This window comes from Plutella xylostella, chromosome 10 (assembly GCF_932276165.1).
Source record: "Plutella xylostella chromosome 10, ilPluXylo3.1, whole genome shotgun sequence".
NCBI classification, from domain to species: domain Eukaryota; kingdom Metazoa; phylum Arthropoda; class Insecta; order Lepidoptera; family Plutellidae; genus Plutella; species Plutella xylostella.
Genome location: NC_063990.1, coordinates 12,153,495 through 12,225,336, shown reverse-complemented (window position 1 = coordinate 12,225,336; position 71,842 = coordinate 12,153,495). Strand labels below are relative to the sequence as shown.

Here is a 71,842-nt window from a genome sequence, read left to right as displayed (position 1 = left end):
TCAGATGCTTTTGCATTTCAATGATGCTCGATTGTTTCATAGCCAGCAGTATGGTTTTACAAAAGGCAAATCAACAGCCGATGCCGGTACTGCGTTGATTAAGCACATATTTGACGCCTGGGAAGACCATCACGATGCTATTGGAGTCTTCTGTGATCTGTCGAAGGCGTTTGATTGTGTAGACCATCAGACTTTAATTTCGAAACTTAGATACTATGGAATAGGAGGAAAGGCTTTAGATTTGATATCTTCATATTTAGACAAGAGACAACAAAGGGTCGATATTAACAATACTAAATCACAGGGGGCTCATGTAAAAATAGGCGTCCCTCAAGGATCTATTCTAGGACCATTTTTATTCCTCATTTATATTAATGACTTGCCTTTTATGGTTGAAAAATTGACTAATATAGTTTTATTTGCTGACGATACTTCTTTGCTTTTTAAAGTTAAAAGAAGAGAAAATAATTTTAATGAAATTAATTCAATTCTATCTGACATACACGATTGGTTTACCGTTAATAATCTTCTATTGAATTCTAAGAAAACGAAATGTATTAAATTTACACTGCCGAATGTTAGACAATGCGATACTAACATTATTCTAGATGGGAATAAATTGGACCTAGTTAATGATACTGTCTTTCTTGGGATGACTATAGATTCAAAGTTACAGTGGGGACCTCACATTGAAAAATTGTCTGGAAGGTTGAGCTCCGCAGCTTTTGCTGTACGGAAAATTAGACAGCTGACCGACGTTGAAACCGCCAGATTAGTTTACTTTAGTTATTTCCACAGCTTATTATCGTATGGCATTTTGCTTTGGGGTAGAGCAGCTGATATTGAAACTATATTTGTATTACAGAAAAGAGCCATCCGCTCTATATACAAACTTGGTTCCAGGGATTCATTGAGAGAACTATTTAAAGAAATTAACATCCTTACAGTTCCATGTCAGTTCATTTTTTCCAATTTAATGTATGTACGAAAGAATATTTCAACTTTTGATACAATTGGCAGTAATCATGACATTAATACTAGGAACAAGCATAAGCTGGCTTTTCCAGCGATGCGTCTGGCGAAAGTTAATAAATCGTTTTTAGGGTACTGTATTAGATTTTATAATAAGCTTCCAGCAGAAGTTGCTCAAATGCCAGAGAATAAGTTTAAGTGTTACATTAAAGAGAAACTCAGTAAAAAAGCTTATTATAAAATTGATGATTACTTAGAGGACGTTAATGCATGGCTGTGATAAGTAGTTAGCTCTGCTCATATTATTATAGTAATAATTATTAAGCTTATATGTATTGTATACCAACTAGTTTTAAGTCTTTTTTTGAAAAGATGGCTCAGGAGTTTCTTGCCTCCGTTCTTCTCCTTAGACAGAAAGAGCCCCCCCTTATCCGAACGGAGAGTAATTTGTAAAAATTGACGTTCATCAGAAAATTTTATATTTGTACGATGAATAAAAAATTTTGAGTTTGAGTTGAGTTTGAGTTTATTGAGAGTCTATGGGCTCAAAATTAAGTACCTCTAAATTATCTTTTTTCTGATTTTCTAAAAGAAAATCCGGAGGCCTAGGTAAATAACAGAATTAAATTATATTTAACATAGTTACACAATTTTTAAAAATACTAATTTTTTTTTTGCATACCCTACACAGTGTCAAGGGGGTCGCGAAATATTTTTTTATACCAGGGGGGTCGCATCATGAAAAAGGTTGAAAAACACTGTAGTAGTTTCTACATTGTTTTCTTCTATTGTTTGTTTTCTTTATACTGTTTTAATTTGTTACTGTATTATTTTGTGTATTGTATAGTTCTTCATATCGATTTTATTATGGAAAATGATTTAAATTATAATAATGTTCTAAATTAATACTTAATGATAAAAGGAAGGGGGTTTTTAGCCGGTAAGAGTCCGGCACTACCTGGGTCTTCCCTTCCCAGGTGTCCATGACGGATTTTCCCCCTACCTATTGCTAATAGAAATTGATAAAAGAAATCTTAATTATTTTTGTATATGTATAAAAAGTGATATAATAATTAAAAGTTTAAAAGTTGACGCACAATAAATAGCGTCAGTAAATAAAGATTTCATTAAAAAAAAAAAAAAAAAAAAACCTAACCTAACCTAATCTAACCTAACCTAACCTAACCTAACTAGGGCATGCAATACCGCAATACCGGTATTGCGTAATACCGGGATCCCGGACAAATCCACGCTTTTTTCAATACCGGTATTGAAAGTTAATACCAAGCGATTAAGATATAGTTAACCCTGTGCTCCCATATACTATGAAAGTCCACTTGTTTTAAACCGTTACATGCGGTTTTTGGCCTTTGGAAACCTACTTGTTGTCCATGCGTTCTAAAATTTTAACTCTAATACTCAATTCTCGTAAAAAATATTACATAATACAGAATTTGATTGCTTTTTCTTGTTTTATTTTGGGAACTATATTTCTTGCCAGCAAAGTTTATTTTTGTCATCAACTTGTATCAGCAAATTAATAGATCAACCGTAACAATATATTTTTGTCCTCAAATAAATAAAAAGTGTCCTCTGGTATGAATCAGCAAATAATATCAATACAAAAATCTAAAATAATAGATGGATTGCCAAAAAATTTGAGTTCATTACATAAATAAAAACTTTGTATGCAGAATATTATTTTTGCTCCTCAAATAATAACTGCGCCCGCAGAATAGTAGATTTGCCAGCAAATATATTGACTCTAGGTCGCATGTTGCGATTTCTTTTTAATTCATATTTTATCAGCATTGCAGTAGTTACAGTAGACGACCGAATGGCGTAGTGGTTAGTGACCCTGACTACTGAGTCGATGGTCCCGGGTTCGATTCCCGGCTGGGGCAGATATTTGTTTAAACACAGATATTTGTTCTCGGGTCTTGGATGTGCCCGTAAAATGGCAATAGGCCCGCCCCCTATTACATTGGGACTAACATAACACTCTGGCGAAAAGTGGGTGCAGCAATGCACCTCTGCCTACCCCGTAAGGGACTACATTAGTACAAGGCGTGAGTGCGTGTGTGTGTGTGTGTGTGTGTGTGTGCAGTAGTTACATTATGATTGGTCCAGTTATTAAAACATTATAATTCGTTAGCAATTTAATACATGAGTTTACAAATTAGCGGAGACGGTGCTATGGAGAGAGCTATGCTTGGAGTTTCTCTGATGGATCGTATCAGAAATGAGATTATCCGTCAGAGGACCAAGGTTACCGACATACTTAGCTGTCAAAATATGCAAGCTGAAGAGGCAGTGGGCTGGTCATATCTGCCGAAGAACCGATAACCGTTGGGGTAGACGAGTTCTCGAGTCGAGACCACGAACAGGCAAACGGAGCGTGGGACGCCCTCCTGCCCGCTGGACTGACGATCTTAGGCGGATAGCCGATAGTGGTTGGATGAGGAAGGCAGAGGACCGAATGTTGTGGCACTCCTTGGGAGCGGATCTATCTCCACCAGTGGATGATTATTGGCTGATGATGATGATGATGAAAAGAGGAAGTTTAAGTTTTAATTACAATAAGATTGCTTTTGATTAGAAGAAGATTAAGGTTTAAGTTATAATTAGAAGAAGGTTGTTTATGTTGTTTTTAATTAAGAATATTGATGATTTAAACTTAATTTTTTGTTTCATTTAAATATTAAACATAACATCGAGTTATGTGGACATACCTATTAAAATATATACATAAATGTTAACTTGCCACTTGATCATAAATCCCGGCAATTTTAAGTGATTAATTGTTGAATTGATTTAAAATTGTTTGGGGGCAAAAATTTGCTGGCAAATCTACTATTTTGCCTTCAAACCTATTATTTAGCAAATTCAAAACGGAGTTAATTGGCGATCGTTTAAATGACACCCTTTTATTTTGCCCTATACGACCTTTAAACAAAATATATGCCATTTATAACAAGGAAGTCTAATACCGGTATTAATACCGGTATTGAAAATATTACCGGTATTGCATGCCCTAAACCTAACCTTCGTTATATACAACAAACTTCAAAAATGAAAATGAAAATGAAAATGAAAATGAAAATGAAAATGAAAATGAAAATGAAAATGAAAATGAAAATGAAAATGAAAATGAAAATGAAAATGAAAATGAAAATGAAAATGAAAATGAAAATGAAAATGAAAATGAAAATGAAAATGAAAATGAAAATGAAAATGAAAATGAAAATGAAAATGAAAATGAAAATGAAAATGAAAATGAAAATGAAAATGAAAATGAAAATGAAAATGAAAATGAAAATGAAAATGAAAATGAAAATGAAAATGAAAATGAAAATGAAAATGAAAATGAAAATGAAAATGAAAATGAAAATGAAAATGAAAATGAAAATGAAAATGAAAATGAAAATGAAAATGAAAATGAAAATGAAAATGAAAATGAAAATGAAAATGAAAATGAAAATGAAAATGAAAATGAAAATGAAAATGAAAATGAAAATGAAAATGAAAATGAAAATGAAAATGAAAATGAAAATGAAAATGAAAATGAAAATGAAAATGAAAATGAAAATGAAAATGAAAATGAAAATGAAAATGAAAATGAAAATGAAAATGAAAATGAAAATGAAAATGAAAATGAAAATGAAAATGAAAATGAAAATGAAAATGAAAATGAAAATGAAAATGAAAATGAAAATGAAAATGAAAATGAAAATGAAAATGAAAATGAAAATGAAAATGAAAATGAAAATGAAAATGAAAATGAAAATGAAAATGAAAATGAAAATGAAAATGAAAATGAAAATGAAAATGAAAATGAAAATGAAAATGAAAATGAAAATGAAAATGAAAATGAAAATGAAAATGAAAATGAAAATGAAAATGAAAATGAAAATGAAAATGAAAATGAAAATGAAAATGAAAATGAAAATGAAAATGAAAATGAAAATGAAAATGAAAATGAAAATGAATTAGTATTTTATTAATTTTCTTACTTTATAAATAAACTCAGTAGTATTAATAGTGCCACAATCTTATCTGTTCCGGTGACGTCGTCGCTGTGATCGAATCCAGTGATACCATCGATTAAATTTTGCCTATGTTGGGGCCATGGGCATCAAGGGTCAAGGAACTCTGAGGGTACACTTGCAAACAGCTGACAGACAGGTACACAGATGATTGTAACTCCCTCCCACCTTCCCTATCCTAAAAGGAAACTGCCGGTAGATGAACAACTAGCTGGTGTCATCTGCCAAACCTCAACGGTCAACCCCCCTCGGCCACTTCTACTATCGCCACGTAACGAGTCGGTCGACACACGCACTTGTCCCGTCACTCCCGCGTTCTTAGAAGCACCATATTCGCCGCGCCACTACACCGTATCGTAGCCCTACGCCGCGCCAAGGATCCTCAGCACATCAACCTGTTGGAGAACGATTGGCAAACCGAAGAGGTCAAAACACATTTGCCCAGCCGGACAGCCGTTCCTGCCAGGTCAGTTTTCCCCCCTTCACTTCTCAGTCCTTTTCATAACAGCCTATTTGTGGTTTAAACGACAATGCATTTCTGCTATTGCCTATTTTATAATTAGGTACATTCATAAGTACCTATAGATAAATCAAAATATTGGGTCGATCGATAGTAAATGAAAGATATTAAAGAAAAGAGTATATTAGTATGACGGGGAGGGGTCCGCCGGGCATCTCGTCTGGCGGTGGATTCATCGTGCGGGCGGAAATAATAGGCTCTTCGTATAGTTCGTATCTTGATTATTCAGATTACAATCAACACTTAATGTAACAATGCAAGATCGCGATGATGCAGACGGATTACTTTTAGAAACGCGGCAAGTTCGATACAGCACACTGTTTCCCGTGTCACGTCCAACTCGTCCAAGCTCAGAATCCAGAATGGCGGCATGGCCCCTTCACTTTTTAAACGTCACGTGACCTCTTACTTTTTAAAATGTTGCCAGGGCTGTATCGACCTTACCCAAGGAAAATCCCTTGACGTTTCTGATTCGATTACGACGCGTTTACACGCTCAAATCAACATCGATGCGGCGTTTGTCTGCCAACGCTGCGACACGGCCATCATGACATCTCACACGTCCTCGTGTAAGTTATCTGGAAAGAAAGAAAAACAACCGCAGTAACTGAATTTTACTCGGCCAGTCCTGACCTAGTCAGGGAAGAAAGCAGTGGGCTCATGAACTCTGCATTCATCACACTGATGAACTATGAAGCTTTAACTTGAACAGTATCAGACAAAAAGTCATTAAATCTCAAAATTGGATATCAAAGTTCAATTAGTTACACGTTTCAAAAGGAAATTTTCAAAACAGCTTAAACCCATTGATGGAACAGCAATAACGTTAAAAATAATCGAAGAATGTATACACAGCTTAAATTAATCATACTCTCATCCAAGACAACCTCTCTCTGGCGTCTGATAGTGACTCAAGACAACCTCTATCCGGCGTCAGTCTACTACCACCTTCATCTAGTGGTATCAGACAAAACAAATCAATACCTACTCGAAAGTTAATCCACTATCTTTAACTCTGTACTAAACAAAAACACGGATCAGGATCTGATTACCAATGGTCCTTGCTCACTTGTCCGGCAACCTCCATCTAGTTGCCTAAGTACTCATCACGAATGCACACCTCTATCCGGTGTCATTCCAGTGCCATTAAACAATTGAGCAAGACACACCACAGAAACACACAATTCAATCGATTGCTTCATCATTACTTAGCATAAAAAGATCATAATCAAAAAGATAGGGAATCAACTTTCGGACATTTACCCAATGAGGTCATGGACGCATGTCCAAAACCCTAATGACCTTAGCTTAACAGGACATCAGGATTTGATCAACCTCAATGTCATAACCTTTTTTTTTTAAAGTCAACAGGTCTGGCAACCCGACAGATTAACAGTTCCAGGACTCGAACCTCGAAAATAATTCCACAGTACCGGTCACACTAACCTCATCCACGTAATGAAACATCTAGCCTCTAAACTTTGAAACTACAGTCATAGTTTAAACGAAAACAGCTCACCAGATTAATGCAACATCCCAGCAGGCGCGCTCACTACGCATAGATCGACCCTCTTCTCCTTGGCTGCACCGCATCCACTCGCTCCTCCACTGGCAGCATCCTGGTCCTGTCTGCGACGCTTTGGACAGCTGGATGCGAAGTGTCCCTGGCCCTGGCAGAGGAAGCCAGTGACCGCAGTCTTCGCTGTAGATGGAGGCGGTATCCTCTTGAAATTGTCGCTTGGTTGGGAAGGGGAACGCTCTTCTGGTCTCCTCCAACCACGTCTTCTTTGTAGGCAGAACGTGGACTCGTGCCCTAATTTCCCACGGTTGCACTTTCTGGGAACGGGGACACTGTAGCTGCGCATTTTCTTACTATCGGGGTAGTCGTCGCTATTAGCTACTTTCCGTTTTAGAAACGAAACAGCCTTGAGCTTTTGCTGAAGCTGGTTGCGCGTAGTCACTTCTGTAGTGAAAGCCAGTCGTTGGACACTTCGGTCAAATCGGGAAACATGTGCCAGAACTGTAGCCAAAGCAAGCTGTTCGGTATTCATAATATTCTTCCAGCGTGACATTATTGCAGTCATCAGCGAGGCAGCATAAGTATCAAGGCACTCGTTTTCTTTAGGTTTACTGTCACTCAAATTAATGAGGAATGAAGCTGTATTTCTGGGCACTCGTACCTTCGTATGAAAAGCTCCGTGAAGTCACTCCATGTCATCCAGGGGAAAGATACAGTTGACAGCCACGTGGACGCATGACCTTTCAGAGCGCGGCTCAAGGCCACCATAAGCCGTGCGCCTAGCAGATTCTCGTCGTTGATGCACAGGTCCGCAGTCGACATCCAAGAACGTGCGTCGACATCTGATTTACTGAGATCGTAATCAGGTAACCTCAGCTCGGACGACGACGACAGCGTTTTCGTAGCTCGAACAAGCGTCAGGAAATTCCGATTCTGTTGTTCTAGAAGCTGCTGCCATTTCTCGTAGTTCGTGTCGTGGTGTGAAGCACGTGGGGTGGCGTCTTCTGATCCCACTTCTGATGACGGGGAGGGGTCCGCCGGGCATCTCGTCTGGCGGTGGATTCATCGTGCGGGCGGAAATAATAGGCTCTTCGTATAGTTCGTATCTTGATTATTCAGATTACAATCAACACTTAATGTAACAATGCAAGATCGCGATGATGCAGACGGATTACTTTTAGAAACGCGGCAAGTTCGATACAGCACACTGTTTCCCGTGTCACGTCCAACTCGTCCAAGCTCAGAATCCAGAATGGCGGCATGGCCCCTTCACTTTTTAAACGTCACGTGACCTCTTACTTTTTAAAATGTTGCCAGGGCTGTATCGACCTTACCCAAGGAAAATCCCTTGACGTTTCTGATTCGATTACGACGCGTTTACACGCTCAAATCAACATCGATGCGGCGTTTGTCTGCCAACGCTGCGACAAGTATATATCAAACGACATTTGTTGTTTGGAAAATTTGTACACGGCGAACAGAAATAAAATAAGATCTAATTATGTTTTGATATAGGAGATTAAATCTAGATTACAATGGTATAGGTAATATCAGATCTGTGGGTCGTGGAAATACCGAGATAGACAGACTTAAAAAACACTATTAAATATTATTCATTTATTTATGAACACTTTATTTAACATTTTCTAAAGTAACAAGAAATAAGAGCATAAAATTAAAAGAAATTCATACAATGTACAAAGGCTAATTGCCAAAAAGCAATTTCTTCCAGCCAACCCTTGATAGGTTGGGAGAACATGTCAATAATCATCATTTTTTCGCAGAAATTGACAACTCAAATAACGCACAGAGTATGAAATGACGCTTGACAATGACGTCGTTAGTTGCACATTTTGACCACCGGAACAGATAAGATTGTGGCACTATACTATAATTTGCAATATTACTCAGTCAAAATTAAGATGCAAATTATACCGATAAGTCCTTCTAGTCAATACGAATCACTCAAGCTTAGGCTTACGAGCTTACGAGGTAGTTTCTATATACCGTTGAGGAGTTCCCTTGACTGACTTGCGTTTCCATTATCAGATCAGTCAGCTCAAGGTCAACATCATATTTTTTTGTTATAAGAACTATATTTACGTTTTAAATTTCATTACAATCGGTTGATATTAATAGGTACCCAAAATGGATATTCATACCCTGTTTTTACCCCCTTTACCCACCCTTGGGGGTGGAATAAAATTCTGAAAAAAAAATGGGACAACCCCAGACGTTTTTAGGGTTCCGTAGCCAAAATGGCAAAAACGGAACCCTTATAGTTTCGTCATGTCCGTCTGTCCGTCTGTCCGTCTGTCACAGCCGATTTACTCGGAAACTATAAGTAATACAGTGATGAAATTTGATGGGAATATGTGTTGTATGAACCGCTACAAAAATATGACACTAAATAGTAAAAAAAAGAATTGGGGGTGGGGCCCCCCATACATGTAACTGAGGGATGAATTTTTTTTTTTCGATGTACATACCCGTGTGGGGTATCAATGGAAAGGTCTTTTAAAATGATATAAAGTTTTCTAAAAAACATTTTTCTTAAAGTGAACGGTTTTTGAGATATCAGCTCTCAAAGTCGTAAAAAGTATGTCCCCCCCCCTCTATTTTTATAACTACGGGGTATAAAATTCTAAAAAAAATAGAGGTGATGCATGCTAATTAACTCTTTCAACGATTTTTGGTTTGATCAAAGTATCTCTTATAGTTTTTGAGATAGGTTGATTTAACTGTAATTTTGGTTATTATATTTGCTGCTACGGAACCCTTTGTGCGCGAGCCCGACTCGCACTTGGCCGGTTTTTTATTCTCTATTATTCTATTATCTGTGGGGGTGTAAGTACCTGCACCTGACTCTCTCGAGTGGAACCTTTGTGCATGTCCCCAAGGTCTAAACTGCCTTCCTAAGCTTGGACCACTTCCCACCACGCTGGTCCACTGTGGGTTGGTGGGTTCACATATCTAGATGTGCTAGATCTAGATATGCAGGTTTACTCACGATGTTTTCCTTCACCGTAAGAGCGATGGTATACATTGTACTTAAGTTAAAAGAACTCATTGGTACATGTCAGCGCCGGGATTCGAACCCGCATCTCTGGCGTGAGAAGCGGGCACTTACCCGACTGAGCTACCACCGCTCTTATATCCCCAGACGTTCTACCAACTAACTTAGCTGCGGTACTGATAATTGACAACGCGAAAAAGCCCTTCAGTATTCTGGCCAGACAATGGTTTAATACGGCGATAATTTATATTGCACTTCCGCGTATAATAATGGCGTTTCCATAAGCTGCAAAGAAATAATAAAAAACTAAGCACTTCGCTCAAAAGTACAATTAACGAACTTATCCCTATTATTCCGGAACACTCACAAACAACAACTATAATTTATAATGCAATCATCACAGACTGTATTTGAATAGACAACGCTTGTCTCATTCCTTGTATAGAAACCAAGCGTGCCCAAAGCGTGCCATTATTTTTATACCTACTGTCACGTCAGTCACGTCACTTGATCGATTTAGTTTAGGAACGTTCCTAATGACACTGCGCTAAAGGAAGATAATTTCACTCCCTTTTTACACGCGAAGTACATGCACTTGCGTTGTCTACTCAAATACAGGTCTGTGGCAATCATAATACCTATATACAGGATTGATCCGATTCACTTATTATTCTCAGTGAATGCACAATTTCGATATAAGTACTTAATAATAATTTCTCAACAACGTCTTTCAGAAAAGACCAGTGTTCTCTTTGTACGGAGTCACCAGCCTTACCCCTATCTCTTTTTCTTCAACCTACCGCATCTAACGAAATATCAAATTACCTAATAGCTATTTAGCCGACTGGTAACGCCATCTATTAGTCACTAGTGCGCAACATGATTCATCACATATCCCCTCTCCTCAAAAGAATCCAACCTGGATTCATCCCAGACGCTTCATGTCCGAGGAATGCCACTTTCCTACATCTTTAACTCTTAATTTTTTTAGCTTGTATACGTCTGCTGAGCTTTATTCAGTAACTAGCTGTTGCCCGCGAGCTTCGCTTCGCCTTAAAATTATTTTGCCGTGGACGACTCCCGAACTACCTACCCAATAACATGTCATGGTGGTATTAAATTCGATGAAAGTTGACAAATAAGTACGAAGATACTTGACTAAAAATGATTTTCATGACTTCATTGAGCAAAGACTTGCATAGCAATGGCAGAATAGTAATTTATAAATGTTTAATTTCAAGCATCTAACTTATGCAGTTTTGGTTTTTTTCATACTACTTATTTTTTTTCAACTCCCATTTTTCAAAACAAAACCATAACTTTACTAAGGTGTGCAGACATGTTAGATTGAAAACATCTAGGTATCTTGCAATATCCTATTGTAACTAAGCTTTACGGCTTCATCACGCACGTGGGATAGCACGCCATTTTCCCGTATTTCGTGTGCATATTCCACGCGTTACAATGAATACTTGTATGAACGCGTGCGTGATCAAATCCGCATGCTGTTCAAACAGCCTAAGTTAATGCCGAATTTCAACCGCTAACTCCGATTTTTGTGGGAAAATACGGTACCTAAGCTACGTCCCTTCCAAATTTCAAGTGCCTACGCTACGTTTAGCCTGTGCGTGTCAGTCATGGGAATTCCGTATAGAAAATCTCTGCACATTTTTCCTAAAACACCTACGTAATAAGTTTCATGGTTTTGGTTTTATCTTCAAAAATGACGCATAAGAACCAAATGACAATGAATGAAACCTCGTATTGAATTATTGAAAGGTACAGTCGTTTATTGGGTTGTTTTCGAGGACCTTAAAAACTTATTGCAAATACATACAAACTATAAGTACATTAGCTAAAATCAAACCATACCGCGATCTATATCCGATCCGACAACGCCATCTAGGAGCGGACATAGCTACTATATAAATTAAACTTCTAAAACTCAACACCCATAAAACTTTCAACCCCTTTATTACACCCCCACACTGGGTTTTTTTTTCAATGCTAATTATTATTTTTTTGTGATTATGTAGTGCCTAAATACAAAATATAATGTGTTTATCTTCAAAAATGACGAACTTCATACAAAATATGAACCCCTATTTCATCCACTCACAGATCGAAGTTTCAAAAACGCTAGAACAAAATGTTTAATTATTGCTCATCAAGTGCTTAAATATAAAGTTTATTTTAAAAAAGATCTACCCCGGCCGGGAATCGAACCCGGGACCTTCGGCATAGCAGTCAGGGTCACTAACCACTACGCCAGATTTTTATCTTATAAAATTAAGTATTCGCATACAACTTTTAACCCTCCCTTTTAACCCCTTACAACCTCCGTTTCGCAATAAAAAGTAGCCTATGTTCTTTCTCAGGGTCTAGACCATATGTATACCAAATTTCATTCAAATCCGTTCAGTAGTTTTGGCGTGAAAGAGTAACAGACAGACAGACAGATAGTTCCGGATATAACCAACAGATGGCACTAAAAGCGCAATACAGAGAGCTTGTATGGAACCGAGGCCAATTAATATGAAATTCTACATCGCGGTATTAAAGTTTTTCAGTTGTCTGAAATAAATACAAAACCTAATATGTTAAATCTATTCTATAGTAGGAGAGTCAGACAGTGACTTTTGCATTTATAATATTAGTTAAGGATTAGTTAAGGATTAAGGATTAAGGATAACGGCTTTTCTCGAAGCGATTTTTAGCGATTTTTTTCGAAGCCATTGGATGGGTGACCGATTTCAAGTGGTTCTTTTCTGGACGCTTCCGTGCTTCGGACGGCACGTTAAGCCGTGGGTCCCGGTTGCTGCTTCGGCAGCAGTCGTTAAGCCTAGTCAGAGGCCTTCGGGCGGCTTGAAAACATCTGACAGTCGGGTTGCCCACTTACCCGACAACTCTCTCAGCACAAGCTTGCTTGTGTTGAGGTCCACCAACCCGCACTTGGCCAGCGTGGTGGACTAGGCCTAAACCCTTCCTTCATTGGAAGGAGACCCGTGCCCCAGCAGTGGGGACGTGATGGGTCGTGATGATGATGATGATGAACTGCTTTTCAAATTTAGGAGACAGTTTAGCCATAAATTTTCTATTTGCATTTGACAAATGTTTGGTACGCTTCCAAACGATTTCTCCTACGCGACATCACTCTACTCTACTATACTATCCTTAACTAATATTATAAATGCGAAAGTCACTGTCTGACTCTCCTACTATAGAATAGATTTAACATATTAGGTTTTGTATTTATTTCAGACAACTGAAAAACTTTAATACCGCGATGTAGAATTTCATATTAATTGGCCTCGGTTCCATACAAGCTCTCTGTATTGCGCTTTTAGTGCCATCTGTTGGTTATATCCGGAACTGTCTGTCTGTCTGTCTGTTACTCTTTCACGCCAAAACTACTGAACGGATTTGAATGAAATTTGGTATACATATGGTCTAGACCCTGAGAAAGAACATAGGCTACTTTTTATTGCGAAACGGAGGTTGTAAGGGGTTAAAAGGGAGGGTTAAAAGTTGTATGCGAATACTTAATTTTATAAGATAAAAATCTGGCGTAGTGGTTAGTGACCCTGACTGCTATGCCGAAGGTCCCGGGTTCGATTCCCGGCCGGGGTAGATCTTTTTTAAAATAAACTTTATATTTAAGCACTTGATGAGCAATAATTAAACATTTTGTTCTAGCGTTTTTGAAACTTCGATCTGTGAGTGGATGAAATAGGGGTTCATATTTTGTATGAAGTTCGTCATTTTTGAAGATAAACACATTATATTTTGTATTTAGGCACTACATAATCACAAAAAAATAATAATTAGCATTGAAAAAAAAACCCAGTGTGGGGGTGTAATAAAGGGGTTGAAAGTTTTATGGGTGTTGAGTTTTAGAAGTTTAATTTATATAGTAGCTATGTCCGCTCCTAGATGGCGTTGTCGGATCGGATATAGATCGCGGTATGGTTTGATTTTAGCTAATGTACTTATAGTTTGTATGTATTTGCAATAAGTTTTTAAGGTCCTCGAAAACAACCCAATAAACGACTGTACCTTTCAATAATTCAATACGAGGTTTCATTCATTGTCATTTGGTTCTTATGCGTCATTTTTGAAGATAAAACCAAAACCATGAAACTTATTACGTAGGTGTTTTAGGAAAAATGTGCAGAGATTTTCTATACGGAATTCCCATGACTGACACGCACAGGCTAAACGTAGCGTAGGCACTTGAAATTTGGAAGGGACGTAGCTTAGGTACCGTATTTTCCCACAAAAATCGGAGTTAGCGGTTGAAATTCGGCATTAACTTAGGCTGTTTGAACAGCATGCGGATTTGATCACGCACGCGGGATTTCCCCGCACGCGTTCATACAAGTATTCATTGTAACGCGTGGAATATGCACACGAGATGCGGGAAAATGGCGTGCTATCCCACGTGCGTGATGAAGCCGTAAAGCTTAGTTACAATAGGATATTGCAAGATACCTAGATGTTTTCAATCTAACATGTCTGCACACCTTAGTAAAGTTATGGTTTTGTTTTGAAAAATGGGAGTTGAAAAAAAATAAGTAGTATGAAAAAAACCAATACTGCATAAGTTAGATGCTTGAAATTAAACATTTATAAATTACTATTCTGCCATTGCTATGCAAGTCTTTGCTCAATGAAGTCATGAAAATCATTTTTAGTCAAGTATCTTCGTACTTATTTGTCAACTTTCATCGAATTTAATACCACCATGGGTTCTACCTTTTTTGGCATAAGATTTATTTACCTAATCTCGTATTGCATAGTAACGTTTGGTCAAAGTCTCGTTACGCCGAAAATCGTATGGCATAAATCTCGTTTAGTAAAAAGTTATTTCGCATAACATTGTTTAGCCTAATAATGGTATGGCCAAATCTTGAATAGCCTAATAATGCTATGGCATAGGTTTATTAGGTTTATACAAAGTAATAATATTCGTTTGGCTTTAACTTTGACGGAGCGTCTCCCTACATAGCGCAAACTGGTGCCTTGTATTGTTTCCGCTGTTTGGAAAACGCTCCGCTCCGCTTCGCTGCGCTCCGCTTTGGTTTTGATGAACATGTGCACCTAACACGCTCCTCCTCGCTTTGCTCGTCGTCGCACCTATTTTTAGGTTTCGATCTCATGGGGTTTGTAATAATTATATTGGTCGTTAACTTTCGATTTTTTGATCATACAATATCGTGATTTTCGGGATGTAGGAGAAAAATACCACAATTTGTACATTTACTACATACTTAATATATTATTTATTAAGATAACATTAGGAGAAACTAGATTATACATAGGTATAGACGAACATAAATTTGAGCAGACGAAACTTAGGTGTTTAAAGATTGTGCCTAAAGAGTTTTAGACGAAACGAGCCTTATGCCACATAAGTCTTGGCAAAGTGATGGTTCGGCCAAAAAAGTTTAGACCATACGAGTTATGCGAAATGAGTTTTGGTCAATAAAGATTATGCGAGATGAGCGGAACCCACCACCATGACATGTTATTGGGTAGGTAGTTCGGGAGTCGTCCACGGCAAAATAATTTTAAGAGCGAAGCGAAGCTCGCGGGCAACAGCTAGTATACTATAGATACTCACAAACTCTACGCCTTTTGTCATAGTGTTGTTTATTTGTTTCATATGATTTCTTTAACCTAGTGTTCACATCGTCAAATATGTCCTATCTTAGTTTAATGTAATCTTCAACGGAATCTCTGTTAAAATCAATTGGATTACTGGAGTCAAAATGGCTAGATTTCGTGCCATGGACGGATGTTTCTCGCCCAAATACTAAGTAAGCTGGTGTCTTCCCAGTTACTCATGTACCGCTGTTCTTTATGCGTGCCCGATGTGCAGAATGTGATGATCCCATTCCTTGTGATAGTCATTGATGTACAGTCAAGTGCAAACTACGACCGCTGAATGGTGTAGTGGTAGTGGTTACTGTTAGTGACCCTGACTGCTATGCCGAAGGTCCCGGCTTCTATTCCCGGCTAGGGCAGATATTTGTTTAAAGACAGATATTTGTACTCGAGTCTTGGGTGTTGATTTTTATATTTAGTATGTATCTATGTAATATTTGTGTAGATATTTAATAAATCAGCTGTCCGACACCCATAACACAGGTTCTGCCTAGCTTGGGGTCGGATGGCCGTGTGTGAGATGTCCCCACATATTTATTATTTATTAAAAAAAAAAAGGGAATTTCTAAATTTTTACATGAAAATAAGTTAAAGGTACTTATAAAAAATAATATGTACAGGGTGTTGCAAAATTGGTATACTAAGCCGAATCCTACATGTGCAGCATGTTATATCTAAGCCCGAAACTGAAATCAGAATTTGGAAGTTCGCGAAAAAAAAATAATTCCATAGTAAAAAGTCACCTGACCAACAAAGTTTCTATGGAAAATAATGTTTTTTTGCGAATTTTCAAATTCTGATTTCAGTTTCGGGCTTAGATATACCATGCTGTACATGTAGGTTTCGGCTTAGAACACCCTTTTTGCAACACCTGTAGATACAAAACAACAAACAGATGACATAATTATTGTGTGAAAAAAGTGTAAAAAAAAGGTTTTTGTTTATTGGGTTAAGTACCTACATTTTGCGACAGGTGCATTTTGCGTTTAGTACATTTTGCGACAGTTGCATTTTGCGACAGTTGCATTATGCGACAGTGCATTTTCAGAAAGGTGCATTATGCGAGCGGTACGTTTTGCGACTGAGCCACACAGTCTCTCATCGGCCTGGCTTCACCCGCTGCGGTCATCGCGCCAGCGGACTGCATCCCACGCTACGATTGTCTTTGTGGTCTCCACTGGTGAATGTCACACAGACCCAGCTCCGTCATGTCCAGATACCGTATCACAGTAGTGTCACTCGCACGATTCCGCTTAAAATGTTGGGTGGTGGTAATACCGACAAGTATAAATAAAAAATAAAAGTTAACTTTCAAGCAATTTATTTATTTACATCGTACAATTCAATAAACTTTAAAGAATCATGAAATTAAACATAATATTCTCTCTCTTTGGTCTGCCGTTTCCCAGTACGTCATGTTACTAAATGTTAAATAAATTTATATCCAGATGTACAACTTTGGTACAATAATGAAGCTTAAGTGGATATGAAAGCAGTTACCTCAGGTTTTTGATTGTACGTATATCTAGTAATTTCATAAAGTAGGTTCCTACTTTAGTATGTACACAATAAATAATAATATTATATCCACAATAACAAACATAATTAAGCAACTAATTACTTACTACACTTAATTATAACTATACAGGGATGTTTGGCGCATGGACCGACAAATTTTATTTGGTGATAGGCGTTTTTATTCGGTCCACGTTCTGAACATCTTGTATAAGTGCTACTACCTAATTGAATTGCATTCCAGTTGGTACAAAAATAACTTTGAATGATTTGTACATGAAATTACAGTACGCAACGGCGTCAGCACCGCGCGGGCAGCAAGCGGGCGCGCGCGCAGGAGCTAGGTTCACTCAATATATAAACTATACACTCGCGTGCAATCATAAAGTTCCAGTGTCATAGCGTCATGAGTCATTTTAATGCTCGCGAGTGTATAAAACAGTTTAGGTAGAACCGATACAGATTACAGACCATATTGAGAGTAAAATACATAGTTTCGGACACCTTACTTCCAAACAAATATACATCGAAAAATATAGAATTTTTAAAACAAATCATTCGATCAAAACAAGAGTGCTGCTCGTTAAACGGCAGTTACAGGTGCATGCGATTAATAATTAAACACTCAAGTATTTTTTGTTGCAATAAGCGTTGGCTTCACCTACTCGCGCTACTGCTACTGCGAGCACACTACGGCATTGCCAAGCGCCTCGAGGAACCTACACGTAGACAGAGTTATTCACTAAGTATATACTTCTTTTGTCTAAAATAATTTGTCCCGGCTTAATGTTAAACATTTAGCAACGGGGTTGCAGAATACATATTATGTATGTAGTGCCGTAGCGCGGGGCGGGGCGGGGCGCTCACCGGCGCGGGGGCGCCAGCAGGCGCAGCAGCAGCAGCGCGGCGGCGGCGGCGGCGCACAGCCCCGCGCCCGCGCGCCACCACCCCCCGCCCTCCGCCGACAGCGAGCCGAAGCTCTTCAGGTGTCTGCAAGTTCACCGCATATATTAAAATACCAATATATAACACGGTTAAGAGAGATTTCCCGAAGTGGCCCCGTCGCCCAGCGAGCCCCGGCGAGCCCCGGCGCGCGCGGCGCTGGCTGCGCGACGAGTCCACTTGTACGAGTATTTCATACTTTCTATATACGGATTAAAATGTCGGTTACAGACCTGTGTTTGCCGAACATCCAAGCTGCTTGTAAATGACTGACAAAGACAATATTTTAAATAAAAGTAAAATGCAAGTTAATTAATATATATTGTACGTATCTCTCGCTGAAAACAGCCACGCAGAGTAACGTGACAACTGTATCTTAAATGAATACACAAGCCTGGACAGTCAACGGCTGACCAATAATCTTACTGGTTAATCCTTTCACCAATGCGACCAATTCTCTAATAGCTAGAGCTATAGTGTTTGTTTGTCAGTTAATCGGGTGTAAAAAATACTAAACATCAAACGTGCACGTAGGAAGGCGTTGCCGCAATAGTTTCAAACAATTTCGTTGCATAATAATTAGACTTTTTACACCTGATTTCAATGACCAAGTGGGGACCTGTTTTGTTTAATACGTTTATTTCGCTCTTCGATCAGGCAGACCGCCGTGATAAGTAAAGCAAGTCGAACTCTGAGGAGTGCAGCGAGATTCCAATAGTGTTAAAAAAACATTCGTTCGATGACGACGCCAGGCGCGCCCGGGACGTGCTCAAAGTGCAGTTCCTATGAAAGCAAAGTAGAGCTAGCTAAAGAGTAGCTAAGCTGCGTGAGAGATCCAGCAATAAGCTCGCAACATTAGTCGGTGAAGCGGCACTCACGGGAAGGCGGCCATGGTGGCGAGCGTGGTGAAGAGCGCGGGGTCGGCGGGCGCGCGGCGCGGGGGGGGCAGCCCGTACTTGCGGCAGAACGCGTCCGGCTGCAGCAGGTACAGCTGCCGCGCCTCGCCCCCCGCGCCCCCCGCGCCCCCCGCCCCCGCCGCGCCCGCCTCGCCGCCCGTGCCCACCACCAGCACCGGGATGTCGCTCTCCGCGAAGTATTTCTGAAGCACACAGACAAACATTCATGTATACATAATGATCAAAGTGCAACAAAGTGTAATAGAGATATAATAATATACAGGGTGTCCCAAAAGTCAACGTCATCCCTTAAAGGGCTGATAGGTCAGCTCATGAGAGGCCAGAAAATCAAAATATGACCTTAGTAAAAACTCGATAATTTTCGAGATATTGACACTTTTATAAATTTGCTGAAAATCGACACCTTGGATCAGTTTTTTGCGTGCCGCCGGTACAAAAATCCATATTGTTAGAATTTGTTTGGTGTTGCATCACCCTGTATAGCCCTGCTATTGATCGCAGTCAAAAAAAATATCGATAAATGCTGTATGTTTAAAAAAAACACGGGTTTCAAAGTCATAAAAGGTAATCGTATTTTTTTATAAACAACTTTGACTCTACATACTGTAAAAAAAATATACCACGCAAACCTGGCACCTTATTTGAAAAGATTGCTCATTTAATGCAGTTTCCAAAATGGTATGAAACGTTGCTATTGTTTTAATTAACAAAAAATTTATTGCTATTTTAGTACAAAACGACCTCGATGTAAAATTGTTTGAAGGAAAAGAGGATGGGCAAAAATATATGGGAGCTGGGACCACCCTCCAATAGCAATAAGACTAACATCGTTGGATAGGTCTTGTCAATAGGAATAACTTTTGCTTTGACAGCTTTGTTGTCACAGTTGTCCGTTGAGAGATATTTGACTTATAAGTTCCGATACTCGTCAGTTCATCTTACTACTATTGGAGGCTGGACCACCCTCCAATAGCAGTAAGACTAATGTCGTCGGATAGGTCTTGTTAATAGGAATAACTTTTGCTTTGACAGCTTTGTTGTCACAGTTGTCCGTTCAGAAATATTTGACTTATAAGTTCCGATAGTCGTCAGTTCATCTTACTGCTATTGGAGGATGGACCCCCCTCCAATAGCAGTAAGACTAACGTCGTTGGATAGGTCTTGTCAATAGGAATAACTTTTGCTTTGACAGCTTTGTTGTCACAGTTGTCCGTTCAGAGATATTTGACTTATAAGTTCCGATACTCGTCAGTTCATCTTACTACTATTGGAGGCTGGACCACCCTCCAATAGCAGTAAGACTAATGTCGTCGGATAGGTCTTGTTAATAGGAATAACTTTTGCGTCGGATAGGTCTTGTTAATAGGAATAACTTTTGCTTTGACAGCTTTGTTGTCACAGTTGTCCGTTCAGACAGTAGACACAGTTGCGTGGCGCTAGTGTCGCGATAAACATTGACTCCGCGTTAATTTAATTTTAAAATCTATATTTACTCAAAACATAACTTAATTTCCTAATTAAAAGACGTGATATGTGCCAATTATTACCAGAAAATGTTATCTCAGTGTATCTCCGTCTAAAACTGTGAATAAGTGCTGTGTAATGACATTGATTCGCTTCACGTTATCAAATTTAATAAGGACCTAAAATAACAAGAACAGTTTACAAGTGAAAGTGCCAAAACCGACGTAAGTAAGTCGGTGCTGACTTAGAATGATATGATTGTCTATAAAATACCAATTATATGGTGTGCGAAACTGTGAAGTATAAAATTGACCTTTGGACTTAACGAACTAATTATTCAAATTATTACAATAGAGCGCCATCTATCAGGCGAGTGCGGAACTACGTATGTGGAATCATATAGCGACACCTAGCGAAAATCTCGTGAAACACTACACTAGATCAATATTGTTGGAACGTCTCAATACTGCTACTCAATAATAGAGGGCGTTTATAGGAAAAATAATTTCAAAAAATGGATTTAGAAAAAAAAGCCATTAACTGCACCCGGTGCAATATAAAAATTAATAAGAGACATTTATCATGCTCGGTTTGTCTTAATGTCTACGATTTGGACTGTGCGAATGTCAGTGAAAAGCGATTTCTTTTAATGACTAAGGTCAATAAAATTTCATGGAAATGTGATGAATGTATAATAAAAAGAAACACACCCCTAAAACTACACATTCCAGCTACCGAAATATCTTGTAATACATGGAATGAAAATATAACTATTTGTGTGAGCCACTCACACATTGTTAGAGATTATGTGCTGACAGCGCTTGCATGCGCGCCCTCAATTTGGGTAATTCTTGACATCATTGTAAGTATTTTATACATTTAAGTTTTTAGTGCATTATAGACCATTGAACATATCAGTTCGTTCTTAGTTGACAACCTTTTGCACTCAAATCTGACACCTTTAGGGCTTGACCGTAACAACAGCCCGAACACTATTCTAAAACCATCTATACAAAGAAGCCGTAGTTTTATAAATGAAAATCTTTCACTGACTACTACTGAAGAGTGTTTAATGAGCTCTACTATAAAAGATAGCGATCATCACGCAAGCCTACCCAACCTTTCAATCATGGAAAACTCTCAATTAGAGGATATGAAAAATCAAATAGATTTATTGCAAACAGAACTATCCATAGCACATGATGAAATTGATAAACTTATTTTAGAAAATTCAAATTTGAGGAAATTACTAGAAGAGTCGCAGAAAAAAATAGGCACTTTTAATAAAGTAATGTACAAAAGTTCGCCACGGAAAAACACGCCACGGAAAAAAAAGGATGATCTAAGTAAACCTCCTAGTCCGAGCCCAATATGTATTAACTTATCTGAAAACAATGCTGGATTACACAATAACGAGCAATTAAAAGTAGAAATTAATAACCTGACAACAAAAACAAAACCTGAAAGAAAGCAAATGAGCCAACCCAAATCGGAAAAATACAATAACCCCCAACTTAAGAAAATATTATCTACATCGACTACCACAGTCCAAAAAGAAAATGAAATTCTGAGCCCACAAAAGAGCAAAAAAACTATAATAACTCATAAATTGAAGTCAGAGTTACTTACAACAAAACAAAAGGTCCTAATATTTTCCAACGAACAAGGGAATGGTCTAGCCTTGACCCTACAAACATTGCTGGGCAACTCTTTCCAAGTGCAAAATATATGTAAACCCGGAGCTAAAATGCAAGATATTTTAAAACCAATGAAATCAATGGAAAATATGTCGAAAAGAGACTATGTCATTATTATCGGGGGATCAAACGACAATGACCCATATCTACTACTCTCACATCTAAACTTTCATCTCCATTGCCTGTCCCAAACAAACACTATCGTATGTCAACCTTCGTACAACCGATACTTGAACATAAATAAGCTGCGCTATGAAATAAATTTTCTATGTAAAAAATTTGAAGATGCAGTTTATCTAGACCTGCGTTACGATCTCTACACCCCCAGGAGAGAAAATAATCGAATGTATATGAGTCAACACCTTTTACAAGAAATATTACGAATTGACTATAGAAATAATTACAACGGGTACACTCAAAAACGGGCATCAGACTTAAACAAGAGCATTATTACCAAAAACAGTTCCACACAGACTCACGCCCAATGTCCGTCTGATAATACTTCTGCAGCTATCAGATTGTCACAGGAAGCAGTGGAACATACATCAAACAATGGTGAGAATGATCATATTTTTTTAGAAACTCTATATTAAATGCATCCTCAAGTGTGAGCGAAGAATGCAAAAAAGGATCACATTCGCCAAATTTTTCCATACTACATCAAAATATAGAAGGCCTCTTAAACAAACAAGACAATTTGCTATTGACAATTGATGATTTTAAGAATAAAAAAATGCTAATTGATGCCATCTGTCTAAGTGAGCATTTCATGATAGAGGGACATCAGGGCAACTTGAATATTGACGGTTACAACTTGGTTGCATCATATCAACGTAAAGATAAGAAAAGGGGCGGCACCTGCATTCTACTGCGACAAGGTATTGAATATGAAGTGTTTAACATAGCATCAGACCTATCTATTCCACTAAAGTTTGAGTGTTGTGCGGTGCTTTTGAAGGAAGTGAATCTTATAATTGTCTGTGTGTATAGAATTCCTGGTAGTGACTTAACAGTGTTTCTTAAAAATATGGAATCTCTATTAAATATTTTATGTAAAAGAAACAAGAAAGTTGCAGTGTGTGGCGACTTCAATATAGACTTTAAAAAACCTAGAGATAGAGCCACTAAATCGTTAATGTCTTTGCTTTATAATTTTAACTTAAAACCTCAGATTCATGACTATACCCATGTTACAAGCAAGTCCAAAACATGTATAGATAATGTATTAACCAACTTTGAAGGAAGAGGAAAAGTGTATAAATTAGGTCTTTCGAGACACCATGCACAAGTATTCGAATTTGAAACTTTAAATCATAATAATATATATACTAGATATTGGTTCGAATGGAAGAGAGACTACTCCGACGAAAATGTTAAAAAGTTTCTAGAAATCATGTCCAGTCTCTCTTTTGCCAATGTATTTGAAACCTCAACGATAAATGAAGCTTTCAGTATTTTTTATGAGGATTTCATGTTATTTTATCTTTTGTGTTTTCCTCTCATAAGGGTAAAAAAAACTATTAACAGGAAACATTACTGGATATCAAATGGTATAAAAAAATCTAGTAATACAAAGAGACAAATGTACTATTACAAACACCGTACAGAGGGCCATGTAAGAGAATACTTGAAATATTCCAAATTACTTAGAAAATGTGTCCAATGCTCTTATAGAAAGTCTAATGAAAAGTACATACAAAATTCAAAAAATATCTGCAGTGCTACTTGGAATATAATAAAAGGCAAACAAAGTGGTAAGCTACCTGTAACAATTAATGAAATTTATCATAAAGATTATCTAGAAAAAAATCCACAAAAAATCTGTCAATTGTTTAATAACTTCTTCCTTGAAACAGTAGAGAACAATTGTAAAACTAAAAACAATAAGGGATCAACACTAAAAACTCAAATTTCCAAATCTATGTTTCTAAAACCAGTCAGCGTAACTGAAGTCATCAAAACTATAGCCACTTTGAATAATACCAATGCAGTAGGAATTGATAACATATCTACTAATATTTTGAAACTTTGCGCGTGCTACATATCTAGTCCACTTTGCCACATAATTAACTTATCACTTGAACAGGGCATTTTCCCAACGCAATTAAAGATTTCCTTGGTGAAACCTCTACATAAAAAAGGAGATAAGAAAGAAATGAATAAATACCGCCCAATAGTACTAATACCGATAATATCAAAAATCTTCGAAAAAATTATGTACTCCAGGCTCTCTAACTTTTTAGAGAGTAATAACATTTTGAAACCTGAGCAATATGGCTTTAGAAATAAAAAAACTACCACATTAGCAGCGTATAATTTAATAAAGTATGTTACGGATTCAATGGACCGTAAAATTCCCGTTTGCGCGCTTTTCATGGACATGTCAAAGGCATTTGACTTTGTAGAGCATAGCATATTACTGGATAAGCTCTACAAGTATGGAATAAGAGGTAATGCCCACCAGTGGTTACATTCTTACCTGAGTGATAGGCTACAGTGTGCGGTCGTCTCTACCATAGACGCAAAATCAAAAGTTTTGACAGAATGTAGATCATCTTTCAGGAAAAATCTATTTGGTGTGCCCCAGGGCAGCATACTGGGCCCCCTTCTATTTTTGCTCTACATTAACGACTTCCCTGATTCAATTGAAGATCCAATGATTTTGTTTGCGGATGACAGCGTCGCAGTTATACAGGGAAACGCTTCATCTTTTACCGACAAGGTTAATAAAGATTTAGTACAGATGGGAACTTGGCTAAAAATGAATAATTTAAATATAAATGTAGAGAAAACCAAGTATGTACAGTTTTTCTATCCACAAGGGACTGCACAACCATTAGAAATAGTATACGAGGGGCAACTCATTGAACGAGTTGAAAAGATCTCTTTCTTGGGTATAATACTAGACCAACATGTTAATTGGAAGGCACACTGTCAAATGGTGTGCACGAAAATTGATAAATATGTGTTTGTCCTGAGAAGGATTGTTAATATTTCCACACTAGAAGCAGGAAAAATGGCTTACCATAGTTATGTATGCTCCAATCTGCGCTATGGATTAATTTTGTGGGGCAATTCAACTAATATAAATCTAGTATTTCTAGCACAAAAAAAAGCCTTAAGAGCATTATGTGGAATAAACGACTCTACCGTATCATGTAGACCATATTTTAAAAAGCTAAAACTTCTCACTTTGTGTTCATTGTACATATTAGACATAACGTTATTTATAAAAAAGAACACTGGCCTTTTCAATCCAAAACCGGAATCTTATAGCCGGCGACTAAGAGACAGATTCAAGAACAAATTAGATCTCCCTTTTGTTCGCAATGCTACCACACACAAGAGTGTATATCTAATGGCTGTTAAGATTTATAATGCTCTACCAAAGGAAATTACGTCTTTAGCAGTGGGACGATTCAAACAGGCACTGTCCACATGGTTAATAAATAAATGCTATTATAATCTAGATGAATTTTTTAATGATAAATAATATTTTGACATGTTTTAATTTTAAGTTTTATTCCTACTATTTTTTGATGCCAGATGCAATGTATAATAATATAATATATTTGTTTTGTTTTATTTGTGCCATTATAATTATTTAAGCTATTTTTTTTTGCAAGTTATTGTTTGAAGAATAATGTCATTTGAAATTAATAATGTAACCATCTTTATGTTTATTTATATTTTCTTTTAATATTATGATTTTTTAATTTTGATATTGTACGCTTTGTTTAAAGCAGATTGTGCCTGTTCATCTTTTGTATACTTTATACATTGTATACTTGTCTAACACCTGCAACTCACCTGTGACCACAATCGCAATAAATATATGGTTTCAATGGTTTCAGAGATATTTGACTTATAAGTTCCGATACTCGTCAGTTCATCTTACTACTATTGGAGGCTGGACTACCCTCCAATAGCAGTAAGACTAATGTCGTCGGATAGGTCTTGTTAATAGGAATAACTTTTGCTTTGACAGCTTTGTTGTCACAGTTGTCCGTTCAGAGATATTTGACTTATATGTTCCGATAGTCGTCAGTTCATCTTACTGCTATTTGAGGCTGGACCACCCTCCAATAGCATTAAGACTAACATCGTTGGATAGGTCTTGTCAATAGGAATAACTTTTGCTTTGACAGCTTTGTTGCCACAGTTGTCCGTTCAGAGATATTTGACTTATAAGTTCCGATACTCGTCAGTTCATCTTACTACTATTGGAGGCTGGACCACCCTCCAATAGCAGTAAGACTAATGTCGTCGGATAGGTCTTGTTAATAGGAATAACTTTTGCTTTGACAGCTTTGTTGTCACAGTTGTCCGTTCAGAGATATTTGACTTATAAGTTCCGATAGTCGTCAGTTCATCTTACTGCTATTGGAGGATGGACCACCCATGTTTGTGGTCACCATATACGATGACCACAAACACAACACTCCTCCACAATTATTTTTAAAACTACATTTTATCCTATCGGAACTTATATGTCATAAATCTCTGAACGGACAACTGTGACAACAAAGCTGTCAAAGCAAAAGTTATTCCTATTGACAAGACCTATCCAACGATGTTAGTCTTAATGCTATTGGAGGGTGGTCCAGCCTTCAATAGCAGTAAGATGAACAGACGAGTATCGGAACTTATAAGTCAAATATCTCTGAACGGACAACTGTGACAACAAAGCTGTCAAAGCAAAAGTTATTCCTATTGACAAGACCTATCCAACGATGTTAGTCTTAATGCTATTGGAGGGTGGTCCAGCCTCAAATAGCAGTAAGATGAACTGACGACTATCGGAACATATAAGTCAAATATCTCTGAACGGACAACTGTGACAACAAAGCTGTCAAAGCAAAAGTTATTCCTATTGACAAGACCTATCCAACGACATTAGTCTTACTGCTATTGGAGGGTGGTCCAGCCTCCAATAGCAGTAAGATGAACTGACGAGTATCGGAACTTATAAGTCAAATATCTCTGAACGGACCACTGTGACAACAAAGCTGTCATAGCAAAAGTTATTCCTATTGACAAGACCTATCCAACGATGTTAGTCTTAATGCTATTGGAGGGTGATCCCAATCTGCCCATTGTCATTTATCTGACTGAATTTATTAAGGGTAAGTCATGTTGGAATGAGTAAAAGTAAAATAGGTGGTGGGGTCAGCCGTGGCAACATAAATGAACCAAAAATAGCTAAGAAAAAACTTACCAAACTCTTATAAAACATATTTTGCGTTTTTTACATCTTATTTTAAAAAAACAAACATTTATTGACTTTTATTTTTATTCCTCAAAATTATAACACCACATTATTATATTTAGTACATAATCAGCAAAAAATAATACTCATTAATGGTCATAATCATAATTTTGAGAGTTTCGGTTTTGTTTAACAATAACTTTAAAATAAATAACAAGTAATTAGAGGTAATGTTAATGACAAACTGATCTGTCACTTTTTTGGATACTGTGGGTGTACATGTACAATGTACATGTGTAAGCGTTTTACTTGTACAATATCACACATTAGCACTACTCAGGAATGTACGTTACCATGCGCTACATTTATGGGGAATGTGGAGTTGCTATAGTCCACTTTTTTCGAGAAAGATACTCAAAATGCGTTTTTTTTATTCTGTGACAACGTTGTCTCTTTTCCCACTCCCGGCCACACCACCTATTTTACTTTTACTCATTCCAACATGACTTACCCTTAATAAATTCAGTCAGATAAATTTCCTTCAAACAATTTTACATCGAGGTCGTTTTGTACTAAAATAGCAATAACTTTTTTGTTAATTAAAACAATAGCAACGTTTCATACCATTTTGGAAACTGCATTAAATGAGCAATCTTTGCAAATAAGGTGCCAGGTTTGCGTGGTATATTTTTTTTACAGTATGTAGAGTCAAAGTTGATTATAAAAAAATACGATTACCTTTTATGACTTTGAAAACCGTGTTTTTTTTAAACATACAGCATTACTCGATATTTTTTTGACTGCGATCAATAGCAGGGCTATACAGGGTGATGCAACACCAAACAAATTCTAACAATATGGATTTTGGTACCGGCGGCACGCAAAAAACTGATCCAAGGTGTCGATTTTCAGCAAATTTATAAAAGTGTCAATATCTCGAAAATTATCGAGTTTTTACTAAGTCATATTCTGATATTCTGGCCTCTCATGAGCTAACCTATCAGCCCTTTAAGGGATGACGTTGACTTTTGGGACACCCTGTATATTAATAAATTCTTTATTTAGCCAAAAAAGTATTCACAAAAGACAATACACAGTGGGACCTGCACTAGGAAAAACCTGTAACGCGGGCTCCCGGTGTGATGGCGTAGTGTGTGGCGGTACGTACGATGTAGATGCGCGCGATGTACTCGAAGGCGCGCGGGTCGTGCACGGGGTACAGCAGGCACGCCACGTCGCACGCCACCTCGGCGGGCGCGAGCGGCGCCGACACGCGCGCCACCGCCACCGCGCGCAGCACCAGCCAGCGCTCCTGCCCGTACACCTGCACGCGGACACATAATATAATAATAAATAATAATGAAAATACAAACTTAAGATATAAGTACGTACATTCATACATCCCACAAAACCAAAAATATGAATGGTAATTCAACACAGATTAAATCATAATAAGAGTTAACTGATAAGATGATAGTGTATGGTCTGTAGGACACACCTGCACGGAGTTGATGGCGCAGGGCGCGTCGTCGCCGCCGTCGCCGCACTCGTGCCCGCTCCTCACGCGCTGCGGGGGGACACGCGTTAGTACACTACTACTGCTATGCAAGTCACCATCATCGGTGTCATTCTATTCGACCTATTCATTTGGACCGCGTGACGTTGATGCAAATACAACTGCGGTTACTGTATGAGTAGGTTTTGGGGTGAACTTTGTTCAGGCCACCTTTACTTGGCCCCTCCCTGGATTTGGGAAGGCAGTGCGTCCCTGAATAGGGCTGCCTTGTCACCAGGCGTGCTGCCGAGCTCGTCCTCTCACCACCATGAGACCCTTCAAGCCTGTTCGGCTACGCGTAGCTTCTAGCTAGAGCCGATATCGCATCAAGATACAACCCTACCACCAGTGCACTATCGCCGCAGGACTTGGTTTTTGAAATCGTTTTTCTAAAGCCTGAGGTGATGTGTGTGTGTGTGTGTGTACCTTGTGCTGGATGCCGAGCAGCGCGCGCGCGAGGGCGTGCTGGCCGGCGCCGCGCGGCCCGATGGCGTGCGCCACCAGCACGGAGCGCGACGACTGCTTCTTGGCCAGGTCCACCTTCTTCTCGCGGGTTACTGCGGACAGTACACTACGTTACAATCGAGGTTCAACCTGTCGGGTTACAATCTACAATTAAACAGGGTGTCCACTCTAAATGCTCCAAAAAATTCCCTGACTTTTCCCTGACTTTCCCTGACCGTTTCAGAAAAATTCCCTGACCAGAGTTCAATTTAAAAACCCAATTTAAGTAATTTTAAGACGAATTGAGTACCTCCTCTTTTTTTCGAAGTCGTTAATGAGCGCCAAGACACGATCTATGGGGTTATTTTTTATCACGAACTTCTAAAAAATACTTTAGCGATCCTAGCGTAATAGTTATTTAGAAAACATTTTCTATAGCTTGTGTATTCATGCCCCGGGTGCGATAGAAATACATGCAGCTCGTGACTGACAATATACTTTTCTTGATGAAATTTTCGTTTCGGGAGAAAACAGTTTTCACCAAGTATATATCAACAAATCTCTTTGATTTTCTTGAACATAATATATTATATTACCCTATTTTAATGTAAAGATTCCGAATGGTTGTCTTGAAAAAAACATTCTCGCTTTTAGTGATAATACCGCTTTTTTGGGTGTGTATATAATTTGTTTGTGTCAAACAGTGGGGTCAAATCTCAATATTCTAGAAATTGCGGCTATTTTAAAGTTGCTTTGACCTTTTTTTAAGTAACTTTTAAGCAGTTGTGGATATTTTTATTGGATAGAGATGACTTTTTGCTTATAAAAGCATTTTATTTTATGTACCTAAGGCGTTTAAATCTCGAGATATGATTTTCTAAAAGAAGAAAATCTAATTTAAGTTACTTAGGTGACATATTTTTTCTCGATGAAATTACTCGTAGAATCCACCCTTAAAGTTTGTCGGGTCCGAAAAACAACACACTGTATAAGCTATGTAATTCTGTTCTTGTGTATGTACAAATAAAGAATATTCTATCAATCAATATAGTAGGTTCAGTTTTTTTTTAAATAGGAACATTGTTTTTGTTCAACAACAGCTTGATTTGATCACAAAAAAGGCCAAGTGCGAGTTGGACTCGAGCACTGGGGGTTCCGTACAAGTCTACTTACCTGAGATAGTTTTCCTTTTAATTTCGTCATAATTATCCTAATACATCCGTGATTTTTTTCTCATTTTTTGAACCAACCATTTAGTCAGCAAAGGGGAGACACTTGAGTCTTACAAAAATTTTCTAAATATTTCGTATACCAATCACAGAATCAAAAAATGGTTTGAGCATACCTATAATACGGCTGTCCCATTTCAAAACACAGTAACCGCCAACTTTAAAAAAAAACGGGTCTTTGATTTATACATTATTTTAGGCGATTCCGCACAAAACTGCATTGTCAGAATATCAAAAAACCGCTTAGAAACGAAAATAAAATTTCTAAAAACCTAGTAACTCCACCCTGCGAAATCAAAAATGCCACGAAAACCATTTCAAAACATAGTAAAAGCCACCAACCATTTTAAAACACAGTAAGTGAAAATGACTTACTAGGTTTTAAAATGGTCAATGGCGCTTACTAGGTTTTGAAATGGTCAGCAAAGGACAATTTTCGTCCGTTAATTTTAGTAAGTCACAAATGGCATACATTATTACTAACACTTTTTTCGAACAAAATATCAGATATTTCAGAACCTGTATCTTTGCACCAATGAAACCTAGAGAGTTGAATTAAAAGTAGAACATAAGTAAATTTTGTCTTCTTTATAAAAGCTATAGAGACCTTTCTCGTTAGAACCTTTCTACTAGCCCTATTTTGCATAAACAAAAAAAAAACAAGTTATAAAACTGATTTTTAGATAGAAATTTAGGAAATATTGTCTAATTGAAGGCAGCCATAAATAATTTTCATGTTAGAGCCTTCTGAATATGGCTATTTAATTCATTTACATAAAACAAAAAAACAAACATAAAAATATGCCCGTATTTCAGCTATTACTTATAGTGCCGTCGTGTAAAAGTGCTGCAAAATTGGATTTATAATATGTGAAGGATCCCAAACATATAAAAAATGAAATTATTACGCAATTATTGCAATTTCAATATACTTAACTTGTCTTAAATGACACAATAATGGCCCTTACTAGGTTATGAAATGGTCAGTGAGGGCGGTTTTAGGGTGAGAAAACCATATAAAACCTAGTAAGTGTTTTCTTTTGTGCATTACAGCAACAATTTTAGTCATATTTAAATGAAATAGTATTGTATATAAAGCCTAGGTTCTGCCGCTTCTTTTAAGCTTACATTTGTTCAGATATCTATCATAGTTTTACCAGGGCATTGAAATGAAGGTACAAAAACGTTTTTTGGCTCTCCTGAACATTTTGTCTCATGGCTGTTACTGTGTTTTAAAATGGGACAGCCGAATACTTTGAATGAAATACCTATTAAACGATATGGATACAACGGGAAAAAATGTTTATGGAAGGTAATAACCACATTTTTTTTCATATGTTATTCTACTACTTTGTTGGGGCCGTAAGTTTGTATATCTATGCCAAATAACAATAAAAAGTAGTAAAGACAAGTACTAAAATTATGCTAGAAAAAGTCATTTTTCCCTGACTTTCCATGACCACCTAGAGCTTCCCTGACTTTTCCCTGACTTTCCAGATAGTGGACACCCTGTTAAAGGTTCTAAATAAATTAATTTAATGTGTTTTTTATCATTACTGACGCCGACACCGATGCTGTAAAATGTACCCTTGCGGACAAACGTTGTAAAACTCCATAATCATCTCATATCGGTAACAAAATTTTATTCACAATGCACAATTTTTCCACAATGTAGAGTTGATTATGACATTGATTATGTCTATCAGCACAGTGCAGATACCAAAACAATATTATCCTCTGATCGCAATCAGATGCGACAATCGAACATACTTACTGTGTATTGCCGCTTTCTGTGTGTCGTTTTCATGGAAATTGAACCCCAAATACGCTAAATAAGCGCATGTATTCGGTAAATCTAACAATGTCATCAAGGTCCAGCGGCACATCCATCCTTGCAGAGTCAGGTACCCCTGCAATAGAGAGGCACCACTTACATACTGTATATTTAATGTTGCTTTGATAACTACAAGAAAAGGTGGAATACTGCTCATGTTAATAAACCCTTCAGAAGCTATAGTTTCCCTATTTTCAGAAAGGCTATTCTACCTTTTAGAATGAAGAGGTATCATTAATATAATGAGAACAGTATGCAAGATGTGTGGAGTACCTTCTCGTTGGTGGGCACGGTGTAGCGCAGGCGGTGCCAGGGCACGCGCGGGCAGGTGGAGAAGGCGTGCTTGAGCTCGGCGGGGCTGAGCGCGCCGTCGCCGTCGCGGTCGCAGCGCTCGAACAGCCGCGTGAGGAACTGCTGGCCGCGGTGCGACAGCTCGGCCGTGCAGCCCGCGCCCACCTTGATGCTGCGACACAAGCTCCGTTACACCACTCACCAATGCATTCTTCATATACAACATTTCGATATTATTGAAAAGTGTCTTACTTAGGATACAGGTAGCTGTTGGTAAGTTCTAAATTAACGTCATATCCAAACTTGCGGAGTACCGTCCATGTTGTCTCATTCCTGCCTCTTTGTATGAACAGGCAGTGCAGGAAAATGAAACCCTTCTGTGTGATGCAGTCATTCTCTATGCCACCGGCCATGTTCTGGGCAATTACAGATTTTACTTCATCTAAGACCTGAAATACATTTTAGACTTAAATTAATGGTGCATCAAATTTACATTGAATTTAAAAAAGACTAGATTAATGAGTGCTTTGAACTCTTAGAACGTGCAAAAACATTGGCACCAACTCAAAAATAGTAACTCCCTAACCAACTCTTTAAATACATTATGAGTTACCTCATCATTGTAATCATATTATGTAATATTTCGTTAAGTCATTTCCATATCTACACATACAATATTTGAATGATATCTAATAAATGTTAATAGATGTACAAGTTACCTGTAATTGCAAGGGTGAATCAAAACATTTTTTTTGGAATACTGTAATCTCATAGTCGTCCAGCAAACCATTGCCATCAAGGTCACAAATCCTAAATATCCTTGTTAGTGCTCTTTTACAGTTTTCAGTAAGCTGGAATTAAATACAAATTTCTCAGGTACAATAATGTTAACATAAGAGAAAAATTTAATGTATTTACTATATTTATTGTCAGACATTTATTAAATTCTTTGTATACATACTTCCTGTTCTTCAATAGAGTACAGAGGTCCTATGGGATGCAGCACGGCTTTCTGTGCATTATAGAACATCTCTGACACATTCATGAGGGTTTTGGCAGAACATTCTATACAGCAGTCCACTTCAGGATACTCCTCTGCAATGTCCCATATATTCTGTAACATACAAATATATTATACTATCTGGAAGGTGTATTCATGTCCTCCAGCAGACTGAGACACCCATGTTACCTTCATCATACATACTTTAGAAATTGGACTGAAAATATGCATGCTAGTTAATAGATTTAAAGTGTTACTCACATCAATAATGGAATAATCAATCAAATCTATTTTATTCCCGACCAGAATGACTGGTTTTCGCTCATCATTGTTACAATTTTCTCTCACGAATGGCAGCCAGTATGTACCTATCTTGCTCAGAGTGTCTTGTCTGTCCACAGAGAACACAATGCATATCACATGCGCTCTCTCTATCTCTTCTGCTATTTGTTCCAGTGATTGCTCTGCCACTGAAACACATAACAACAATAAGGATTTGGGTAAAGAAAGTATAATAGGGTATAAGAGAATCGGGTTTGGAAATTGCCACGCACACTTAAATATACACTTTCATCACCTTCATAAGCTACTCCTGTATCTAAAATTATTTATTTCAATCAAACATAATTTAAAATAATATATAACAGTTTTATTTACCACAGATATCAATGATGTTGGTGGGCACTTGTTCCGGCGTCACGTCGGCCGGTATTGTTATTTCTTCAGCTTTAGGTGGAACATGTTCGGTAAATTCTTCAGTAACTAGAGAGAGAATCAGTGAGGTCTTCCCAACTCCCGGCTCTCCCAGTAGAAGGATACGAACAGTGCGTGGAATAGCTTCATAAACCATTGTGATCGTTATCTGTTTTACTGCACAAAGTGTTCACTGATGAAATTCGATTGCAAATAAATAAAATTTCTTCATTCTTGTTCTTATCAAATTTTGGCTTTGATTATAAATTTTTAATATTTCTGCTTATATTTTATTTTACACAACTTTCTTATTTTTTTTTATAATAACACAGAATACTTTTCATTTCATTCATTGAAGATCTGTCAAAAAAGTAATGTAGCCATGTTTACTGACCACAGCACTGACTTTATTTTTGTAGTTACGAGTTTGTTGTGTGCACTTATTTCGTATAAATCGGTCTTTTGTAGTCAACCTAGCAACGCATAAATGTGATGTGATCCTTTCGTTTATTTACATTTTATAATATAATCATTGTATCCAGTATTTGGGAAACCCTGCAGTTTCTAATGACAACTGTTATTATTCTGAGAAATTAAACTGTAAATATCTATGTACACAATACAATCTAAATAACTAATATAAAATTAAAATTAAACTAAAAAGAAAATGCTGGCCAGATCGCTGCCACTGTCGGGTAGGGTACCCAAGACGCTGGCCGCGTTACCCCGCTGTATAGCGATGCTTAACCTTTGTGCGAGGTAAGAGCCAGCCCTAGGGTCCCTTGAGACTTCTATTAGTCTGCTGCTGATTTCTTTAAAGAGCTGACGTGCCTCCGGTCCCCACGGCCCTAGGGTTTCGACTCCGAAAGGCACAAACATGTACCCCTCTCCTAGGGATGCATATTTGCGGCCTTTCATCATCTCCGCCCGCCCGGCCGCAGCGCCAGCCTCTATGGAGGTAGATGGAAGATGGGACGGTGCTAGTGTGTCCACGCATGTTGCGTCCCACACCAGCAGCCGGCCCCTCTTCCATGGCACCAGACTCATGCCGTCGGGTCTCTTGCCGTCGTCCCGCATGATCCCGCTTGGCTCTAAGGTAGCGGGAACGTTTGCACTGGCAAGGGCCCGGCGGATGGTGTCGTTGAGTGCGGCATGGCGCGCTATACGCCCGGCACTGCGGCCGCACGATAAGCCGTGGTGACCGCGGCGGTCAGCATGTTCCCCACAGCGGCAGCGATGTGGCTCATTGGTTTGAAGCCCTAGTCTCAGGCTGATGGCCACTGTCAAAGTAGTTCTGTCCAGCAACGTGCCCAGATTGAGAAATTATATTTATTTTACTCACAGACCAATTCATTTGGCACATGGGCACAGCACAGCTGTCTATAGTCTATGTCAATATTGTCAAACTTTTTTTGGTGTGAGATTTTGAATTTGCGGTGTGAATTTATTAAAACAAACTTAAATTTTAATAAAGGAAATGCTTATTACCAGTATATAAATATGGGCGAATTAAACAATCATCATAATGATGAAAAGAACAAAAAGCAATATGATTGGGACACATCCCCAAGAAATTTACGTGAACCCATAAAATCCTTAGAGGTTAGATTTTTCTTTTCATTATTTTTGTAATGGAGTTGACCGATTTGTTATTATATTCGCTCGACGAGCACGTTACATTACAAGTCGTATATTCAGCAAGACAAAACAGCGACCTGCGCCGCTCGATATGTACACCTAAACAATACAATATAGGAAGCTCAAACATATATTCACACTGAATGAATTCTTCTTCTTATTCTTCCTAACCTTTTCCTTATTTAGGGTCTTTGTGTGTCATGTCACGCCATTTTACCCTATCCTCATTCACTCCACACTCTCTCATATTTTCTTTCACACAATCGAGCCACATCTTTCTTGGTCTTCCTCTCTTACGCCTCTACGCTTCAGGTCTCATTTCCAACACTTTATTTGTAACAGTTATCTTCTCTTCTCATGACATGCCCAAACCAAGAAAGGCGAATGAATGAACGAATATTTATATTTTACTGAACAATTTTTTTAATATGTCAGGCAGACCAGTAAACTTAGCCAACCTTAATATACAGTATACTTTTTATACAGTAGGTTAAAACTAACAGGCTAAACCAGCTATACTCATCCTGGGGCCCGCGGGCCTTTATCAGTGGCCCGCGGGCCTTCATCAGTGGCCCGCGTGCCATGAAAGATAATATGGATTATGCATGTTTTTTAATATATTTTTTTCGATAGTTTACATAGCTTTATAATAGTTAAAAAAAACATATATTTTTTTGCTTTTGGCCAGCGACAGCATCACGTAAACGTTTTTGTGGCCCTTAAAAAAAAAAAGATTAAGTACCAGGGGGCTAAACCATAAAATTATAACACGGTAGAATATATAGGTGCTAAGATTCTTAAATAAAATATATGAAATATTAGAGTAATCAGACAAATTAAAAACTTTAGAAGATTAGCAGAAGTGCATTGCCTCATCCACCTTTCACCAGTAATGGAGGGGCAATCCTTTTGTTACCCTTTGAGCAGAACCAAGACTCAAGAACAAATATCTATGATGCCGCAAATCCCTTGTTCCAAGTAGTCATACCCTGTAGTTACACATACATGATCAAACCAAACATATGTCTCCCTGCCGGGCTTTGAACCTGGGACACTTGGCACAGTAGCCTGAGTTACTAAATACTGCACTCTGTTTTTATTTAAGTATTATATTTTTATGCAAAAGTGCATTTGCATAAGTGGCAAGGCATTTCAATTATGCCTTGATTGAAAGTCCCATACTCTTGAATCCTTGTACTTACTTGTCAGCTGCACGCGACACTCCTTCCCATTTTGACCCAACTCCAAGTTATGTACATTTAGATTCTGAAATGGCCTATACACATATTTTAAAATTAATTATTAGCAATAGAAAAAGGTCTACGTGGTGTAGCCCTATCTCTATTGGTCGATATTCAAAATTAACACAGGGCTCGTAAACATAACTACGAATTCAAATCGCATCGCAAAAACGTCTCCCTCTAACTCGCAGGTGTTCCATAAGAGAGAGCGTGACGTCACGCGTGTTGCAAGCTCGCATCGCGCCAATTTGCAGTTTTGTGTACGAGCCAATAGGGCCTTAATTTTACCTTTTGCCTATTGTATCCTACTATTATGTTTATGTTTATTATTTTTATGAATAAGACCGTTAACATCTTGCATTGACTATGTTACCAAACGAGTATGTAATATAAAATTTATTCACAGGAGAAATGGAAACTGGTTCCTGCATTTTTGGAAATCAAAGGGCTTGTGAAGCAGCACATAGACTCCTTTAATTATTTCATTAATGTTGAAATAAAGAAAATAGTTCAAGCAAATGAAAAGGTGCTATGTGACTCAGACCCACTGTTCTATGTGAAGTACCTCAATGCGTACGTGGGCACCCCCGACGTGGAGGAGGGCTTCAACGTGACGAAGCAGACCACGCCGCACGAGTGCCGCCTGCGCGACATGACCTACTCCGCGCCCATCACCGTGGACATCGAGTACACCAGGGGCAATCAAAGAGTCATAAGAAATAAGTTGTTGATCGGAAGGTAAGTTAGTCATTTGTTTAGGAATTTATAGTAAGATTATATACCATTATTAATTACCTACATACAAATTTAAATGATTTCAGAATGCCACTGATGCTGCGTTCATCAAACTGTGTCTTGACAAATAAGACTGATTTTGAGTTGTCTCAGCTGAATGAGTGTCCGCACGACCCCGGTGGCTACTTTATCATCAGAGGTAGGTGCTTGTTGTTGTAAGTGTGCTGAGCTGTGTTAGAGTGTCACCAAATATTTTATTTAAATATTATAATACACAACAAGAAGAAACATGTAACAACACAAAATAATAATGTTTCACGTTATTAAAATTGTATGTATTTGCTTGTTACACAATGTCTATTAATAAAGATACAAATGAATAACCAAGGTCTATTGCTGCATGCATTTCCAATTCATATTGAGCCCTTCCCAGTTTTTTAGAACCAGAAGAGATGAGATCTAACCTAAAGTTCTTTGCAGCAATCTTATTAATTTCATTTGCATAGATGCACTGAGATATTTTATACATTTAGTTCAAATTCATGTATTTTTTACGTCCTACCTGGCGCTAGTTGGTAGTTGGGTTACACTTTATGAATTTGGTCTAATATTTTATGAGTGTGAAAAGTGTAAAAATAATTATGGTCTTATTTGAAGAAATTAAAGCATAATTATATTATAACTAACTTGTGATGCGCTATATGTTGGGAACCCCATGGTTTGCAGGTCAGGAGAAGGTGATTCTGATCCAGGAGCAGTTGTCCCGGAACCGCATGATCGTGGACGAGTTCAAGGGCAACGTGCAGTGCCAGGTGACCAGCTCCACGCACGAGAAGAAGACGCGCACCAACGTCATCGTCAAGAACGGCAAGTACGTGCTGCGCCACAACGCGCTGTCCGACGTGAGTATCTGCCGACCTCTCATACCTTCCTGCACTTTCACTGTTACACTGACAAAAATGACACTATAAAATCCTTCATTCACAGGACATTCCTATCGCGGTAGCTTTCAAAGCGATGGGCGTCTGCAGCGACCAAGAGATAGTGCAGCTCGTGGGCACCAGCGACAACATCCTGAAGAAGATGGCGCCCTGCATCATGGACTGCCACAACCTCAAGATATTCACTCAGGACCAGGCGCTCAACTACATCGGCAGCAAGCTCAAAGTGAAGAGGTGAGAGTAAAGGGTCGGTGGCGCGGGTGTAGTGTGTAGGTGTGTGGTGCAGCGGCAGTGTGTAACATGCGGTGTGCAGGTTCCAGGCGGCGGCGGCGCGGCCGGCGGCGGAGGAGGCGCGCGCGCTGCTGGCGCACACAGTCCTGGCGCACGTGGCGGCGCCGGGGTTCAACTTCCACGTGAAGGCGCTGTACCTGGCCGTGATGCTGCGACGCGTGCTGCAGGCGGAGCGCGACCGCGGCGCCGTGGACGACCCCGACTACTACGGCAACAAGCGCCTCGAGCTGGCCGGCTCGCTGCTCGCGCTCATGTTCGAGGACCTGTTCAAGCGCTTCAACTGGGAGCTCAAGTCCATCGCCGACAAGGTCATACCCAAGATTAAGGCGGCGCAGTTCGACGTGGTCAAGCACATGCGGCCCGACCTCATCGCCAACGGACTCTTCACCGCTATATCCTCTGTGAGTATTTTACCAGATAAAGTTACACATAACGTTATACATAAAGACGGAATTCAGTTATTTATATCCAACTTATTATTATCCTTTAGCATCGAAGAAGTTGGCTTCCAATTCATTTACTTATTTAGCATTGAAATGTAGTGTGAATGATAGCTAGAGACTTGCGCGTGTGTTGCAGGGCAACTGGACCATCAAGCGGTTCAAGATGGAGCGGCACGGCGTGACGCAGGTGCTGAGCCGGCTCAGCTACATCTCCGCGCTCGGCATGATGACGCGCGTCAACTCGCAGTTCGAGAAGACGCGCAAGGTCACCACTTGTTATTCCTATTGTACCTACTTCTGTTTCTCTTTAAGTTTCGGTTTTATAAAGAATTTTGATTTATTTCATAACAGTGGATACTTTTCCAAATATAATAAAATGCTTCTATTCTGACGGAGGTGTGTGTCTGTGTGCGTGTGCAGGTGTCGGGCCCGCGCTCGCTGCAGCCGTCGCAGTGGGGCATGCTGTGCCCGTCCGACACGCCGGAGGGCGAGGCGTGCGGGCTGGTGAAGAACCTGGCGCTCACCACGCACATCACCACGGAGTGCTCGGAGCGCGGCGTGCGCGCGCTGGCGGCCGCCGCCGGCCTGGACGACGCCGCGCTGCTGGGCGGCGCCGAGATCAACCACCCCGACGTCTACATGGTGTTCCTCAACGGTACGCACACTACGCACGCCCCAGCCGCGCGCCGCTAGCGAGCCGAATGTAATGTACGTGTGCATGTCCGCAGGCAACATCCTGGGCGTGACGCGGCAGTACAAGCGGCTGATCGCCGTGTTCCGCATGTTCCGGCGGCGCGGGCTCGTGTCGGCCTTCGTGTCCATCTACCCGGCGCACGAGCAGCGCGCAGTGCACATCAGCAGCGACGGCGGGCGCCTGTGCCGGCCCTACCTGCTGCTGGCGGGGGGCCGCCCGCTGCTGCGCCCGCGCCACCTGGCCGAGCTGCGCCGCGGCCTGCGCTCCTTCCGCGACTGCGTGCGCGACGGGCTCGTGGAGTACCTCGACGTCAACGAGGAGAACGACTCGCACATCGCGGCTCGCGAGCAGGACATCGACCCTTACGTCACCACGCACCTCGAGCTCGAGCCCTTCACCATCCTGGGCGTGTGCGCCGGCCTCGTGCCCTACCCGCACCACAACCAGAGCCCGCGCAACACCTACCAGTGCGCCATGGGCAAGCAGGCCATGGGCTGCATCGGCTACAACCAGCGCAACCGCATCGACACGCTCATGTACAACCTGGTGTACCCCGCGGCGCCGCTGGTCACCACGCGCAGCATCCAGCTCACGCGCTTCGACCGCCTGCCCGCCGGCCAGAACGCGACCGTGTGCGTCATGAGCTACAGCGGCTACGACATCGAGGACGCGCTGGTGCTGAACCGCGCCGCCGTGGACCGCGGCTACGGCCGCTGCCTCGTGTACAAGAGCGCCAAGACCACCATGAAGCGCTACGCCAACCAGACGTCGGACCGCATCCTGGGCCCATCGCGCGACGCGGCCACGGGCCGGCCGCTGCGCGCGCACGCGGCGCTGGACGCGGACGGCATCGCGGCGCCGGGCGAGCGCGTGGAGCACCGCGCGCTGCTCGTGCACAAGCAGGCGCCCGGCCCGGCCGGCGACTACCGCGACCAGCCCGTGCTGTACAAGGGCGCGGTGGGCGCGCACGTGGAGCGCGTGCTGGTCTCGTCCACGCCCGACGACGCCTTCCTCATCAAGCTGCTGCTGCGACAGACGCGCGTGCCCGAGATCGGCGACAAGTTCAGCTCGCGCCACGGACAGAAGGGCGTCACGGGGCTGGTGGTGGCGCAGGAGGACCTGCCCTTCAGCGACGCGGGCGTGGTGCCCGACATGGTCATGAACCCGCACGGCTTCCCCTCGCGCATGACGGTGGGCAAGACCATCGAGCTGCTGGCGGGCAAGGCCGGGCTGCTGGAGGGCAAGCTGCACTACGGTACGTGTCCGTGTCCCCCCCCCCCCCCCCGCTGTGACTGCACCCCGCGTGTGACTGACGGCTCCTCTGCTTGCAGGCACGGCGTTCGGCGGCTCGAAGGTGACGGACGTGTGCGCGGAGCTGGAGCGGCACGGGTTCAACTACCACGGCAAGGACGTGTTCTACTCGGGGCTCACCGGCGAGCCGCTCGAGGCCTACATCTACTCCGGACCCGTACGCATTATTAAATTTATTCATATTTACCAATCTGATTTTTTACTGTTTGTCGGGTTCTAAAAACAACACATTGTTGTTTTTCGAACCCGACAAACTTTAAGGGTTTATTCTACGAGTGATTTCATCGAGAAAACACCTCCATATGTGGGGTCAAATCTCAATATTTTAGAAATGGTGGCCATTTTAAGTTTTAGATACTTAGTTTTTATAAAAAATCATACTGCACAAAAAGTTACATAAAATAAGTAACAAGCACCTAAACTAGTTTTTTTGACAAAAAAAACAGCAAAAATTGTTTTTTTTTGAAACGTTGTATTTTTAAATTAGTTGTGAATCAGATAATATAGATAATGACTATGGCGGCAGGTGTACTACCAGAAGCTGAAGCACATGGTGCAGGACAAGATGCACGCGCGCGCGCGCGGCCCCCGCGCCGTGCTGACGCGCCAGCCCACGGAGGGGCGCGCGCGCGAGGGCGGCCTGCGCCTCGGCGAGATGGAGCGCGACTGCCTCATCGGCTACGGCGCCAGGTACGTGCCCCACCCACCACCCTGCTACACTGTACATTTAGGCCCCCCGCGCACTAGGCAGCCTGGTTGCGCGTCCAGGTTGCGGAAGCCAGTACAATATACGGGAATCCGTGGCTGCCTAGTGCGCGGGCTCCTATACAACATCATATGTTTTACTGGCTGCGCAGCCAACCTGCCTAGTGCGCGGGGGGCCTTAAGCGGCAATTAAACTAGACTACATGTAGTGCACTACCTCATGTAGTTTCTTACGTAAGGACAAGTGTAATCATAGTTAGGCATGTAGGACACTCACTACACTACTTATCGGAGATTGACGGATCCCGATCGTCTTACATCGTAAGTAGAATACAACTTAAAAATATGAAATCGGCATCCTACATAGAACGTCCTAACTCCAACTTGTAGGACGTCAATTTGTAGTGCACTACATGAAGATCGTCGCTTTAATATGATATCGTATAGTATGTAATAAAGGCGTGGTGTGTGTGCAGCATGCTGCTGGTGGAGCGGCTGATGCTGGCGTCGGACGTGTTCGTGGCGGGCGTGTGCGCGCGCTGCGGGCGCGTGGCGGGCGCGGCGTGCGCCCCGTGCCGCGCCGCCGCCACCGCCGCCGTGCGCCTGCCCTACGCCTGCAAGCTGCTGTTCCAGGAGCTCACGGCCATGAACATCGTGCCGCGCCTCACGCTCGCCAACTATACCTAATAAAACCAACCACGGAGTATCATACCACTTTTTAATTTTTATCATCCCTTTTTCTAGGCAAAACACGACCTCTACCCAGTACTTTATTACAAATATCCGTCTCTCAAAAAGTTCACTAATTAGTCTATAATTTACAGGTAGTTAATTTCTATATTATTATTACTATACACATAAAGATACAAATCAAAACCGTTAAATCTAGATCGACTTTCCAGCAACTTATAAATGAAAAACAAAAACTAATCAAAATAATCAAGTTTATTTCAAAATTATAGTTACAAAAACCACATAATTACTTACATCTACTGAAAAATAACAATCATGATCTTACAAGCTTGACATAATTTACAATTGCTTTAGCAAAAACGAATAGGCCATACGCGACGAGGAGGAAGGCGACGTACGCGGCCCCGCTGTAGGAGAGCGCCCGCGCCGCCGCGTAGCCGAGCGCGAGCCGGACCAGCACCGGCAGCGAGCCCAGCGCGCGCAGCGACACGCGCGCCCCCCGCCCGCCCCCCGCCGGGGCCGCCAGCGCCGCGCGCGCCACGCACCCCGCCAGGTCCGCGCGGGCCCACGCGCGAGACAACTGCTCCCCGTACTGCAAATAAACACCTATTTAGACAATACATTCTGTTCTATTCACTGTGTCTGCCATGCTGCCTTCCTAAGCTTGGACCATTTCCCACCACGCTGTTCCACAGCGGGTTGGTGGGTTCACATATCTAGAAGTGCTTAACCTAGATATGCAGGTTTCCTCACGATGTTTTCCTTAACCGTAAGAGGGATGGTATACATTGTACTTAAATTCAAAAAACTCATTTGTAGGTACATGTCAGCGCCGGGATTCGAGCCCGTATCTCTGGAGTGAGAAGCGGGCGCTTGCCCCGACCAGACTAAGTTACCACCGCTCTGACACAATCCTAACTAATATTATAAATGCGAAAGTAACTGTGTCTGTCTGTCTGTCTGTCTGTCTGTTACTCTTTCACGCCAAAAGTACTGAACGGATTTGAATGAAATTTGGTATACATATAGTCTAGACCCTGGGAAAGAACATAGGCTACTTTTTATCCCGGAATTCCCACGGGAAAACTTTTTAAGGCGAAGCGAAGCGCGCGGGAACAGCTAGTACAATATAATTATTAAACGATACGGCTGCGACATACATACAATGAAATAACTCACAATTTCATTAATTCTTGTAGATATTTGGTAGAGTATCCTGACGAGGATGGTGCTCTCGTAGCTGGCGACGGGCAGCAGGTCGGGGTCGCCCGCGTACTGCACGCCCGTCGGCGGACTGCGCAGCTGCACACACACACACACACATATACATTATTATCCAAAGTGCACGGTAATTTACCTAGATTTTACTGCATTAAAAAAAACTTCTTTACATTAAACCCTTGATACCAAGTAAAAAAAAAAGTTCTTAAATTATACTATGCTCTCACATTTTGGAAAAAGGTATTTGAGATTGAATATTCGGCAACTATTCGGTATTGATTGACCACCTTGTATAGATCTGCCGTACGATTAAGAGGAGCACTCTTTAAATAAAACTACCACTCATTTGAATTGTACTGGATCACCCGCCGAATATTCGGTATTCGGCTGAGAGCGTTGGCCGAATATTCGGTATTCGGCCAAATCACTATTCGTGGCATCTCTAATTTGAAAGTGCATACCTTGTTGGTGATAGACATGGGGAAAGTGGTCGAGTTAGCGAACGAGGACTGGTCCAGGCCGCTGTCCAGGAGCGTCTCCGGCGGCAAGTTGCACTCGCTGACCTACAAGCAGAAAACATGTCATATTATGTACACTGACAGCGAGCAATAGATCTTTTGTTAAGTTATTACAATACCTCGAGTAAATGTATGGAATGGAATGGTAGTTTTTTCCGCGATTTCACATAATTTGATTAATAATAATGTCCTCCTAGCCGAATTTCGACCACGGCGGCCAATCTCATGTGAGATCAGCCATCTACGCAGGAGTAGATTATAGTGCCCAAGTGTGTGCGCAGTACACAGGAGCACTCTCTGTTCCATCACTCTCATAACCCAATGGGACGGATTGACCGACACGACTGGAGAGAGCTAGGCGCAGGACCGACTGCTTTACATGCCCATCCGACAGCATGGATCGTTTCACTGTTTCGGACATCAGGTGATCAGCCTTCTATGTCCTAACCAAACTTAGAACCACAATTTAGAAACACAAAGTGATGGTGGATAATTTGATTGGTCACATAATGAAAGGTGGGTACCGGGAAATTCGAGTGGATTCGTGTCAGTCGAAAGGACATCACCTCTTGTCTAAGAGACTAGAACAGCTCTTTTTCTTCCAATTTTCAAAACACACATTCACTCACCCCAAATATCTGCTCAAACTGTTGCGCGGCGGCGGCGAGCAGCGCGGGGGTGCGGCGCACCTCGCCCCCCGCGCCCCCCGCCGCCCCCGCCAGCCCCAGCCAGCGCTGCACGGACGACCACACGCCTGCACACATAAACAAAGTTTTATAAACAAGCATTATACACTGTATGTTATTACGGGAAGTGAGCGTGCCATCAACAGCTCCGGCACCTGTCAGGACATCAGGGAGGGGTCTCACCACCCCGAGGCGACTCTCCTTATGAGTACTGTGGCTATACGCTGCAGCGGCTAGATCCACTGCTCCATAGATCCCTGATGTCAGACTGCAGTCTGACTGAAGGTATAGTGCCTGTAGTTTATGACCAAGTCGTCGGGAATTACAGGTCACTATAATTATATCAAGTAGTTTAGAAAACGGGTAACGTGTATGTAATGTAATGAATATCGGGTGGAGAAGCTGACCTTTGTCTTGCTGTTCCCGTGCGGCGTCGTCCCGCGCGGCGCGCTCGGCCTGCGCCCGCGCGGCGTGCACGCGGCGCAGCAGCTCGGCGGGGAGCGGGGCGGGGGCGGGAGCGCCGGGGGGGGGCCACAGCGGCGCGTGCCGGCAGTCCGGGCACAGCTCCGCGCGCGCCTGCCGCGCCAGCCCCGCCCAGCGCGCCGCCCAGCCCGCCCCGCCCTCCGCGCCCGCCGCGCCGCCGCCCGGGCCGCCGCTGCAAGCATTTAATTGTTAGCCAATTCACATCATTCATTTATATCTAAAAGTATAGAAGTAAGTAGTTTCAAATTATAAGTCAAATTATTGATGTAATTAGACTCCTTAAGTACATACCTGTATTCAAAATTGGAGTTATTATTCCAGCTCTCATCAGGATTGTGGTAGTAGAGTCCTACGCCATTGTCCATTATAGCTTGTTCCAAATCTCTTAAAATAGGAACTAGGTTTGGCTGCGAAAATACCTGAAAATATTAAGCAAATATTGAGAATTCTATCATTTTCAATGTTACACGGGAGTGTCTATTCAAGGTAAGTGTTGTAGGTAAATTCCATCTTTCGGCATCATACGCAACATACGCATCGCATTTAGAATTATTTGTATAGAAATTCACACTGTGACTGTGGTATGCCTGCGCAATTATATTGTTTATCGTAGGCTAGGTGGAGGGCACCGGAAGGGTTCACCGAAAGAACAAGTTGGTTCGTATATAAGGCTTATGCCTGGGAATTGAGAGGTGAACAGAACGTACCTTTCCGATCCGGAACAGCATGACGGCGTTCTTGTAGTTGGCGAGGTCCTGGCGCAGGAAGCGCGGCAGCACGGCGGCCAGCGCGCACGACCACGCGGGCAGCGCCTCCGCCACGCGCGCCGCCAGCGCCGCCCCCTCCGGCGCCGCCCCGTGCCCCGCCCCGCGCGCCGCCGTCTCCGCGCCTTCCGCCTCTCTGCACCGTCAAATATCCCATAAGTTAAGGTAATCCGGGTAGTAGGAGATACAAATCGTTTAAAACCCATAAATATAATAACATAGGAGATACCTGTCGTGAAGTACATCGGCGCCGGTGTACCTCCAGGGCTGGATGAGGCTCAGCCACAGCTCCAGCACGAGGCGGAAGGAGGCGTCGAGCGGCCACGAGTCCACCAGCCGGCGCACCAGCCGCACGCCGCGCGCCCACAGCAGCTGCCGCGCGTACTGCCGCAGCGCCCCCGCCCCCGCCGCGCCCCCCGCACCCCCCGCGCCCCCCGCCCCTGGCCCCGCGCAGTACGCGTGCACCGCCTTCACGCACACGCGCGCCACGCGCACGCGCTCGGGGCTGCACGGCGCGCGCTGCTGCTGCTGCGGGGAAACTGCACTGTACTCACACTATAAAGTCGAACAAGTTAAACTATTTAGGGCAGCATCAAGCCCATTCTGAGAACCCAAATTAAATTAAAATGTAAAATCATGTCTTCAAAAGTCTAGTCCATGATTGTAAAAGTTTTTTTAAGATTTGAGTTCAGTCATTCAGTTCTGATTATATTGTGCCTTCAGAGTAGCACCCAAAATGTAATAATAATAGTAATGCTTGCCTCCATGTTGCCGGGCGCGTCGTCGACCGACATCCACACGTCGAGGAACAGCTGCAGCACGGACTCGCTGCGCCACTCGCCCGCGCCCCCCCGCCCCCACTCCGCGCCCCCCGCGCCGCCCCACTCCGCGCCCCCGCCCGCCGCGTGCAGCCCCGCCAGCTCCGGCTGCAGCAGCAGCGACGGCGAGCATTGTCTGCAACATTACAATCATATAATGCTTTTTTTTTTCATTGAAAACTTGTTAGTTGTCGTAATGTAAATCTTAAAAAGTACAAATGCTTATTCCTTGAAAGATTGGCAGAATTAAGTAAGATGGTGTATTAAATAAACATCTGCTTGGTAGTGAAGCTGCAAAGACAGATTAACGGGAATGAAGCGTGGTGTGGAGACCTGGTGGCGGGCTGCAGCGGCGCGGCCCGCGGCTTGCCGGCGCCGTGCGGCAGCGGCGGCGGCGCGCCCCCCCCCGCCGGCAGGAAGTGCTGCAGGTAGTCGCACGCCAGCGCCAGGTACGCGCTGTTCCAGCTCTCCCAGCTGCTCTTGTTCTGATCTGCGCTCAGCAAATGCAAAGCAAAATTCAACATGTAATAATCAAAGGGATCTGAATGTCAATATAGGAATATTATTGGTTTGGTCATCTCATATAATTATGGTTACAACTTTAATCCTCCAAGGGGCAGTCACCTCAGACTGCCCTTGCAAGTGAGCCATGCTCTCTTCATGCTGTCTGTGTGTACATTTGCACTCACATCACAAGTTGTATTACTGTTTTTGAATGAGTACATATCACTTAAGCTACGCATCTAGAGTCTAGATGTGCAGGTTTCCTCACTATATCTTGCTTCACCAAAGAGTATAATAATATTGTACCTAATTTCCAACCCGCAGCCTCACCATTGAGCATAAATACTACAAAAATGTATCTATATCATTTCAATCAATCCAATGGAGATGCTTGAGGAAACAGCTACTACGGCTAAGTTGGAAAAGTGTAAAGGATACTGAGCGCGAGTGCCACTACGCTGGAGGCGGTGTCCAGTGTGAGCATGTCCGCATAGAGCTGCGCGCTGCCGCCGCGCCGCAGCCGTGTCTGCATCTCCAGCTGTACACATCACAACACTGTTATATTACTTCACCAAAATCATCTCTAATGCCCTCTTGAACAAAGAATAAAGAAAGATCATTCACAATATGTCACAGAATCAATCATTTATTGCATCCATAAGTTTTACACAGGTGTTAAATACATGAAATTAGGAACTTTCAAATAGTTTTCTCTGTTTTAGAGGTGTGACCGTATTATAAAAGATGATAGGAATAACCTTTCATACAAACGCAGCTCCCTGGGTGGCATTGTTTTGATTTTTATAATGAAAACATAATGCATGTAGTATGAGCATGCGTGTAGCATGTGCACTCACAGGCAGCGCGTGCAGCGGCAGCGTGTAGCGCGGCGCGGGCTCGGGCAGCAGGCGCGCGGCCAGGCGCAGCAGCGCGCCGCCCGGGGCCAGGAACGCCAGCAGCAGCGCGTACTCCTGCGGCTGCGCCTCGCACGTCACGCTGCGCAGGCCCCATCCGTTGTTGTAGCACGAGGACCCAAATATATTACTTATCAGCTGCGGAAACAGAGCCTGCAATTCTTTGTTGGGGCTCGAATCTATTAACTTCGTGAGTTCGTTCAACTTTTCGTAAAGTGGTAAGTTGAGAATAGTGTAAAACTTGCTCTGAAACAAACGTATTAAATTTCGTTTTATTTAATGCACTTGTTCTGTTTGTAAGCTTTGTAAATTTCTTAGTTTATGCTGATAAATTGTAATTAGTAACTTGGAATATAGTTTGACCAGCAGTTTAATCTTACCATGACATCTTGAGCCATTTTATAAGTAGAGATATTTATAAACAAATTAGTATAAGTTTTCAGAATAAACAGCAAGCTAAATTAAATTTTAACCAAAACACAAAATGAAAAATATGACCGGTTAAATTGACGTTTGACGCCTTGCTTGACAGGAGGAGATACTATAGGTCTCTAATCTGTGGAGAGGACCACAGAGTAAGGCTGTGTCCGCACAGCGATATTTCACCGCGTGGTTTTTTCTCGCAATTTTGTATATTCCATTTCACGGGGAAAGTCATCTGATACAAACAAAAACTACCCTTATTCGAATGCAATAAGGGTCCTGTCAGATGTCTTTCCCCGTGAAAAAAGGTATAAAGCTGCGTACAGAACGGGCCAACGAACGCCAACGGTTATCCCAACGCTTGATATTTATCATACATAATACAGGGCAGATTGCAGCAACGAAACCCGTTCGTTGGCGTTCGTTGGCCCAAGTTGTACGTAAAGCTGCGTACACACCGGGCCAACGAACGGCCAACGAAGGATATTTATCGTTCGCTAGCGTTGGCTCCGCATGTTCGTTGGAGTTCGTCAATACGTCCAAATACAATTAGTGCTCGAACGAACGTTCGTTGGCACTGGATTCCGGTTCTTTTTCTCTTTCATTCGCAATTTAATCATGGACGACGATAACATCATTATTATCGCCGTTACTCCATTCTTTGTTTTTCTGCATGATCTAAATGGGAGGAAATATCCAAGTAATAATCAAATTAGACGTCTACACGCTACGCCCACGTGCTTCAACTGAGCGTTCGTTCGTTGGCCTTCGGCGACCGTCCAAACAGAGTTTGTTCAAATAGCTCGATTTCTTTGATGTTACCGCCACGCTCCGGATCGCCGGCACACGCCAACGAGCGATCGTTGGCATTCGCTAAGCCGTCCAGATTGAACCAACGAAGGCCAACGAAACCCGTTCGTTGGCCTTCCTTGGCCCGGTGTGTACGCAGCTTAAGACTTATTACTTCCATGGTTTCCCCAGCTTTAGAATATTCTCGAGAGGAAGTAACTGTGAACAGACAGACCTACTACGAACACAATACTGCAGTGACAGATGACTGATGACAGTGACACTGACTCTGACTGACACATGCGACACATGTGTGTGTGTTGGTGTTGTGTTGTGTGGCCACCAAGTGTAATAGGTATTTTCCTCACAAAAAACTGTTTTACTTTTACCAAATTACCAATACGAAATTGAGTAATGTCTCACGATTGGTTTGAAAGAATTGGAAAGCCCAAATATGTGGTTGCCCCTATGGTAGACGCCAGTGAATTGGCGTGGAGAATACTGTGCAGGCGACATGGGGCCCAACTGTGTTACACTCCAATGTTTCACAGCAATGTGTTTGTAAAAGATCCAAAATACCGCAAGGAAAGCTTTACCACTTGTCCCGAAGACAGACCTTTAATAGTCCAGGTATTGATTTCACATATTATCACCTTCTATCACCTTATAGTATTAGCTAAATATTTCTTTTTCTTGTGAACTATTCCTATAAATATCAGTAAAAATATAATGTTTGTATCAAAAGCCATTATGTATGTCTGTATATCCTTGGACATAAAGCCTGAATAAACATTCTAATATAATATATTTTTATCAGTTCTGTGGCAATAACCCTGATACAATGGCAGCTGCTGCTAAACTAGTAGAAGAACATTGTGATGCCATCGACATCAACCTGGGCTGTCCGCAAGCCATCGCCAAGAGAGGCCGCTACGGCTCCTTCCTGCAGGATGACTGGGAACTCTTAAACAGTATAGGTAACACAAAACTACTTTACTTGTAGATAAGGCTAATAGTTTATATTCTGTTAGATATTACTTAAATATGAAACTAATTTCTTTTCAGTACAAGCCATGTCAAAGGCCGTCAGCATCCCCATAACCTGTAAAGTGAGAATCTTTGATGACATTGACAAGACGGTGGAGTATGCGCGGATGCTGGAGCGCGCGGGCTGCCGGCTGCTCACCGTGCACGGCCGCACGCGCGAGCAGAAGGGGCCACTCACCGGTGTCGCCCGGTGGAAACACATCAAGGCTGTCAGGTAATTCATCTATTTCTTTCATCATCATAATATCATATTTGGATTATTAATTTATATTGAGCTCTTTATGTATACAGGGTGAACTCTTTATTTTTTTATTTATATTTTATATCTACATTATTAATTCAGGTGGCATTACAAAATGTCACCCCTTACATACATTTTTAAATTAATAAATAATTGGATCTGTGTGCTTGTTGGATTTTTTTATTTGGTAATGTTTAGTAAAGTTTACTTTAAAAATCCAAAGTATATAGTAATATAACAAAAAATAATATATTATATAGGCGTTAAAAAAATCGAAAATGTATAACCGTTTAATAAAACAATGCATGGCAAGTTAATAGCACAGAATATTTTGGTATTTTTGATTAACTTCTCTCTCTCCACACAAAAGTTAACTGGAAGAAAATGTTATTAGCATTAAGTTTGCTTATGTACCCGTTAATTTGATAAGCAATAAAGAATTTAGTAATAATAATAATAGTATTCCACAGAGAGGCAGTGTCCATCCCGGTGTTCGCGAACGGCAACATCCAGTGCCTGGCGGACGTGGCGCGCTGCCTGGCCGCCACCGGCGCCGCGGGCGTCATGAGCGCCGAGGGGAACCTCACCAACCCCGCCATCTTCGAGGGAGCCTCGCCCGTCACGTGGGACGTGGCCGACGAGTACCTCGACCTGGTGCAGCAGTACCCGTGCCCCACCTCCTACATTAGAGGACATCTATTTAAAATATTTCATAAGATGTAAGTGATAAGATGTAAGATCTACTAAATTGCATGTATTATTTGCTGCTCTAAGTTATGAACATGCACTTTACTGGTTTTAACATTTCAGATTTACATTTGAGGACAACGATGAGATCAGGCAAATTCTGGCTACGGGGCAAAACCTAAATGACTTTAGGAAAGTGAGCAGCGCCATCAAGCAGAAGTACCTGTCGTGGCACCAGGGCGGGGGCGGCGCGGCGGCGGCGGGGGGGGCGGGGGGCGAGGGCGCGCTGCGGGCGGGCACCGCGCTGCTGCTGCCGCCCTGGCTGTGCCAGCCCTACGTGCGCATGTCGCCCGAGGAACACACTAGGAAGATGCAAGCATTAAATATCATTCAGGTAACATTCACAATAACCATTGTTCGGGCACCTTTATTTTTTTGGTATGAGGATAGTTAAACTACCCTCACATGGCGGTTTGTGAGCTGCGTCCTACGAGAGGCGGCCATCATCAGTGTGGACTCGGGTTTCGTGCAGAACGTTTGTCGTCGGCTGCCAGCGGACCTTATAACCGCTCCCACTCATTTATTACGGACAATTGTGATTGGTGAACTTTTACATTTTAACAAGACTATTTGCATAGTGAGCTGTGTGTGTTTTTTATCTAGTAAATATAACGCCAGGCCTGGCAAGAAGAACTCTTCTCGGAAGACGGAGCGGCCATTGACCACGTGTACAGGTTGGTGAATTGTTCTTATCCCAATTTAATAAGGGTGCCCAATAACTATACGTGTGAGTTTAGGAAAGCTAGGACCAGTCCTTACTTAAAAATACAGTCCACTTATCTGCGCCAACATAAATTATTGGTCCTACGACACGGATCTAGTTTTGCTTTAACTTATAACGGTAGTTTCTTTGGGTAAAATCGGCTTTTCGGATAAAATATTATTTCATTCTCATAGTAAAACTAATGCTTAAGGTTCGGCATAAGTTTTTATTTAAATATATTACGGGTTTCGGCAAATATTAAGGTTATAATAGTACGGGCAGGCGTTATCATTTCTCGGATGGCACGGTGCCATTTTGTATTTCGGCGGTAGGTACCATACGGTGGTTACTCGGTACAGTTCCACTATATTGTTACTTACATACGGTTTCTCCCTGAGAAGTTACGGTATCTTCGGTTATATTCGGTCGTACGGCGGTATTACTCCGGTTCTTCGGTTCATTAATTACGGTATCTTCGGTTTGGTTGCAAACAACCTTCGGCAAAATTTTCGGCTAGTGTATGTTATATTTCGTTGGTCAAACGGTTATATACATGGTTAAACTACGGTTAGTTATATACTTGTTTTTCAGTAGGTAGTTATTGAACTAATCTATATTAAGTAAGTTAGTTTGCTAGCCAAGTTTTAGCATTAGGTGTTATTATTATCGGCTCGGTTACGGTGGTACCTACCAGTTTATATTTAGATTAGGTAGAAGTTGTTATTTAGAAATAAACACATATTTTATACTTAAGTACTGTTAACAATGTACGCATTACGGCGGCGGCGGCGGTTTTACGGCTAAGATAATTCATAATTTCGGATACCTTACAATACGTAGTTTTATTTATGTACTTATATTAGTTTACCTTTCTTAAGAGGTTCGGTCACGGGACTAATATATAATCTACGGTTGATTATTGTTTACAGATATTACACTGTGTGTGCATAGAAATATTCAAAATGGTGAACAAAGTATTTTTGACCAAATTTAAATTACAGTATGATTGGTTAAAGAACACGTTAGATATGAGTAACAGTAAAACTCATACTTCTAGTGTGATTACGGCTAGATTACGTAAGTTAGAGGACAGATATTCGGCGTTGAGCGAGGCTTACGAGAATATATTAATTAATACGGATGATTCAGAGATTATCACTATGTACGATAAGGAGTTTCGCGAAGCTGAGGAATGGTATAACCAGTTGGAGGCACGGTCGGCGGCCTATCCGAACTTAGACGGCACACATGTCCCTACAGAAAGTACACAAACGGCTCGCTTGCCACCAATTAATCTCTCGGTATTTGACGGCGACTTATTCTCATGGACTAGTTTCTATAGTCTATATAGTTCATTGGTTTTATCCAGGAAGGATATCTCCAAAACGGAAAAATTTCATTATTTGTTCTCTCATGTTCAAAATGAACCTCGCTTACTGTTAAAACACCTACCTATGGTAGACGACTCTTTGGATTCGGCCTTAGAGATTTTGAAATCAAGATACGAAAATAAACGATTACTCGTGGATTCAAATATTTCTCGTATTCTTAATATACCGGCTTTGAATAAGTGTTACGGACTTAGAAACAATGTACTTAATCCATTATTGGAATGTACTCGGGCGCTTAAAAACTTAGACTTGCCAGTGGATGAATGGAGTTATCTACTTCTATTTATTTCACTGAATAAATTACCGGCGGAGATAAAAACTCGGTTCGAACAAAAGTACGGAGGTGACTCAACTTGTTTACCTACTTTTAATCAGCTGATAGAATTCTTACAAAACGAATGTCGGCTTCTTGATACGGCTAATAATAAAAGTTGCGTGACGTCACCGACAGCGGCCGGCCCCGCTGTCCGTGAAAATCGGTACAGTAACAATATTCGCAATTCACATGCACATGTAACTGACCTTGGTCAACGCAGGTCACCTGTTTTAGTAAAGCAGTGTAATTTCTGTGAGTTACCACGCCATACGATTAGTGAATGTTTTAAATTTCGGAACTTAACTAACGGTGAACGGAAGGATTTCATTAAAAATAATGATTTGTGTTTCAAATGCTTTGAAAAGCACACGGCGAGAACCTGTCACAACAATGTACCATGTGATAGATGTGGTAATATCGGTCACAATAAAATGTTATGCTCTCATTACATTGCGCGCTCTGGCGTACCTGCAACGGAGAGACTACGTTCAGGAAACGAATGTAATACGTCATCAAGCGATAGGACAGTTGATCGACAATCGGCTCGAAATGTTCATATCGCACAGGCGGCAACTCCAGCTTTCGATGACTCGAGATTCATGAAGGAGGGCGGTAGGTTAAATGAACCTTATCTCGGTGGTAATAAGGCACTAAATCATACCAGCCCTACTGGGTCGCGGCAGCAACCAAATAATAATAATTGACAATTAATTAGTAATGTCGTTTCAGTACCTAAGCTTGCGGACGGTATAAATTTACCCACTGTGATTATCCATGTACTTACGGTTAGGAATGATTTTATCACAGCGCGGGCGCTGTTGGACCTAGGTTCACAGTGCTCAATAATTAAAAGCGAATTTGTTGCGCAGTTAGGATTAAAGCGACATTACAGTGACACATCTTTGGTAGGTATCGGCGGAATTCAGGCTAGTGGTAGCCATTGTATTGTGTCTATTCATTTTAGACCTGCAAACAAAGTTGATTTTCCTTTGTTATCGGTTACAGCGGTAATTATAAAAAGGCCGACTGCGTATTTGGCGCGTCGCTTGAATTTAAATAATGATAATAATATTAGGCTATCGGATGACGGCACTCTTAAGCCATTGGAGATAGATATTATTTTCGGATGTGACATCTTAGGACAGATTTTAACCGGTGAAAAGTTAGATCTGGGAACGGGTGGTCCCTATGCGTTGGGAACTATTTTTGATTTCGCTATCTTCGGTGCGGTAAATTTATTATGTTGTCAATCCGGTGACAATGTAGAAACATTTTCGGGTACGACTCTTTTAGAGGCGGTTCAAAGGTTTTGGAGAACTGAGGAGCCGCCCATGCATAAAATTAAGGATCCTTTGGACATAGAATGCGAGAATTTGTTTGCGTCGACTACGTCACGTGACAGTAACGGAAAATATATTGTGCGGCTTCCTATTATACCTAATCACGAGCGATTAGGAGATTCTCGGCAAACGGCTTTGAAACAATTTATGTCCATTGAACGGAGGATGTCTAGACAGCCTGAGTTTAGGGACAAATATGTTGAATTTATGGAAGAATATTTAAGACTTGGACATATGGTGATATCGGAGTTCGATTTTAACTCAGGTGACGAATATTATGTACTTGCTCACCACGGGGTGTTCAAGAGGTCGGGCGATGTTAATAAGATTCGCGTAGTGTTCAATGGGACAATACCTAGTAGCACAGGGGTGTGCTTAAATGATTGTTTATATACAGGAGAACGGTTACAAAATGACATAACGGATATAATAACAAACTTTAGATTTCCACTTGTAGTGTTTACGTGTGATGTTAAGATGATGTTTCGGCAAACCTACATCTGTCCGGAGGACCGCAGATATCAGTTAATTTACTGGAGGTCATCGCCCTCGGAACCTCTGCGCGTTTACGAGTTGACAACTAATACGTACGGGTTGAAATCAAGTCCTTACATTGCCATTCGCTGTCTTCACCAGCTCGCTCATGACGGTAAGCAAGACAGCCCTCGTGCAGCTGAGCTTTTATTGAGAAACTCCTACGTCGATGATCTCAACGGGGGAGGGGATAGCTTAAGCGAAGCTCTTTCTTTACGAGATGAGTTGATATCGCTCATGAAGTCGGCGGGTTATGAACTGCGGAAGTGGTCTTCCAACGTACCGGAGCTGCTTCAGGGACTTCCGGCAGATCACCTGGAGACTCCTCGGACGTTTGACGGTACAGACGGCTCGGTTTTTATAAAAATATTGGGTATTCAGTGGGACCCAATTTCGGACGGTTTTACATATAGGGTTAACTTACCCTCGGACTCAACGGTTACTCGAAGGAGTATTTTATCTATGAGGGCTAAACTATACGATCCATTAGGGTGGATAAGCCCAGTGGTTTTTCGTTTTAAACTTTTACTACAATCGGTGATCGGTACAAGCGGAAATAAAGTAGATTGGGATTCGCCAGTCTCGGATGATTTGGTACGGATGTGGCAAGATTATATTTCGGACTTGTCCAATTTAGAACGTCTTTCCATTCCTAGGTGTTTGAGACCTGGTGCACAGGCTCGGTACTCCTTGCACGGTTTTTGTGACGGTTCGTCGTTAGGACATGCGGCGGCAGTGTACGTACGAGCGGAACTACCAGACGGCAGCGTTCTCGTGAGACTAATCATTGCTAAGTCAAGGTTAGCCCCACTGAAGACTCAGCAGACCATTCCCAAGATGGAGTTAAATGGCGCTGCGCTGCTTACTACCCTTCTCAATCATGAGGTCAGCAAGGTTGCAGACAACATTGTATTCGAGGAAGTGGTCGGATGGTGTGACAGTACTATAGTCCTAGCGTGGCTTCGTACTCCTGCGCATACATTACAAGTTTTTGAAGCAAATCGGGTTTCTCAAATTAATGCATCTACGGCTTCCATTCATTGGCGTCACGTGCCAAGTGAATTAAATTGTGCGGATGTTTCATCGCGCGGCGCTGCGGCGGCGGATCTGCTCAACCACGAGCTGTGGTGGGGCCCGCAGTGGCTGTGCCAACCATCGGATTGTTGGCCGGTGGATGGTCCTGCATTTCCGCCAGATATGTTACCTGGTCGGAGGACTAAAACTTGTGTAGTTAATATCGGAAATTTACAATCGGACACGGACACGGACTTCCTTATTGATAAATTTAGTTCGTTTGAAAAATTAATCAAAGTTACGGCCCTGGTATTACGGTTTGCTCATTTATGCAAAAATAAAATTAAACAGTTTCCACAAAATAAATCGGTTTCGGAGCGTAGAAACGCTATAATGCATTTAATTCGTATAGAACAATTAAAACATTTCAAGGATGAAATTTTATGCTTGACAAACAAAAAAACGATTCGGACTTCTATGAGAAGATTAAATTTATTTATGGATGATGACAATATTCTACGGGTCGGTGGTCGGATAGGAGCTGCGGAGCTACCTTATGATGCACGACATCCGATTTTATTGTCGGCTAAAAGTAAATTCACGGAGATGTTGGTAAATCATTACCACATCATCAATTGTCATGTCGGAGCGAATACACTTGCGGCTATATTATCTCGGACGTATTGGATAATGTCGGCGCGGCGAATCACCCGACACATTACATATAGGTGCGTGCAATGTTATAGATCTAAAGCACGACCTACGCAGCCGTACATGGCTGATCTGCCACCTGACCGGGTCAGGGGGGTGCGACCATTTCTCGGCGTCGGAACGGACTTTGCGGGTCCTTTTTATATAAAGACAAGTACATTACGGAACGCTAAGATAACAAAATGTTATTTGTGCATCTTTGTATGCTTATCGGTTAAGGCGGTCCACTTGGAGGTAGTTTCGGACCTTACGGTAGAAGCCTTTGTTGCAGCTTTTGCCCGTTTTTCAAATAGGAGAGGCTTGCCAACTCTTGTTAGATCAGACTGTGGAACAAATTATTCTGGAACGGATAAATACCTTAAGGAGCTATACATATTTCTACGAAACAATCGGTCGGATATTGAAAAAAGATTGGCGCGAGACAGTATAACTTGGTTATTTAATGCACCATCAAGTCCGAATCACGGTGGACTTTTTGAGGCTGCAGTTAAATCTGCCAAAACTCACGCTCGGCGCGTTCTCGGTGAGACCCGGCTCACTTTTGAAGAGCTTACTACGTTCTTCACCAAAGTAGAAGCGGTAATGAACTCGCGACCGTTGTGCCCTCTAAGTACGGATCCAACTGATCTTGAAGTTTTGACTCCTGGTCACTTTTTAATCGGACAACCTCTTGTGGCTCTTCCCGAGTACGACTATACGGATACTAAAGAATCTCGTTTGTCTCGGTTTCAACACGTTCAGAAGATGTCGCAACATTTTTGGTCGAGATGGAAAACGGAATACCTCCATACTCTACAACAACGTTATAAATGGACGTCGGTGACGGAACCTCCTAAGTTAGACGACTTAGTTTTGATTAAAGAAGATAATTTAGCGCCTCTACATTGGAAACGCGGTCGGATCGTTAAATTGTTACCCGGTAAAGACGGTATTGTTAGAGTCGCGGAAGTAAAGACTCAGAATGGTGTCCTGTTGAGGCCCATTTCCAAGTTATGTCGGTTGCCTATTGAGGCTTAGGAACCAAGGCGGACCTTGGTTAGGGGGCGGGATGTTCGGGCACCTTTATTTTTTTGGTATGAGGATAGTTAAACTACCCTCACATGGCGGTTTGTGAGCTGCGTCCTACGAGAGGCGGCCATCATCAGTGTGGACTCGGGTTTCGTGCAGAACGTTTGTCGTCGGCTGCCAGCGGACCTTATAACCGCTCCCACTCATTTATTACGGACAATTGTGATTGGTGAACTTTTACATTTTAACAAGACTATTTGCATAGTGAGCTGTGTGTGTTTTTTATCTAGTAAATATAACGCCAGGCCTGGCAAGAAGAACTCTTCTCGGAAGACGGAGCGGCCATTGACCACGTGTACAGGTTGGTGAATTGTTCTTATCCCAATTTAATAAGGGTGCCCAATAACTATACGTGTGAGTTTAGGAAAGCTAGGACCAGTCCTTACTTAAAAATACAGTCCACTTATCTGCGCCAACAACCATTATTCATGATACATCATTTTGCAACAAGATATACACTTACCTTCCTACCTTGAATTCAAAGTCAAAATTTTTTTATTCATCGTACAAATATAAAATTTTCTGATGAACGTCAATTTTTACAAATTACTCTCCGTTCGGATAAGGGGGGGCTCTTTCTGTCTAAGGAGAAGAACGGAGGCAAGAAACTCCTGAGCCATCTTTTCAGAAAAAGACTTAAAACTAGTTGGTATACAATACATATAAGCTTAATTATTATTATTATAATAATATGAGCAGAGCTAACTACTTATCACAGCCATGCATTAACGTCCTCTAAGTAATCATCAATTCTATAATAAGCTTTTTTACTGAGTTTCTCTTTAATGTAACACTTAAACTTATTCTCTGGCATTTGAGCAACTTCTGCTGGAAGCTTATTATAAAATCTAATACAGTACCCTAAAAACGATTTATTAACTTTCGCCAGACGCATCGCTGGAAAAGCCAGCTTATGCTTGTTCCTAGTATTAATGTCATGATTACTGCCAATTGTATCAAAAGTTGAAATATTCTTTCGTACATACATTAAATTGGAAAAAATGAACTGACATGGAACTGTAAGGATGTTAATTTCTTTAAATAGTTCTCTCAATGAATCCCTGGAACCAAGTTTGTATATAGAGCGGATGGCTCTTTTCTGTAATACAAATATAGTCTCAATATCAGCGGCTCTACCCCAAAGCAAAATTCCATACGACAATAAGCTGTGGAAATAACTAAAGTAAACTAATCTGGCGGTTTCAACGTCGGTCAGTTGTCTAATTTTCCGTACAGCAAAAGCTGCCGAGCTCAACCTTCCAGCCAATTTGGCAATGTGAGGTCCCCATTGTAACTTTGAATCTATAGTCATACCAAGAAAGACAGTATCATTAACTAGGTCCAATTTATTCCCATTAATGGATCAACTCTTTCCTAGGACAGTGAGAGCCAGTGTAAGAGAATACTTGAAGACCCAGAAGGAAATGTAATATCTCGGAAGAAGATGAAGAAGCTCCAGCGCACGAGCCGGCGGCCGGCGCGGGGCGCCCCCCGCGCGCCGCGCCCCGCCGACACCTGCCTGCCGCCCTGCGCCAACCCCAGGGTATGCCCCCTTACCAATATACCTACGTATATCATAGCGATCTAACAATAATCTTACTAAATGAACGCAAACTAAAGTAATATTCGGCAACATAATTATTTTTCAGGGTGGCAAATGCGAGTACAAGTTGTGCAAGAAGTGCTGCAAGAGCAAGTGCTTCGTGGAGGAGCGGGACTGCCGCGGCCACGGCGTGCTGGTGGCCACGCGCCGCCGCGCCGCGCAGCACCACGCCGCCCTGCGCGCCGCACGGGGGGACAGTGACCTGCGCGCACGGGGAGACGCCGCCCTGCGCGCGCGGGGGGACAGTGACCCGAGTGAGGCGCAGCACCACACCACCCTGCTAGCACAGCGGGACGGCGACCTGCGCGAGGCACAGGGGGACGCCGCCGTCGAGGCCTACACTTTGTAAACTATGACTTATGCCTCGTAAATAAATTTGGTTTCCCCTTGAAAACTAACAAATGACAAATAAAACGTATGGCAGTCATAGGGCTCATGCTATATTTTACAAAGTTATACAACATATTGTTATGTTACCTGTACAGAACTCAAGTGTATAAATACCAATTAAGTATACATTTAATGTATTAAAATTATTTAAAATAAAAATAATATTTTTGAAAAAAGTAACTTATTTCATTAGCCGCGTACCCACCTAGCGCACAGGCAGCATTAGTTAAAATTGTAAAAAATGTGAATTCATTCATTATTATTATTTAATTCTGTATTGGTATTAGAGGTACCTACATATAAACATAAGTGTACAGAGTTAAGCATTTTCTACCAGTCAACCCACAGGTCCTCAATAAGAAAACCAAACTAGTATGTAGGTACTTAATATGTTGGGTTTTATAAGTAAAACCAGTGGATTAAAAGGATTGTAAAGATATATTGAAGAATAGTTTTCACACGACACAGGAAGGTATTGGTGGAAGTACGAAGTGACTTTTCTATTGACATAATAATCTACTATAGACAATAGAACTAAACCATTGGTTGAGTTTACAAACTCTTTTCAACACTTTCCCTTAAACCAACCAATAGTTATAATGCCTGAACTCATATCCCGAAGTATTTCACACTAAATAATAAGCCTCAGGAAATACATGAGTTACACTAAGTCATGTTACATAAAATGTTCACCAACATAACAATAAACATAAACAGTTAAAACTTAAACATCCAACAATAAACAGTTAACGAATCTATTATGTTTCATAATAGGCAGAGGCTTTGTCAATAGATCCGCTGGCATTTCATCAGTTGGACAATATTTCAACTGCACCGCATTTTCTGACACAACTTGTCTAATAAAATGATGCCTAACATCAATATGTTTAGTTCTCGAATGGTACATTTGGTTGACACTTAACTTTTGAGCAGATTGGTTATCGTTATACATAGTTACACAAACGTTGATACCTAACAATTCATGTAAGAAAGAGCGAATAAACAACGCTTCCTTACAGGCATCAGACAGTGCCATGTATTCGGCTTCAGTACTGCTGAGAGCCACCGTTTTCTGCTTTCGACTTTCCCATGAGACTAAGTTATTACCAATTTTGAATACATACCCTGTGTATGACTTCCTATCCACTGCACTAGCTGCCCAATCAGCGTCCACGTAGGCAGTGAGACTTAGTCCATTCTTCTCGAACGTCAAACAATGATTAATTGTACCTTTCAAATAGCGTAGGACACGCTTTGCAGCTTTCCAGTGAACTTCAGCATAGCTTTGATTGAACTGGCTCAATAAACTCACGGCATATGCAATGTCCGGCCTGGTACATACTGCAACATACATAAGGCAACCAATTAAATTTCTATAGTTAAAGTTACCTAATTTCTCAGCTTTATGAAGTTTCAGTCCAGCTTCCATGGGAGTACTAGCTGGCTTGCAATCCGACATCTGGAATTTATTCAGAACCGTCTGAATATAGTTCGACTGGTCCAGAGTAATCCTGCCATCCTTGTTTGTAATCTTCATACCTAGTATGTGGTGCGCTGCACCCAAGTCTCTCATGGCGAACTCCTTCATAAGCTTGTCTTTCAGCTTCTTCTTTTCTTCAGCAGAACATGACGTAAACAGTAATATGTCATCAACGTAAATACTGATTATCATCGGCTTTCCCTGATGCGATTTGAAATAAACACATGGTTCTGTACTTACTCTCTTAAAACCGAAGTTTTGAGTCAAAGCAGTATCTAATTTATCATACCATGACTTCGCAGCTTGCTTGAGTCCATAAATGGCCTTATTAAGTTTGTATACCTTTCCATTTCCTCCTTTTATTTCAAATCCTTCAGGTTGCTCCATATAAACCTGCTCCTTTAAATCTCCATTCAGGAAAGCAGTAATTACATCCATATGGTCAATCTCCATATTATATTCTGCAGCGATAGCTAGCAACATTCGTATCGTTGAATATCTTACGACCGGAGCAAACGTTTCTTCATAATCGACGCCATAGGTTTGCGTATAGCCCTTCGCAACTAGCCTGGCTTTGTATCGAAGAATTTCTCCATCAAGCCCCCTTTTTCTTTTGAACACCCATTTACATTTCACTGCTTTGTGATTAGCCGGCCTATCAACTAGAGTCCAACAGTTATTCTTCTTAAAAGAATCATACTCATCTGACATAGCAGCTCTCCATTGCTCAGCCTCGCTTCCACTCATTGCCTCTCGAACGGTGGTCGGCTCGTCAGTGGCACAACTCTGCATGTCGCAGTTCAAGGCGGCAAACTCAGCACTCTCTTCATAGTCCGTGTCTTCTTCCAGTGAAGAACTTCCTGGAACGTACGTTGAATCCAACGGATCATCTATTTCACCAGATGTTTCAGCATCCTCAGAGTCATCTTTTGAATTATTATCAATCACTGAATCGGAATTTATGTCATCAGATTGATTTAATCCCTCAACAGATGGCTCTGTAGATTGTACATTACACTCAGACAAACTACTATTAGAGTCATTCATGTTAGGTGGCGGGCTTTGCATGAATACCATATTCATGTCTACTTTATCATCATGTGACAATTCCTTAGTTTTGAATTTATCCTCTAGGAATACCACATCCCTCGCTATTGTGAATTTACGAGGATCAGTTGGGTCTATCAGTCTGTACCCCTTTGTTTCCGTACAGTACCCAACAAATCTCCATAGCTTGCTCTTTGAATCTAGTTTCTTTCGATTCTTTACTAAAGCATACGCTATACATCCAAAAACTCTAAGATTTTTGAGGTCTACCTTCTTATTTGTCCACGCTTCCTCAGGAGTAGCACCCATAACAGCTCTGGTTGGGCTTCGATTCTTCAGGTAAACAGCGGTGTTCACTGCTTCAGCCCAAAACTCCATGCCCAAGCCAGCTTGCTGCATCATGCAGCGGGCTGCCTCCATCACACTTCGGTTTGCTCGTTCAACCACTCCGTTCTGAGCAGGCGAATGCGGCACTGTCGTCTGGTGCCGTATTCCAGCCTCTTTGAGAAACTTCTGAAACTGAGAATTGACAAATTCACCACCTCCGTCACTTCTTAGGATTTTTATTTTTCGCTCGGTTTGGTTCTCTACCAACGCCTTGAAATGTCGAAAACTTTCAAATGTTTCATTTTTAGTTTTTAAAAAATAAACATAAGTTTTCCTTGTAAAATCATCTATAAACAGCAAGAAGTATCTTGCTCCACTGAACGACGGCTTCTGCATAGGCCCACACAGATCCGTGTGCACTAAGCCAAGTACCTCATCAGCCCTACTAGATGACTTTGATGGGAAAGGAAGTCTAGATTGCTTTCCCTCAATGCAAGCCACACATGACTTATAATCAGCACTATCATACTTAATTCCAGTAGCCATACCTCTATTCAGGAGACCCATGCTCCTAGAGTTTAGGTGACCCAGCCGCTGATGCCACACCTCTTGAGATACCTTGGACCCCGATGAAGTCAAGGACGCAGACTGCTCCACTTCCTCCTTCATATTGCCATTCCCTTGAGATGCCTTGCGGCTAGATGAAGTCGAGGAAACACACTTCTTAGATTCCTCCTTCATCGCACCATCCTGTGAACATACTAAAGTATTACCTAACCCCAAGCTAGATAACGGTGGCTCTCTAGCTACTTTCGATGCTATCTTACACTGCTCTCTGACACCTATAATGTCGAGCTGGTAAACACCATTGATCTGAGTAGCGCTACCTAGAAACTCACCGTCAGCATTAGTTATTTTACAGTGCTCTTTAGTAAATACAACTTTATGGCCTTTTCTTGTCATTGCACTCACCGACAATAAATTTGTGGTTAGTTGTGGTACAAAATAGACATCACTTATTGTCCTTAAGCAACCACCCTTAAGTTGCACCTTGACCTGACCCATTCCCGCGGTATTGATATAGTCTCCGTTTGCGATCTTCACAGTAGCCGGTTTATCCGATACAAAATCGTACATAACTGACCGATCATTGCACATGTGATTCGTCGCGCCTGAATCAATATACCACTGTTTTTCACTCACAACACTAACACTTAGCGCCGTTAACAGAGCTGAATGGTCTGTGCTTCCTTCCTTATCCTCGCCTTGCCCCGACTTCCCTCCAGACGTCACCAGTGGACAGTTCCGCATCAGGTGACCAGCCTCCTGGCACGTGAAGCACTTCTTCACCAGTGCCGAAGCTGATGTAATATCCTGATTGTCCTCCCGTCTGTGGTCTTCCTGCAGCAACTTTGCCTCCACAGTCTCGCTGGCCAGTTTTATATTGCCATGCAACTGCTCTATACAGGCTAAATTCGAAATCGACATTGTTTAGTTTTTTAACAATTTCGTTTTCACAATAACAACTGCGCCGGCCGGCTTCGGCTCCCGGACAAATTTTCAATCTGTGATACTTCGTGTGATATTTCAAAAATCTTACTACCAAATGGTCCTGGGCCCATAACCTGTTGGGTTTTATAAGTAAAACCAGTGGATTAAAAGGATTGTAAAGATATATTGAAGAATAGTTTTCACACGACACAGGAAGGTATTGGTGGAAGTACGAAGTGACTTTTCTATTGACATAATAATCTACTATAGACAATAGAACTAAACCATTGGTTGAGTTTACAAACTCTTTTCAACATAATATACTACTCTACTTAGTTGTAGTACCTAGTAGGTACTAGCTAGCCTAACACTTAAGTACCTAGGATGTGGAAGTTGAGAGTTTTTAGCGTTTATTACATAAACACATTCTAGGTTCTAAACAATGGAATTAGTGGCTCTTTTGGGAAAAACTTCAATTGACGACGCTAGCCGCTAGGTGAGCTTGCTTTTAACCTTAACCCCAAAGGAGTCAATTGTTATTTATATATCGTTGCGCAGTGGATATTTGTAGAGAATTAGGAGAAATACTCACATATTGGGTATAATTAACTTTTATTGTAAATTGGAGAAAATAATATGTACAGCCATGTTGTTTGTTACTAGTAGACAAGGAAGTGACATAGACAAATTCCTGACACCCCCTCTCAATATTAAATTTCTAATAATTTAAATAAACTTATAACACTTCTTTTCTTTCTATGTCTTTAAACATTAAATCAACTTATAATGTAAACATTGTTAACTTTACAAACTTACTTCGTATTTTATATAATAAAGAGTCTCATTACAAAGTAATTGTGTTTTACAGTATTCAGCGGTTTAGTAAATATATCGGCTACATTTTGTTGCGTAGACACATACGATACAACAATATTCTTATTACATACCGCATCTTTTACAAAATGAAACTTAATATCGATATGTTTGGTGCGCTTACTATTTTCGTTGCATTCAATCATTCTAATCGCACTTTGATTATCAACAAGTAAGTATGCATCAATATCCATATTGAAGTTAGCTGATATACCTTTTAAATATATTAGCTCCGACGTTACCATTGCAGCAGCCACATATTCTGCCTCTGCAGATGATAATGAGACGGTGCATTGTTTCTTTGAAAACCATGAAATTAAATTGTCGCAGTAAAATATAGCGCAGCCACTTACGCTTTTCCTGTCTTGACTGTCGCTTGCCCAATCCGCGTCACTGTAGGCCAATAATCTCTTCTGCGAATCTTTATTCTTAATATAGGTTAAGCATTTACTTGCAGTTTGTTTTAAATATCTTAGTATTCTCTTAGCCGCAATCCATCTTTCTTTCGTTGGTTTATCTAAGTACCTGCTAAGGTATGAAGTTGCGTAAGTTATATCTGGTCTAGATGTTGTAGAGATGTATGTTAAACATCCGATTAGTTCTCTATACGGTACATTTGTGATTATATCTTCTTCTTCATTGTTTTTGGATTTAGTAGCCTCTATCGGCGTATTTACACCTTTGCACGATTCCATTCCTAATTTTTCTATTATTTTATTAATCATCTTTTCTTGTTTTATTTTTAATATATTCTGCTCTCTATGTATTTCCATGCCAATATATTCTTTAACTTCTCCCAGATCTCTTACATTGAATTCTTCTTTTAATTTCTTTATAGTTTCTACACAGTTTCCCATAGTTATGATGTCATCCACCCAGATCAGTAACCATTCATCTTTTTTCGTGTATAAGCAAAAATCATGCTTTGATTGTTCAAAGCCTTGCTTAATTATGAAGTCGTGAAATCTGTCATTCCAGCATTTTGGTGCTTCTCGCAAACCATGTAAAGCTTTGTTTAGCTTCAGTACCTTTCCTTGGCCGACTTGTACTCCATCTGGTGGTTTTATATATACTTCTTCTTTTAATTCGCCATTAAGAAATGCAGTTGGTACATCAAACTGTCTTAGCTGATGATCCTCCTGTAGTGCATAGCTTAGCATCATTCTTATAGTTGACATTCTGGCCACTGGTGAGTAAACATTGTACTTGTTGTCTGTTTGAAAACCTTTTGCTACTAGTCGTGCTTTCTTTTTTCCATCTTGCTTTATTCTAAAAACCCATTTGGTGTCTATAGCTCTTTTCTTATTTGGTAGTTCTGTCTCTGTCCAAGTATTTAGTTGCTTGTGTGAGTTTAACTCATTATCTATTGCTTCTTTCCATCCTTCTCCTTCTTTTATAGCTTCATCATATGTTTGAGGTTCTATGTGTAGACAGAATGCTATGTTTGCTTCTTGTTCTATAACGTCTTCATCCAATTCGTAATCCTTTAAATATGTAGGTAGCATAGACCTACTACCTCTAGACTGGCAATCGCCGTGTGCACTATTCTCTTTCTCACTCAAACCATAGATGTTGCCGACAAAAAAATTAAACCTAAATATGGGGAAATTTAACTTATCATAATAACAAAAACAAAACTTGAGTATATCGTCGGTTGATAGGAAAAAGACACCAAAGGCTAATTTTTCAATAGCCAGATAAAAGTTTTGCTGGGAAATAATTTTGATGCTGTTGCGTCTCAATGTTTCTCAATGTTTGTATTACCCAGATAACATTTATCTGAATATTGAAAAATCAGCCTTAGTGAGTTTTTCCTGTCAACCGACGATAGTTATAAGAAAAAAACTTTACTCATACTTATTTGATTTCAATATAATTATTTAATATACACAAACTGAGTGGATTGTATGATTCATTGTCTTCGTCCAATCGAAACAATCCTCTTCAAAATGTGCCGAACACAATTTTTGTATGTTTCTTTGGTTCCCAATTTGTGCGACCGGTAATGTCTATCCATTTTCTTGATATTTTTTTTTCTGTCGGAAACCTATGAAGCAGAGATAAATGGATGAGCATGAGCATTATAATCGTGGGCCAAATATGTGATGGGGTTTTTTTTTAAAGGAAACACGCATTTCGTATCAATACAATAAACTTTATATTATACAGAAGAAATCACACATAGAAGAAAAAAACGAAACGAACGTTTCCTCACAATGAGAGGCACCTCATTTGAAAGAGGAGAATGACTTCTACAAAATACAATCTTCACAAAAACCGAATTCGTGCGCCCCATTTGTAAACCCAACCCGAGTCCGTTACAATTTCTAGTATTTTCTTTGCATACTATAATATTTGTGGGTAAAATAAATTTTCAATAACTTGCAACACCATGTGATTTGTTATGATATGGTACCTCGTAATTTTTACTTAAAACTGATACTAAAAGACCTTACAGTATTAAAATTAGTATCGTTTTATATTAAAATCGAGCCAATAGATAGTACTATGATGAATGTAAGCTTGTTAAACTTGATAGTATCTACTTACATGTGAAAATATATCTCATCCATCATTCCATCGTGTTTTCGTTCAATATGCTCTATACAACCGAACAAAATCCACCCACCCATGTCACACACTCGTTAAGTGATGATAATAGTCTAATAAACTTAATAAACACACACAAATCACTAGCAAATCAAAAATAAATAGCATTTCGAAAATTTTGTTGTAACTGTCAGCCTTTGTTTGGCACAGATTTTTCATTTGTTTCATTGTTTGGCACAGAGAACTGACGTAAACAGGCGCCACAGCAAAAAGGACAAAAAACATTTACAGCTTAACGTTTCTTTCTTACGCTTAATGTAGCTAAGCGTCTCTTTTTCGCAATGTCAGAACTGTCACGATTATACCCCTGTGGTAGGTAGCCTTCTAGTTCTTTGTTGTTAGTTCTTGATGTCTCTCTTCATGAACTTGCACTTCAGCTTGTCTTTGTATATTCTCGTGTTGTTCATTTTCTTGTCCTTGTTCTTCTTCTTGGTAGTATCTTACATTATTGTCCTGTTTCTTTTCTTGATATATGATGTCTGATTCATGAAATCTTACATCTCGACTGATGATTATTTTGTTAGTCTCTGGATCCCACAGCCTGTATCCAGTTGGTGCGTATCCTACCATTCTCCCTTCTTTCGCTCTGCCCTCGAATTTACTTTGTCTTGGTAAAATCACAGCCCATGCTTTGCTTCCAAAAGTTTTGAGCCTTGACAGATCTGTTTTTCCTCTCATAATGCATTCTGGTGTCTCAAAATTAGTGGCAGATGATGGACATCGATTTAGCTGATATGCTGAGCATAATATTGCTTCTCCCCATAGATGTTTTGGCAGATTAGCCTCATTCAGTTGTGTTCTGGCTTTGTTGTATAACGTCTGATTCATGCGTTCGGCAACTCCATTGCTTTGTGGTGAGTATGGTATACCTAGTATATTGTATAATTATGCCGCGTTCCTGACAAAATGATTCCATTTTTCTATTTTTAAACTCTCCTCCATTGTCACATCTTATTTTCTTAACTCTTATTCCTTTTTCATTTTCAATTCTATGTATGTAGTATATAATATTATCTGTTGCTTCACTTTTAATTTTTAGTAGTCTCACTTCGCAAAAGTGTGAGTAATCGTCTATTATAGTTTGATAATACCGCTCTCCGTTGAATCCTTCGATATTTACTGGTCCTGCTATATCCGTATGTATCAATTCGCCTATATTGTGCGACCTTGGTTTCAATATCCTTTGGAATGGTTTCCTTTTTCCTTTTCCTTCCATACATGGACCGCAAACTTTTTGGCTTACCGGTAGGTTCATAGTTTGTAAACTCCTACGGTTGAGGTGTCCCAGCCTTCTGTGCCATACTTCTCCGGTGCTGAAATTAGCATAGTTACATCTATCTACAGCTATCTTTGTATGTAACTTATATAGTTTCCCTGAACAGTATCCTACTATTTTATTACCGCTATTATTATTCTTCTGAATTTCTACAGTTTCAGAGTTAAACTTTACTTCACAATCATTCTGGACTATTTTTCTTACAGAAAGTAAGTTAAATGACAAGTCTTCTACTATTAGTGCGTCTATCTTTATACTTGCGCTATCACTTGTGACATAGATATTTCCTCTCTTGTTTGCTGTTACGTAATCTCCATTAGCTATGAATATTTTTACTTCTTTATCTAAGTATTGAATTTCTGACATATATCTCTCGTATTTACTTTGAATTAGATGTTCTGTGCAACCTGAATCTACAATGAACTCTAATTTACAATTCTCTACTTTGTTGTTCTTAAAATTATCATTTTGTGTACCTGCTATGAATGAAAATTCTTTGTTTTCTTATGATGCAGTTGCAGCCGTGTGCTGCCACGATGACCCCTGTTGGCTCGCATGTCTTTGACCTTCTTGACTGTAGTTTCTATATTGATGTCCTTGTCCTCTTGCTATATGTCCTCTTCCTCGACCATGACCTCTGTTTCCTCGTCCTTGAAATTGTGTTCCTCTTCCTCTTCCTCGGCACTCTGTTGCTATGTGTCCGGGTTTGTTGCATCTGTAGCATGTCACTATATTGGGGAATGCTGTTTCTTCACTTGTATGTTCCGGATTTTTGTTCTTCATCTTTAGTTCTTCATCTAATAGTCTCGCTTTTACATATTCTAACTTAATATCTGTATTTATTGTTTCTATTGCTGTTATTAAGCTGTCATACCTTTCTTCTAGTCCTGTCAGTATGTAGCAGACTTTATCTTTCTCTTCCACCTTCTCTCCGCTGCATTCCAGTTCCCGTACGATGGTATCAAACCTTGCGAAATACTCTTCCAGTTTTTCTGATTTCTAAATACCGAATAGAACAACTGTGAGAACAAGATACAAATACCTACATAACAATCTACCACTACGGAGCGTGTGCACTACGTTCTTACCTATATCGCCGTATACCTACATATATCTATGTTGCCAACTTTACGTTGCCATAGTAATTAATTATCAACACAAACTTAAAGTTTGGGAAAGGCTACCTATCGCTTAGAATTACAGCAAATAAATATCAACAGTGGGCAATATCAATAGACCATGGTAAATATTTATATCAATCTATTGTGGAGCCGCACGTTATAATAGAAGC

At 40.9% G+C, this 71,842-nt stretch overlaps 5 protein-coding genes across 6 annotated transcripts in view; 3 read left to right on the top strand and 2 right to left on the bottom strand.

Moving 5' to 3' along the window:
• Positions 1 to 17,044: 17,044 nt before the first annotated feature.
• Positions 17,045 to 34,817, bottom strand: LOC105394364 (mitochondrial Rho GTPase). 2 transcript variants are annotated; one of them, XM_048623518.1, is made up of 13 exons: positions 34,495 to 34,817; positions 34,099 to 34,307; positions 33,799 to 33,951; positions 33,557 to 33,688; positions 33,090 to 33,286; positions 32,820 to 33,009; positions 32,487 to 32,622; positions 29,466 to 29,596; positions 28,983 to 29,051; positions 28,653 to 28,808; positions 19,076 to 19,296; positions 18,431 to 18,466; positions 17,045 to 18,245 (listed from the first exon to the last, which is right to left on the bottom strand). In XM_048623518.1, the coding sequence occupies exons 1-13, from the start codon at positions 34,685 to 34,687 to the stop codon at positions 18,119 to 18,121; spliced, it is 1,950 nt and encodes a 649-aa protein (XP_048479475.1). In that variant the 5' UTR covers positions 34,688 to 34,817; the 3' UTR covers positions 17,045 to 18,118. The 2 variants fall into 2 exon arrangements, with proteins under 2 accessions (XP_048479475.1, XP_037973438.2); XM_038117510.2 differs by lacking the exon at positions 18,431 to 18,466.
• A 1,107-nt stretch (positions 34,818 to 35,924) lies between these two features.
• On the top strand, positions 35,925 to 43,238 carry LOC105394370 (DNA-directed RNA polymerase III subunit RPC2). Its single transcript, XM_038117507.2, has 12 exons — positions 35,925 to 36,132; positions 37,816 to 38,147; positions 38,231 to 38,343; positions 38,871 to 39,046; positions 39,132 to 39,319; positions 39,399 to 39,777; positions 39,956 to 40,084; positions 40,240 to 40,474; positions 40,548 to 41,768; positions 41,845 to 41,981; positions 42,351 to 42,514; positions 43,006 to 43,238. The coding sequence occupies exons 1-12, from the start codon at positions 36,031 to 36,033 to the stop codon at positions 43,214 to 43,216; spliced, it is 3,387 nt and encodes a 1,128-aa protein (XP_037973435.2). The 5' UTR covers positions 35,925 to 36,030; the 3' UTR covers positions 43,217 to 43,238.
• Positions 43,239 to 43,456: 218 nt separating this feature from the next.
• On the bottom strand, positions 43,457 to 49,668 carry LOC105384220 (sphingomyelin phosphodiesterase 4). The gene is made up of 13 exons (XM_048623616.1): positions 49,511 to 49,668; positions 49,074 to 49,376; positions 48,655 to 48,754; positions 48,046 to 48,253; positions 47,656 to 47,848; positions 47,124 to 47,422; positions 46,838 to 47,030; positions 46,422 to 46,549; positions 46,055 to 46,302; positions 45,591 to 45,715; positions 44,905 to 45,006; positions 44,402 to 44,524; positions 43,457 to 43,814 (listed from the first exon to the last, which is right to left on the bottom strand). The coding sequence occupies exons 1-13, from the start codon at positions 49,526 to 49,528 to the stop codon at positions 43,536 to 43,538; spliced, it is 2,319 nt and encodes a 772-aa protein (XP_048479573.1). The 5' UTR covers positions 49,529 to 49,668; the 3' UTR covers positions 43,457 to 43,535.
• Positions 49,669 to 50,637: 969 nt separating this feature from the next.
• LOC105384219 (tRNA-dihydrouridine(16/17) synthase [NAD(P)(+)]-like) lies at positions 50,638 to 61,627 on the top strand. Its single transcript, XM_048623615.1, has 8 exons — positions 50,638 to 50,972; positions 51,160 to 51,319; positions 51,408 to 51,603; positions 52,101 to 52,349; positions 52,441 to 52,711; positions 60,833 to 60,997; positions 61,104 to 61,250; positions 61,305 to 61,627. The coding sequence occupies exons 1-8, from the start codon at positions 50,757 to 50,759 to the stop codon at positions 61,404 to 61,406; spliced, it is 1,506 nt and encodes a 501-aa protein (XP_048479572.1). The 5' UTR covers positions 50,638 to 50,756; the 3' UTR covers positions 61,407 to 61,627.
• A 9,982-nt stretch (positions 61,628 to 71,609) lies between these two features.
• Positions 71,610 to 71,842, top strand: part of LOC119693708 (palmitoyltransferase ZDHHC11) — a 1,343-nt gene continuing 1,110 nt past the window's right edge. The window contains exon 1 of the mRNA XM_038117975.2: positions 71,610 to 71,842. This exon is cut by the window's right edge and continues 1,110 nt beyond it. The gene's annotated coding sequence lies outside the window, so the exon portion shown is untranslated.

Coding starts and splice junctions, on each gene's coding strand:
- LOC105384219 (XM_048623615.1), top strand. CDS start 50,757: ATGTCTCACGATTGGTTTGAAAGAATTGGAAAGCCCAAATATGTGGTT. Junction 51,320..51,407: donor GGAACTCTTAAACAGTATAG/GTAACACAAAAC, acceptor ATTTCTTTTCAG/TACAAGCCATGTCAAAGGCC. Junction 61,251..61,304: donor CCCTGCGCGCCGCACGGGGG/GACAGTGACCTG, acceptor CGGGGGGACAGT/GACCCGAGTGAGGCGCAGCA.
- LOC105384220 (XM_048623616.1), bottom strand. Junction 48,755..49,073: donor TGCCGCTGCACGCGCTGCCT/GTGAGTGCACAT, acceptor TGATGTGTACAG/CTGGAGATGCAGACACGGCT. Junction 45,716..46,054: donor ACGGGAACAGCAAGACAAAG/GTCAGCTTCTCC, acceptor TTATGTGTGCAG/GCGTGTGGTCGTCCGTGCAG.
- LOC105394364 (XM_048623518.1), bottom strand. CDS start 34,687: ATGGTTTATGAAGCTATTCCACGCACTGTTCGTATCCTTCTACTGGGA. Junction 34,308..34,494: donor CAACATCATTGATATCTGTG/GTAAATAAAACT, acceptor TATGTGTTTCAG/TGGCAGAGCAATCACTGGAA. Junction 29,597..32,486: donor ACAGAAAGCGGCAATACACA/GTAAGTATGTTC, acceptor TACTGTCCGCAG/TAACCCGCGAGAAGAAGGTG.
- LOC105394370 (XM_038117507.2), top strand. CDS start 36,031: ATGGGCGAATTAAACAATCATCATAATGATGAAAAGAACAAAAAGCAA. Junction 41,982..42,350: donor CCTACATCTACTCCGGACCC/GTACGCATTATT, acceptor CTATGGCGGCAG/GTGTACTACCAGAAGCTGAA. Junction 42,515..43,005: donor CTCATCGGCTACGGCGCCAG/GTACGTGCCCCA, acceptor GTGTGTGTGCAG/CATGCTGCTGGTGGAGCGGC.